Here is a 61,622-nt window from a genome sequence, read left to right on the forward strand (position 1 = left end):
AACTTGGCTAATCCAACTACTTAAATCGAGCTAAACGGTCTTTCCGTGGCCATAATAGTTTCAGCCTAAAAGATCAAAGAACCAAAAAATCAAATCAACCAAACATGCTGTAAAACGCTACCCAACGTATTCCCCGATGCAACTTTTTTTCATCCAATAATTGGTTTTTAAAGAGGTTTTTCCGTAGAATCATCGGAAGAAACCTTGGCAGAATGGGTTTTGGTAGACACCCAGAAGGAGAAACAGCCAGTAGCTGCAAGAATTTTCTTTTCGTCAAAAACCTTATCGTCAATCTTTGCCTCCTGCTGTTCCTTGATCTCCATTTTCTTCAATTTCTGCTTATGGAGAGATCGCATCACATAAACTTCTGCGAGACTAGCTCCAAGACCAGTCGTTGCCATGGTAGACTGATTTAAAATTTAAAAAAAAAAAAACAGTAGTTTAGGCTGATGAGATATTTTGCTACGCTTCGTGTTTGAAAGCAGGCGATTTTATAGGCAGCTGTGGGGGAGATTGGCGAAACTTCCATTGTGGGGCCGATAAGTCTTTAATTTGACTTGCTGGCCAAGGAAATCCATTGCCTGACATTGTTGAAATTTTTTTCTTTTATTGCTGTAATTTCTGGGAAAGTGTCGATTTTTCTCTTCCCTTTTTTTAATATTTTGGAAATGTGAATATTTAATGTGAGAATTGAATTGAACATATTCTTTTAAATATTAACTAGTTTGTATACCCAGATTATATACATCAGTCAAAATAATATTTATGATGATATTTTAAATAGATATTAGTTTATTTTTTAAAATAATAAAAATGTTTATATAAATAATATATAAAGTGGTTCAATTTTATTCTAAATATAATTATTTGTATAATATTTTATATACATTTTTAAATTTAAATTAATTCTTTTCGAAAAAAAACTATTTTATTGAAAGAAGATTAATATAAATAGTTTTAAATATTTTGAAAATAAAATTTTAATAGTTTTAAATTTCTATAATTTTTAATTGAAAATTTGTAGTATGTTTTAAACATATTTTAATCATTTTTTTAAACATTTAAGTAAAATTTCTAATAATTTCAAAAAGTTTTAAAGTTGTTTTAAATATGTTTGTTAAAAATTTTATTCTTTCTTAAATTCTATTAAAAATTTTAATGAAAACATTTTTAAATATAATATAGTCAACAAATTGGAATTTATTTAGCAACCGATTTTTTTCTTCCATTTGAATTCATTTCAATAATTCTTTTAGTTGCTTTGATAGGTGCAATTGCTGTGGCTCATCAGTAATAAATCTTTCTAACTAGGAATAGCAAGCAATCAAAATGAAACATTTTTCTGTTTTTTCTGTCTTATCGCATCCATTTTCTTTAAATTCTATTTGAATATTGCTCATGTATAAAATAGAAATTCGTTTATTCGATATATTTCTAATAAATTCTTTTTTTTGTTATACTCTTTAAAATTTTAAACATGTTAATTTAAAATGTTTTCAAAATATTAACAACATTAAAATAATTTTTTAAACGGTTTTAACTTTCAAATTTATTAAAGTGTTATAGGAATATAAAAAAGTAATATACATTTTTTTTAAATAACATTTTCTATCTGTTAAAAAGTAAAAACATGTAACTTTTTTGGACAATTTTTTAAACATAAAAAGGAAAAAAAAAATACTTTGGAGTGTTTATGACAAGTTTCCATTTATGTTCATATATTTCTATTTTTATTTTACAAAATTGTTCTGCATTAATTATAAATTAAACTTATAAAGTTTGTTTTTGACAAAAAAATCATAAATAATTTGGTAAAGATAATAAATAATTTTGTTATAAAATAAAGAGAGATGAGGAGAATAAAGAATAAAGAAAATATGAAAGTAATAGAGAATGTACTTTATTAATCAAAGGGATGATTTACAATGTTTCATCAGAGTCTCTATTTATAGGCATAAGAAGTATAAAAGAAGTAGAGATTTAATTCTAATAACTATTAGAATTTAAAGTACACCAAAATTTTATCTTGATCATGATGGACATCCACTTAATAAGATATTCATAACACTCCCCATTGGATGTCAATTGGTAGATAATGTGCCTCGTTAAAACCTTATAAGGAAAAACCCTGTGAGATAAAAACTTAATGAAGGAAAAAGAGTACACAATCTATAATACGCATAAATGTTAACTCATTAAAAATCTTATCAGGAAAACCCAATGGCACAAAACCTCAATTAAGGGAAAAAGAGTGTAACGCATATTTACTCCCCCTTATGAAAACATCACATATTTTCTCATATTCTACGTATTCAATCTTGAATACTAGTTTTTCAAATGACTATTTGAATGTATTTGCTAAACATTTATATTACCATTCTTTTAAAAGTCATGAGTGAGGGAAATTTGGGGAAATATATTTTAATCTCTTCAGGAGATTTAACAATAATCATAACAAATTTTAATCACGATTCTTTTATAAAAACAAAAATGGGTATTTTGGATCACTTTATAATCCTCCTCCAACTACTATTCACTAAGTTAAATTTACCTCATATTTTCAAATTATTTCAATTCATATAAATAAACAATTTCTCGAGAATTTAATATGTTTCTAGCATCCTAAATCCTTCAAGGATTTTAATATAAACTTTACTATATAGTGATCCATAAAAGTTTGTAACAATAACCATTAGACGCAAGTTAAATCTTTTATGAATTGTCAGTTTAATAATATATCTAAAGGTTATTGAATCCACCACAAAAGAATATTATATCTTTTCATAATCAATGCCAGGACTTATCGAAAAACTTCATATTCCGCTTTTGCAAAACTACTTCAATTGCAGCTTCATTGGTTTTATACCTTTAGATATTTGGACTACTGGTCCAAAAACTCCACGAATTTACTTGTACTTGAGTTGCGTCTTTCTATTTTGATCAATTTATTCCATATTTGTATTTCTCAATAGATTTATTCAAGATCCTCCTTTTATTTCATTATTTCAATAATAATATTGCATGCAAAATCATTGTCGACCACTTTTATTATTCGGTTTCACATTTTCTTGAACTGACATAACTTATCAAGATTTTTTATTTTAATTATTTTAAAATTCTGTTTCAGATACTTGAACCTCTTCTAAAGTTTTACTTATTAGTTATGTCTTGGGTCTCTTTTGGAGCACCCGCCTTCACTATATGACTATCTAAAAGAATTTTCATCTTTGGAACTGATCAATCTATTATTTATTCTAACTGATTGTCCTACTGAGACTTTGATTCAAATTAAAATATTAGATGATATAACAATTGGTTATTCTCATTAAGTTTGTAAATACATCTACAGTTAACTTGTAATGAGTTATCCTTATTGAACTTCTGGTTCAAATTACTCTCCCCCTAACTCATTACAAGTTATTATTTCTCTCCCTCTAATGTTGGGAAAACTATCGAATCAAATTTGTAATCACAAATTATGTCATGATTGAATCTCGAATACATTCAAAACATCTAAAAATATAAAGAAACTTGTAATTAATATATATTTCCAACTTTGTTTGAGGATTCACTCATCTTTGTGTGTCGTGGTGGAGCAATTGGAACATATACGCACTTACAATATTCAAAGATGAGAAATATTTATCTCTTGATAAAAAAACCAATTGTAATGAGAGTATTTATAACTTATTGGCTTGATGCATACAACATATAAATCAACATAATCTCATGATGAAATAGAAAGTTTAGTTCTCATAAGTAATAATTTAGCTATTAGTTGGAGGCATTTGATAAACAATTTAGATAATCATTTTGTTTGTGAACATGAGCTATAGGATGTTCAACTTTTATCCCAATTGACATGCAATAATCATTGAAAACTTGAGATGTAAACTCACTAACATTAGCAAGATGAATTGTTTTAATTGCATAATATGAAATTAATCATTTAAACAAGCAATCTTGCAAACGACAGGTTACAAATTGATAACACATATGTGATTATTTTGTAGATGCATCTATCAAAATCATATAATATCAAAACTATCCACATGGTGGATGAATGGGCCAATATTTGTTTCAGACATGCAAGACATTAAATCTCAACTTTAGCTAGTGAGTTTCTAATAATTAATTTTCATTGAGAACAAACAACATATGAGAATTCTTTTAAATTAAAGAATCTTCTGGTTCTTCAATGGATGTCCATATGAATTATCAATTAATTTTCGCATCATATACGATCCAGGATGGTCTAACTAGTCACGCCAAGTAGTAAATGCATTTGTATTAGTAAACTTCTGGTTTACTTTAACATGTGTTTCAATTGTACTAAATTGTAACAAATTGATAATTTTATTATCATTCTTTTTAATTTGTATCCACATATAATTACTATTGTGACATTTACTAATGGAAATGTCTAAATCAATGTGAAGTCTATAATACCACCAAGTCAATAAATATAATTTTCAAATAATTATATTCAATATTCGTGTCAGGAAATATTCCAAAATCTTTAAATGCCCAAAAATCTATTAATAGCAAACTTTGAGAGTGGATCTTATTTTTCAGGTGTACAACAAGTACATAACCAATAACTTTTCATACATAAATTTTCTCTCTTGCAAGTTCTCATTAGTAATATTTTATCGTGTAATTTTAATTGAGAACTTATTCTGAATACTGTAGAGTTATACTCACAGTTTTTTAAAAAACTTGCAACTTTAGATGTATCCAACCATAATAAGCTTTAGATAGAATTATCATATTCTATCTCTCATAAGTAGATCTTTCATAGTCAAATATTTTGCTTTCAACCCTTTAATAGGGATGATAACAAAAGAATATTACAAAGATTATAAAATAAATATAAATTAATAACCCAATCCCCTTTTTTTATTCATATGAAATATAATATTTTTCTCATTCACAATCTCAATATAAGATCCATTACAAATAACTTTTAAAAGTAATGCATTAACCATCACAAATTTTGTGCTTTTTAGATAGTGATATATTAGCTCTTTTGGAGCTTTCAACTAATTTTGTACTATCAAATATTGGAACAATATTTAGTTGTTTCAGTACCAAATAAGTTAAATATTTTCTATCTGTAATAATAGAATTTATTACTACATTTTCATATCTTCCTCAAAAAATATTAATAGAAACAAAATAGCCACATATGTGGCAAATAATCTTTTCATATCACATTGATAACAAAAGTTTTCTTTACCTTTTGAAAAGTTATCTTGAGAACTCTCATTGTTCTCTTATTTATTACTATGTTCCCATTTTAAGAGGTCCATGAGTATATATTTTATTTTCTTTATGTTTACATTCACTTCGAGGAATGCGATAGATTTACTAGGACGAACTTAAAACGTCCCAATAGATTCTTTGTTTCATAATCACCATCGCAAACATACGTGGATTTTAAATTAAAATCTATCTATTCATGTTGTCATGATTAGTCTCCAATTATAATAAACATGATATAATAAATAAAATATAGTAAAATATACCTGAAGATCTTTAACATCATCGTCATCACCATGATCCATTATGAGATTAAATCTTTCAACATCCTGAAAATGAAGTTGTAAGGGTGAAAGTTTAAGATGAAATAAGAATTGGATTTGGGGGACGATTTCGAAATATTTTAAAAGAAAAAGATAGAGAATCATCGTGCTGATAACGTGTTATAAAATAAAGAGAGATGAGGAGAATAAAGAAAAAATAAAATATGAAAGCAATAGAGAATGTACTTTATTAATCAAATAGATAGTTTACAATGCTTCATCAGAGTCTCTATTTATAGGCATAAAAAGTATAAAAGAAGTAGAGATCTAATTCTAATAACTATTATAATTTAAAGTACATCAAAACTTTATCTTGATTGTTATGGACATTCACTTAATAAGATATTCAAAAAAAATTTAACATATTATAGTTTTCAAATATTTGCAATTATTATTAATGGTAAGTATTTTTAATCAATTATTTAATAATAAATTAATTTTTTAGAGTGTCAAATAATTAAAATTTTAATTTTTATCAATATTAATTAAATAAATGGAATTATAATACATTATCAATACATATTTAAACTAATACTTTATTTTTAATGAAAACTAATAATTTATCAAAATAATATTTATTCTACTGAGACAAATTTTTAATGATCCACGAATTTGATTGTATATATCAGTGAAAACTTTATAGCATTTCAACAATACTAATATTTAAAAAATAATAACAAACTGATACAAATTTTTAATTTTTAAAATTATGATTTTATATTATGATAAATATATATTAAAAATTATTATTTAAAATAAAGGTCAATTAAGATAAAAAAAAAACCATATTTAATTCAATGGCATTAAATGTGTATTGAACGTTTAATATTCAAGAATCTATTTAGAAAAAAAATCTATTCGTTTAGGTAACTTTATATTTACATTTGCATTTTTAATTTGTTATATCAAAAACAACCAAAGTTGATTGACACAGGTTTAGTATTAATATTACGCAATTAGCATTAATAGTAATTTGCATTTTAAAATATTGGAGAAAAAGTGAAAAATCGAGCAGGAAAGTTTATAGCACAATTTCTCGAGCTATAGTGTAACAAATCCTATCCTCCTACATCACAGTTAGTAGCTGCTTCAACGGATTATTGTCACATCCTAAAATATAGGGCGTTAGTTGTAATAAATAAGTAAAAAGAAGTAGTAGGCTTGATAATTAAGTAGTTTGTATATTTCTTAGATGTCTTTAAGTTTAAATCACAACTCTCTCATTTCTTTTTTATTTTTATTTTTTCAACAACGTATGATTAAAACCATACTTGAATATATATTAAATGGAATAGAAATAACCAAGTGTGGGCATAGCTTAATAATCACTTTTTCCCTGCCCTCCCCTTTCATATTCTTTTAATTTTGACAGAAAAGGAAAAATTACCATGCAACCCCTTAGGATTTTCAAACTCTAAATATTTACTCAAATATTTTCTGATTAAACATAGATTTAATTTCTTTCCAACCCTAAATAGGAATTTTCCTCTCCTTTTTATATTTTTCTTTTTCTCTTATTTTCCCTTTTCTTTTATTAAACTTTACATCTTTTTTTGCTGAGAATTATTTTGTTATCCCGACTCAAAATCAATTTTCATTAACACATTTTCTTCATCAGTTTCGTAAGTTCTGACAATCGCATCCTATATTGTCATCAAAAGTTAGGTAAGTACTCTCATTTCAATCTGCAATAACTCGTAAATTATAAAATAGAATTGGATCTCACTAATCTTTCAATTCGATTACTATCCATTGTGAATTTTGTCGAAACTCTTGATAATCTTGTTTAAATCTTGGAATCCGTTATCAATTCTTGCATAAATATCGTTTGAATGACTCAATTTAAGTACCCTAGACTAGATCTGAATGAGAGTGATGTTGTTCGAGATCCCAAAGACAAGTGTGTGTTCTTTTACAAGTGAATTGGGGCAAATCGTGCCTAGGATTAGGGTCACAAGGGAGTGTAGGCCACACTTGTGGACCATATGACCCCTCATACGACCGTGTTGCCCTGAAACCCTAAGTTTTTCGATTCTCACACGGCCTTAGTCTGTTGCACGACCTAGCCACACGGTCGTGTACCTCCTCCACACGGTCAAGGACTTTCCACAATGTCCAGTCACACGGCCGCGTGTCTCCTATTTTTTAGATTTTATAGTTTTACCCTTATTTTTTAGATTCTACAGTTTTACCTTGTTTTTTAGATTTTACAGTTTTGTCTCTTGCTTTACAAATTTCACAATTTTACCCAAAAATTTATGATATGTTCAATTTAATCCTTAATTAATCTCTAACTGCTTTTAGTGTTTTTATAGAGTGCTTTTGAACCAATTAGATTGAGAATTGAAATAACATGATTGAACCGACTAAAAAACTAATTGAACTAACAGTCAAACCAAATAAAATTTGATTGAACCAATGATTAAACTAATTAAACTAGATTTTTTAATATTTTAATAATTTTATGATCAAACCAATAAATTGCTAGACTAACCGAATCTGGTTTAAAAAACATTGGAAACTTACTTTAAGTGTGGGATTGGATTGGCGATTGGTTGCGGTACAGTGCGTTTAACTTACTTTTTGTCTCACGCTACAGTATCTAATCTCACCGCCACCGCTATTTTTAAACTAACCACAAGTAAACGCACCGCCCATCCAAACTCACCTTAAGACAACACTCCAACTCAAAAAGGAATTTGAAGTGATATGGAGAAGTTAATCGGAAAAAAACTGAAGTTGGCGTGCGTCAGCAAATATGTTGCATGTTCTGTTTTCCTTTTCCGCGTGTCAGTCCACTAACCGTGGTATTGGCCCCAAAATTTTAAATTGACAAAGTAGACAAGTGGTCCTACTAGCAAGATTCCGTTTAAAATCAGTTAACCTAGGAATGTACTCTTGTTGGGCTAATGATTAAATTATTAATAAATTTATGTTTTGATTATTTAAATTTAAAATTATAAATAATTATTAAATTATTTAAATTTTTTTATTTAAATTACTAAACTATTTAAATTATTGTTGTACGGCCTACTCTATTTACACCACCTACACTAATTAAAAACTTTCATTCATCTTTTCTTCTATAGTTTAAGTTTTTTTTTCTTAAAACAACTTTGAACGTCAAGAATCTGTGAACAAAAATTCAAATAACTTTCTTCTCTGATATCTGACATTGACCATTAGATTGACTTAGATCTAAAGTACGTTCTTTTACTTGTCGATGGGTAAGGATTGTTAAATCATTGTTTTGAGCTCGGTAGCCAAAATTTTTTAAAAAGAAAAACTTAATAGCCCAATAACTTAATGAAAACTTTCGAAAAATTTAATGATCTTTTTGTAAATTTTTTAAATTGAATAACCAAAATATAAACTGACTAATAATTTAATAAACTAAAGTCTAATTTACCTATAATTTATACTATTATTTAACGGTTGATTAGACTGAGTTTCAGCTCATAAAGAAAATTATTCTAAACAACATATTTTTATAAAATAATAAAAATTTTTATGATGGTAATTTTATCTTTTTATATATTTAAAGAACTATCATTTTATATTTTATGTAGAATCTTTGAGATTTCAACAAATAATTTTATATTTAATATTTTAACACAATTTCAACTAAAATCTCATTTATTTTTAAAATTATTTTTTACAAATATATTTATTATATAAACTTTTTTCACTCGTGTGTCATGTTTTAATGTTTTAATGAGGGGGCAGGGGGAGAGCATTGGAAAAAGATAATAGAGGAATAAATGGGAGATCATAAGTAAAAGAAATTATCTATTATAATTTTTAGTATTGAATTATTAATATCTTAATATATTAAATCTTTAAATATAATATTTTAAATATTTTAATATAAAAATTAAAAAATTTTAATTATTTTAATATAAAAATAATTATATTTAAAATATTATTAAATTATATTTAGTAATAATTCTATTAAAATTTAATAAAAATAAAAATAATTATATACTTAAAATATTTTTTTTAGATTACTATTCCATTCCATTCAACCAAGCAATTGATTATTGATTACAACTTTATTCTATTATAACTATATTCTATTATATTAATATTACATAACAACTCTATTTTATTTCAGTGAATCAAACTGGCTTTTTCTTGAATTTCCTTTTTTTTTTTTATAATCCCATACCAATTCCATTGCAAAAACAGAGCTACAAACCGAAACAGACCGACAAAAATCACTTCAAGGGACGCCATGATGAAACATCTCTGAGGGGATAAACCAGCTGTAGCTATGGCCAGTGCTCGCCCATCAAGCTTGCAGGGGATGATAAAACTTCCTGATTTAATGCCTTGTATTGTTATCTTCCCAACTTCTTCGGCTTTCATTTCCGTAGATGTGCTCGATATAATTTTGGTGATTTCCGGCATTGTTTTCCTTGCTTCAAAATCACACGTGGATGGTTAATTAATGCAATGAAAATTTTAATTAATTGATTTATTTTGTAGAAAATAATTATATTAGAAAAAACTCTAACCTTGTTCAAATCCCGGAGTTTCAGTCACGGGAGGGAAAATTAAAGAAAGATGGATGTTATTCTCCAAAACTTCTTGTTGCAATGCTTCTGCTAATCCTCTAAGCCCAAATTTAGTGGCTGAATAAGCCGCAAAACCATATGTACCCACCTATATTTATTATATAAACCCACTTAAAATGGCTAAAAATAGCTTCAAATATATATTTTTTATTTTTCCAAATGATTATAAGAACCAATCAAGGCTAATATCTCTTTTTTTTAATGTTTTAATGTTTTTTTTAAATTTCGAAAAAGAAAATGGAACGGGGATAGAATTTATGCAAAAATTATAATAACAGAGAAGATTATTAGTATTAAAACCTAAAACGTAACAACTAAGCTACAACTAAACCTGGCCGGCCATTGAAGACATAAGAGCAATGGAGGCAGGTCCCTTGTCTTTTCTATCCTTCATCAACGGCAAAGCTGCTTTGATGACATTGAAGCTTCCCATCAGATTCACGTCTATCATCGTCTTCATCACATCTAGTCCTTGGGTCTCAAACTCCTCAAGGTAATACACCCCATCGTTAACTACTAGAACATTGATACTGCCAGCCTCGTTTATCGCACGCTCAACGGCATCGTAGTCACGAACATCGGCACTAAAGATCGAGACCTCGACTTCATAGGCTTGACAGATTGATTCCTTTGCTTTTTGGAGCTGGTCAACGGAACGAGCCAAGAGGGAAATACGCGCTCCCTCCGATGCAGCTTGTTTGGCTATGGCTAGCCCGATGCCCATTGAACCGCCTGTTATGAAAACGTGTCGGTTTTTAATAGGTATGTTAATGGGCCGGGGCCGAACGATGAAGTAGAGGAGGAGGAGAAGGATTGGTAGGAGGAGAAGACCGAAGAGCACCATTGAAGTTTAATTTGTTTAGGGAGAGAAATAATTAAGGTTAAACAAGTATCTCTCTCTAGTCTAACATTATTTACCCCTTCTATTCGGGAATAATACGCAAGTTTTAAGCATAAATATGAACGTACAGACCCATTTTGCCCTAGCCCAAACTCCCAATACCCAAAACTATAATATTTCGGCTAGAGAGTTTTTTCTTTGAACACCTATATAAATCAAGGGCAAAAATAGATTAAAAAAAAACAAATAGATCCAGTCCAAGGTGAATTTCAGTTTATATTTCTTTTTCTTTTATTTACTTTTATCTTTATTTTATTTTTTTCCTCTCCAAAAACAGTCCATATAGTGACTATTTTGTAACTTAAGGGAAAAGATTGTATAGAGTTTAAATCCCTTAGTATTCTCATTTTGTGGGTAGATTTAATCTCAGCCGTTAACATAATTGAAACTATGTTGTTGAATCAAATACTTTTTTTAGAGTATTTACTCAAACACCTTGTGTGTTTTTCTTGTGACTTTTCTATAGGCGAATTTTAAAACACTTTGTGTGTATTTCTTGTGACTTTTCTATAGGCGAATTTGAAATTAAGCTTTCACTTAAGGAAGCGCGGCTTATAAAAACTAAAGTTCTAACATCGTGAAACTAGCTTGATAAAATTGTCATCGGAAAGAACTAGCAGATCAACGCGTTTGAATTTCTCATTATTCTTTCTCCCTTATTTATCACTACCGCCCTTGTTCTCTCTTTTCCCCTTTAAAAAAAATGCAGTACTTTTATTTTTTCTCTATTTTTCTTTTTGAGTGTTACTTTTACTTTTCTGAACGTCTAAAATGTAAAAATATATGTCAATGTGTCGCCATTTTATTAAAAAGAAAGAAAAAAAATTGAATTTTCTCGCGTATAATAGAATTTATGGCCGAACAAATAATTACTCTCAAAATTACTTATTAGAATAATATTTTTTACCATGAAAATCCAACTCTAATTACTTTTTTAACATGGATCTCTAATCTAGTTTTGCAAGTGAAACCATCTGAAAGTAATTATAACATATACATACACATAGACATATATAAACCAAAAATGCACACTTTTTAATTTTATTTTTATGTCTTTGTTTTAATCAGAGTAAGGTTGCTTCTACTATTAACAATAGCGAGACGTTCATCTAAAATTTATTCCACTTGCTGTTTTTTATGCGAGTAGTTGTATTTTTCTATAATCTCATAGCCTCTCCATTGCAAAAGCAGAGCTACAAAGCGAAATAGACCTGCAAAAACCACTTCAATAGATGCCATGAGGAAAGATGTCTGAGGGGATAAACCAGCTGTAGCTATTGCCACTGCTCGTCCATCAAGCCTGCAGGGTATGCTAAAACTTCCTGATTTAATGCTTTGTATTGTTATCTTCCCAACTTCTTCAGCTTTCATTCCAGGAGATGACTCCAATATGATCTTGGTGATTTCCGGCATTCTCTCCCTTGCTTCAAATGTTAGTACAGAAATGAACTCCACTTTATAACTTCATAACAGTAAAATCTTGTCGATATACACAATTATGGTGGGGCAAATGCAAACAAATTAAAAGTTAATCTATGATTTGAAAGAAAATAAAAATATATTCCAAATTAACCTTGTTCAATACCCGAAGTTTCAGTAACGGGAGGGAAAATGATAGAGAGATGAATGTTGTTCACCAAAAGTTCCTGTTGCAATGCCTCTGCTAGTCCTCTGAGCCCAAATTTGGTTGCTGAGTAAGCCGCAAAACCATATATACCCGCCTATATTTATTAAATATTGTACGTCATGAGTATAAGAATCATACAAGGCTAATATCTCATTTGGTTTATATTAAACCTGGCCGGCCATTGAAGACATAAGAGCAATGGAGGCAGGTCCCTTGTCCTTTTTATCCTTCATTAACGGCAAAGCTGCTTTGATGACATTGAAGCTTCCCATCAGATTCACGTCTACCATCGTCTTCATCACATCTAGTCCTTGGGTCTCAAACTCCTCCATGTAATACACCCCATGGTTAACTACTAGAACATCGATAGGGCCAGCCTCTTTTATCGCACGCTCAACGGCATCGTAGTCACGAACATCAGCACTAAAGATCGAGACCTCGACTTCATAGGCTTGACAGATTGATTCCTTTGCTTTTTGGAGCCGGTCAACGGAGCGAGCCAAGAGGGAAATACGCGCTCCCTCCGATGCAGCTTGTTTGGCTATGGCTAGCCCGATGCCCATTGAACCGCCTGTTATGAAAACGTGTCGGTTTTTAATAGGTATGTTAATGGGCCGGGGCCGAACGATGAAGTAGAGGAGGAGGAGAAGGATTGGTAGGAGGAGAAGACCGAAGAGCACCATTGAAGTTTAATTTGTTTTAGGGAGAGAAATAATTAAGGTTAAGCAAGCATCTCTCTCCATATGGGGTCTAACATTATTTACCGCTTTTTCCTTGAATTCGGGAATAATCCTCAAGTTTTGAGCATAAATCTGAAAGCTGGTGTTGTTGTACTGTAGTCTATCAATTAAGCTTTAATAAACTGGATGATCTTTGGGTGCTAACAGGATGCCTAATAATCAAATACTAACTATCATTTCAAAAATTAAAAAAAGAATTCATCTTCTTTTTCTATTTATAAATTTATAATGCAACTACATGATATCATACAATAGAAATAAGAGCAAAGAAGGTGAAGCCGATTCATTTTCAAGAATAAAGAAAAGAGGAAAGGCAAGTGGTGGCTGCTAGTGGAGTTGATTATATCTTTTGGTAGCTACCACACACATATATTAGGACAAGTAAAAGGAAATTTAATATATGTTCCCCTTGCTTATAATTTATATTTGAGGTAACATTTATAGAAAAGAATTGAGCCGCCTTAAAGCTTCTAAAGTAATTTGTCTTTGACCAAATGCACTGACTCTAATATACTCTTCGCCCGCAGGTCCAAATCCCCTCCCTGGAATTGTCACTATGTTTGTTTTCTTCAGAATTTCAGCGAATACATTCCAGGAACTCATTCCTGGAAAGTGTACCCATATATAGGGTGCATTCTTCCCACCATAAACCTTCCATCCAAGTGATGTAAATCCATCTACCAGTATTTTAGCATTCTCCATGTAGTAGTCAATCACCTTGCATAGGTCCTGCAACCATGGTAACAGCAATATATATAGACTACTATATAAAAATTTAAATATAACTTTATTTGATATCTAAGTAACATAGGGTCCAATTATGTACCTGATAACCATCTGTTGAAAGGCATGCAAGGCCTCCAGCCTGGGCAATATTTGATGCGCCATTAAAGCAAGTGCAAACAATGCGGTTGAAATCCTTTATAACAGGGAAGCCGTTGGAGTACAAGAGCTCCTCAGGGACCACCGTCCAGCCAAGTCGGACGCCTGTAAAACCAGCAAATTTGGAGAAGGATGAAATTTCAATGGCAACCTGCAATGACAACCCTTCTTCACGTTAAAAATTGCAGTAAATCTAGGTGATAAACGAAGATGATCGAATAAAACTGACCAACCTACCTCTTTGGCTCCAGGAATTGCAAAGATGGACCTCGGGCTTCCATCTCTGATATAAGCAGCATAGGCAGAGTCATGCACTATGATCGACCCATTGGCCTTTGCGAACGCTACGAGTTGCTTTAGTTGCTGCCATGATGCAGCATGGCCCGTGGGATTGTTTGGTGAACAAAGGAAAATGATATCTGTCCTTGGGATTGTTGATAGATCAGGGAAGAAATCATTCTCAGGCCCGCAGTTCATATAGATAATGTTCCCATACTTGCCTGTTTCCTCTTCTAACTCACCAGCTTGACCAACCAGGACACTTGAATCAATATAGGCCTGTCCCCAAAAATTTTGGCCCATCAAAGTGGTGGCAAATAGCGTGCAAGTAAAATAAGGTTAAATGAAAGACTTGATAAGCTTACAGGGAAAGATGGGTCCTGCACAGCCACTGTAACATTGGATCCTAGAAGCATCTGCAAATGGAGTGGTTAATCGTTTGTATTCAGATGATAGACTGATACAATGAGTATGAAATGGTTGGTACCTGAAGGCGAGAAATGTCGCATTGTGCACCGTCCGATACGAAAATCTCATTAGCTTTAATACCCATATCCTGGTAAAATTTTCCTGCAATTGCCTTCCTTAATGGCTGCAAAAAAGAAAGGAAGATCTTTCCACATTAAGCTTAGCTACATGGGAAAAGAAAAAGAAAAAAAAAGACATAATTACCATGTTGCCTTGTTCAGCTCCATATCCTCTATAACCTTGAATCGTTGATAGGCCACGAACTTGCTGCAATTTCATAAACCAGGAAAAAAAAGTTTGAAAACATGAAGAAATGGAGAAGTACTTTTAAGTTCAACAAGGCTAATTGGTTAGTACCTCAGCCATTGCTAGTGTTATGGTGTCTGGTATAGGCTGTGTTGTATCGCCAATTCCAAGTCTTATTAAGCTTGCATCTGGGTTCCTCCGCAAGTGTTCAGATTCATGCCTGGATATCTAAATAAGGGAAATACCAAAGGTAAGGCCATGGAAAAGTCTAAAGAAGAATTTTAGAGATTTCATTAAGTCATATTTGATACTACTGCAACTTCTGCATTTCATGCAGACGTTAGCATATGGGAAAATAAACATGCTAACATAAATTGAGATGCACCCATGGCCATGATCCCACCTCAGGAAAAAGATATCCACTACGTAGGTTCTCCAAGTTCGAATTTCGTGGGACCTTCGTGCAATGACCTACAATAATGACATGGAATTCATACTTGCTAATTAGTACATAACTTCGAGTACGAGAATAAGACTCTCAAACAATACAATTTAATAACATTTTGACATCTGACAAATATTCATATCCGATAATCATATTCATCAAAATTTTGAGGGAAAAAAATAAATAAATACTTACCAACTATGATTTCATCATTTGATTTTGAACTGTAAATTACACGGAAAATAAAAGTGTCATTCAGAAGCAAAAGTACTGAAAAAGATGATAGTATATAAGAAACATTTGATTAATATAGTCAATAACCTGTTCCAACTTTCTTTAGGTTGTAATAACACTGCATGAGGCATGCAAACCCGGGATAAGAACTGAGAATAATACATTGTGTGTGTTTCAGATTTGGGGTGAAGGGCTTTTGATTATGGGATATTGTTTAATGGGATTTACAATGGATATATATACTTAACATCGTGACCGACTGAGAACAATGAACAATGGGGGACCATCACTATTTGTGGATGTGAAACAGAATTTGCTGTGGAGGTTCCTGGAAACAAACAAAACATAATGTGATCAATCTGCTCACGCCACCACCCATTTGACTGCATGAAGATACTATTTTCCACTTATGTTGTCTAAAACACGAGAGATAATATTGTATACCAATAATTTTCTAGGGTATAACTTATATTAGTATCATCTTAAAAATCTATATTTAATTTTTTTAACTTAAATTAATTTTAATGGCATTATTTAAAATAATTAATTTTTTTAAATAATAAACAAACATCTTTTCTTTTTTTACAATTTTTTAAATTATTTTTAGTTTTTTTTCCAAAAGTTAATATTTTTTTTATTTTTGTGTAACCTATTTTTTTAAAAAAAATTAACTTTTAAACAAATAACAAAGTTTGATAATACAGGCTATAATTTTTCAATGTTCTATTAATGTTTTTTTAAGGTTCTTATTTAATTTTTAATTGTTGGTTTTATTTTTATTTATTTTCAATTTTTTCTTTTATCTCTTCTTCTAATTTTTAATTATTTATGTCAAGTTTTTTAAATTTAGAGAAAATACTATATATAAATGAATGTATAGTATCATTGGTATATTTTAAAATTTGGCGATATAAGGTTATTTTATGGGTATCTAAATATAAATATTTTAAAATTATCATAACTTAAATTATTTTTTTTATATCTTATTTAAAGGATTATATTCAATATTCATAACCCAACATTAAATTTCCACACTACAGCATGCTTTTCCAATGCAAAAACTTCTACCCTGGATGATTCCTTGAACTTACCACGATTTGTAATGTCCCATTATTTAACGAGGCATCAAAATTTTTTTCCAGAAAAAGTCTATTGCAACATTAATAAGACTACATGCATGGTTAATTGAGTCTACTAATTTAAGAAGAAAGTTGATTCAGCCACATGGCACAAGCTAATTCACTTTTTTTTTAGGCACCATGACTCCGTCAGCTGCTGAGTGGTGAGCCAGCCAGTGGCTGCTTAAAAAGGAGTCGTGGGACAGCTGAATTGTGACTGTGGGACGTTTTCCATTACGATGCTGACTTTGCATTGATGCGTTCAAAGACACATTGGGAATTGGTTTTAGTGAATGGATTGAAGGTTTTGCATGGAAATTGAAAAACACCATACATGGAAAAAAAGCATCTCACCTTTCATAAATTTTTGGTGATAATATATGTGTATATATAATAACCTCATTTCAACCATTAATGGAGATTAACAGCTTGGGGTGAGAAACAAGACATGAATGTAGAGTTTATAAGCTTATCATCCAGGATTGTCCTTTAACTCAGACTATACCTTCCATCAGTGTCAGTGTGGAATTTTGTATATATCTCTCTCACTCACGAGACTGGAAAAACTTTGCTTTGCCTTGCTCGATTCTCCAACTTAGATACTATACAATTAAATGCCTAAGCCTCTATGAAATAGACTTCTTTTATGGGAACTGAAATTCCATCTAAATTTTGGGAGAATTTCCGTAAATATATTATATCTAAAAAAATAAATTTAGGTCTATTTAAAATATGAGTCGCACTCGGATTTAATCATTCAAAATTTCAATCCAATTAATTTTTTAAAGTTTATAATATAATATAATATAATATATTAACTTTATATATTATGTAAATAACACATAAAATTTAAATTTATAATAATACATAGTACTATATAATGTAAACATTTTAAAATATATTAAGATGACTATATATAATTTTTTAATAAATAAAAATAAAATTATTAAATAATATAAACAATTTCAAAAAAAATAAAAATAATATAAGTGAGCCTAAAATGAGCTTTAGTGAATTTGAACAAATATAAACAGGGGCAGATCTAAAGAGGGCTAGCAGGGGCTAGTCATAAAATAGAAAATTTCTCATTCAAGTCTTTTATAATTTATAAAATTTTAAATTAGTAATAGTAAAATTATACTTTATCCCCTCCCAAAATGATTAAACTTTGATTTAATAATCTAAAAATTATTAATATATAGACTATTAAAATGACGAAATTACATTTTTCCTATCATAAAAATATATAATTTAATTCCGACCCTCAAAAAAATTTCTAACTTCGTCCCTACCTCTTAAATCGTATTTCTAAATCTCTAATAAATATAAAATATATTAATATTAACCTAATAACACCTTTACCCAAAAAAATGTAATGAGAAGCACTAATCCCATTAATCTTTTATTAATTTACGTATTTCTTTCAAATATAATGTAATGAGAGAGACTAATCCCAACATTCATTTATTAATTTACGTATTTAAAATATATAAAAAACAAAACAAAATAAAATTATTTACCCGTATTGTAGATTGGAATTAGAATAGCAGAGTTTAAGATGGGGTGGCGAGAAAAGGTCCAAGTAAAGAAGCGGCAGTTGACTTTCTCTCCGCCACGTGCAGGAGCTTCGTCTGCAGGCCTGAATTTCCACATGTTTAAATGAATGCTTTACTATCAATCAAACACCGCAATTTTATACGCCCACATAACTCCCACACACAGCCTACTCTTAATTTTCTCCTCTTCCTTCCCTACCTTTCTACACTCACATTCATTGAATTTAAATTTAAAACAATAAATCAAATACAAACGTCCCACATCTTTTATTCCATTTTTTTATTCATAACTTTAAAACCAACCTTTTAAAAATCAAACACTTTACTTTTAGTCTAAAGTTAAAGTTTAACCGGTGTTGTTTGAACCGGATCAGATTAATTGAATTAAGAATCGGTCGATAGATTGATTCGAAAAGTGATTTGAATCATTTAGATCATGAATCAATACAAACTGATTGAATCAACTAAAAAATCGATTGAACTAGATCTTTGAACAGTTTTTAACTTTTTAATCAGATCCGCTAAATTGATAGGACCAAAAAATCGATGATCTAACCAATTTGATCTTCAATCTAATTTAAAAAAACATTAAAAATTTAACCATGATGCATACGTAAGTGCGTGGCTTTGATATTCAAATCACATGGCCATCAATATGTTAAAAAAACCACCCACATTAATAAATTAAATTGTATTTTAAGTATTATTTAGTTGAGAGAGAATAAAAAATATTTTAAGAATGAGATAGAAAGTTATATGAATTGGTAAGTGATGATGTAACATAATTATAATAATATTTTTAAGGTTTGAGTAAGTGATGAAATTTATAAGTCTGGCAGTAGCTCTATTTTCTCTCTTACTTTTATTGTATCCAGATTTTATCAATATGCAGTGTGGGCTGAGATTAAAAAGTTACCTGCACCTCTTAAAGATATTGTAGCACCTCTCAAACCAATTCTTTGAAGGCATCATAGAATACACCATAAAGGCAGCACAGAATATGCCATAAAGACATCACAAGAAACGCAACAAATACATCACAAAATACGACACAAAGGCATCACAAAATACACCACAAAGGTTTTCTAAAGGATTTCGTGTTTACTGTCCTGGCGAACCATCTCTATGTGTGTCATGGGGCTTCTCTCACATGATCTTACACATATCTTCATGTTGTGTTTTGTCAATCCGGTTTACATCTCACCAGAGGCTACACCAAGAATATCCTCATTGTCATATAATGACATGAGTCTCTACCACTTGGTCTTCATATATCTTTATGTTCGGTACCGTTGTAACATAACATATGAAAAACATCATGAATTCTGTCAAATTCTGGCAGTAATGCTAATCGATAAGCAACAGGTCTGATCCTTTTAATAATTTAATACTGTCCAATATATTGAGGACTCAATTTGCCTTTACGATCAAATCAGAAAATTTTCTTCCAAGGTGAAACTTTCAAGAATACCTTGTCGTTAATTTGAAACTCTATTTCTTTTCGTTTTAAATCCACATAAAATTTCTGACGATCAGATACTGCTTTTAAACTGTCTCGGATCATTTTCACCTTTCTTCAGTTTTATGAATCAGATCAACTCCATGTATCTTTTCTCACTGAGTTCAGTCTAATACAATAGAGTTCTACATTTACGACCATATAGAGCCTCGTACGGTGCCATTTTATACTTAACTGATAACTATTATTGTATGTGAATTCGACTAACGGCAATTATTTCTTTTCCAATTGCCTTCGAATTCTAAAACATAGCACCGAAATAAATTTTCAAAAATCTGAATCACTCGTTTAGATTGACCATCCGTTTGAGGATGAAATAAGGTACTAAAATGTAACCACGTACCCAAAGCTTTTTGTAATTTGTTCCAAAATCAGGATATGAACCGTGGATCTCTATCAGAAATAACAGAAACTGGCACACCATGTAATCTAACAATATCAGAAACATATAATTCAGACAATTTATTAAGTGAGAAATCCATTCATACTAGGAACAAATATGTAGACTTCGTCAAACAATCGACGATTACCCAATAGCATCTTTCTTTTTCAGAGACAGGTGTAATCCCGATACAAAATCCATAATAACTTTATCCCGTTTCCATTTCGGTATCGTCACTGACTGTAACAGTCCCAAAAGTATTAGTACCTGATGTTCAACTTTAACTTACTGACATATCAAACATTTAAATACAATTTCAGAAATACCATATTTCATTCCGGACTACCAGTACATCTGTTTTAAATCGTTATGCATTTTATTATTCCCTGCATGAACATACATAGTACCACTGTGAGTATTTGTGTAAAATTTTCTGTACAAGCTCTGAATCCTTCGGTACACAGGACCTTGAAATAATAGACAATCATCGGGTCCTATTTGAAATTCTAAGTTAGAAGTTAATTCATACTATACTCGTTTAACTTGCAACTCATTGTCACTTTTTTGAGCTTCACAGATCTGTTGTAAAAACATCAGTTTAGCTTTAAGCTCAGCTAAAATTGAGCCATTATCAGACAATTGCAATAAGGTATCCATGGCTCGCAAGGCAAACAGAGACTTTCTACTTAAAGTATTTACAACCACATTCGTTTTTCCCAAGTGATATTCAATTGTCAAATCATAATCTTCCATCAGTTCAAGTCATCTACACTGTCTCAAATTCAAATATTTTTGCGACATCAAATAATTTAAACTTTTATGATCAATAAATATATGGTATTTTTCGCCAAACAGATAATGTCGGCAAATTTTCAGTATAAATGCAATAGTTGTCAAATCTAAATCATGTATCGGACAATTCTTTTCATACGATTTTTAACTGTCTGGAAGTATAGGCTATTACTTTGCCTTACTGCATCAAAACACAGTCTAACCCATTCAATAATGCATCACTATAAATAACAAATTCCTTACCCGATTCAGGCCGAACCAGAACTGGTGTTTCAGTCAATAGAGCTTTCATTTTGTAAAAACTTTACCATTCAAATCTTATATCTTTCTGTAATAATTGTATCATTGGCGTGGTTACCATAGAAAACTATTTCACGAAAATTGAAAAGAAATTATATAATAAAGCTATTTCAATTATTAACACCGAAGCTTTGAATTATTCTGAAGCTACAATCATCAGATAGATTAAAAACCATAGTGTCATAATAGGACCAGCGTTTCAACGGTATAGATGGAACAATACCTCAACATCAATAGTACTCTCCAAATAGAAGAGGAAAATCGAAAGTAGTCCCAATAACAACCAGTGCAGTAATACAACTTCTATAATCTGAGATCCATATTACTAAACTCCCATGATCGAGTCAGGATTTATAACAGTAATAAATGTAATTACCTGTAATACCCCTACCCATATTCGTCGCCAAAATAGGGTATGAGGCATTACCAGATTTTACTGAATAATTTTTTGTTATTACGAGTTAAATACTATTCATTTATCGAAACATGTCATGACGTCCCTTGGGTGGGCCTTCGAAGCCCAAAACATACATCGGGACCAAACCGGGATTAAATCGAAACCATAAGAAATTTTTCGTAAAATCCCAAAGTTTTTTTTAACTCAATATAACCCCTTTATAAATATCTAATCTTCCCTACAATTTTAAACCGAGACCAATCCAACACAACCAATTCATTTCAACATATTTTCAAGATAGATTTAACATATTCATAACATAACCTCATCACATACCAAAACCAAAATTTGTTATCCATACCAATGGCTAACCATACATTCATTTCACATTAACATTTACTTTACTAGTTTATACATGCCATTGATTTCCAAAATAAAGTTTCTTTATATACCGAGATCTTGAGGTTGATAGTGTGATGCATCTCCAACCAAATCCAACCTCCGAGCTCTTAACACTACAACACAGGGGAAAACGAAACAGGGTAAACACTTTATGCTTAGTAAGCTCATGTAACAAGAATTATACTTACCTAATATTTTCAATACAATGCAATAAAAATTCATACATCCATTCAATGCATTATTCCCTTAACATGCACAAACTCAACATTCAAGTTAGTTCAATAATTTCCATGTATCAATAATATATATACCATTATTGATGAGCTCATCAATACCATGATTTCCATTTCCTTGTTATTTTTCCATATTTATCCCATTGAATTTTTTGAAATTTCGATGGATTTTCAGGGGTACACTTTAGTGTACAAATCTGGGTCCGTCAATTCATATTCATGTGTGCACATTTCTATTTCAGAGAGCACACTCCCGCGAACCTAATCCTTACAGCGGGATTACCAGTCTAGGCTAAATCCCCTGTAATATAAACTCATAGAGTATTGTCGGGATTACCAGTCCAGGCTAAATCCCCTGCAATGACAATTACTCTAATGAGCTTGGATCTGAATTACCAGTCCAGGCTAAATTCAGACCCTAATTTGGATTACCCGTCCGGGCTAAATCCATTTTCCACATATTCTTTGGGAGGGCTATATCAAGATAGGATCACCCGTCTAAGCTAGATCTTTTTTACCGTCAATTCCTTTTCAGAGATCCATCGAATTTTCCTTCCATTCAACCGAGATTTCTTTCCCTTTTTATCAAATATATCAATGTTTCATTAATTTTCATACAATGAACATTCAAATCATATTCACATCAATAACAAACATTTCTAGCATTTAAGAATATAATTCAAGTTACACGAACTTACCTCGATACTTGTTCGTATGTAAAAATCTACTAATCCCAAACTTTTTCTTTTCCTCGATCTAGCTTCGTATTTGAATTTTCTAGATTTAAATAAATAAATTTAATCATTAATTTAATACATTTCATGTTCATATGTAACATTCTCTATAATCCCATTATTATTTATAGTTCATTCAGAGCTGTCTCCTTGAGTTATAGTCACTAAATTATTTATATCTTGAGCTACGGAACTCAAAATTAAGATCCGCTAATTTCCTCGAAACTAGACTCACATATCTTCTTACCATAAAATTTTCAGAATTTTTGGTTTAGCCAATAAGTACAGTTTATTCTTTACAGTCATCCCTATTTTGCTGTCTGACAGCTTTGACCCTTCTTTACTAAAAATTAATTATCTCCTTGTACAAGATTCAGATGATGTTCTTGTTTGTTTTTTTTTTTTGAAAAATAGACTCATTAAGGATTTTAAACATATAAATTTAAGCCACTAATTATTTTTCTACAATTTTTTATGATTTTCCAAAGTCAGAATAGGGGAACCCGAAATCATTTTGACCTTGTCTCACAAAACCTATTATATCTCATGATTTACAATTACATTGCTTACACTGTTTCTTCTATAAGAAACTAGACTCAATAATATTTAATTTCATATTTTATTCATCCTCTAACTCGATCTCTACAATTTTTGGTGATTTTTCAAATTTAGACTACTGCTGCTGTCCAAAACTGTTTTAGTGTCAAGTGTTGATTTCCATTTTACCCCAAATTTCACAGTTCATACAACTCAGTCCTTGCTCAATTAACCCCTCAATTAAGCTAATTTTTCTCAATTAATACTTTACCTAGACATTATAAGTTATTTCACAATTATTGAAATTCAGAATTTCCACATAAAACCCTAACTTCAAACTCTTTTACAATTAGGTCTCAAACATTCACTTTCTATTCAATTCTTTCAATAAAATCGGCATATAAACAATTTAAAGCTCTAATTCCATGCTAAATCATTATATACTTCCAGCACATATTCATAGCAACTTTCAATTTCATTCATAAAATCAAAAAATAATAAATTTAGTAATAGGACCTAGTTGTAAAAGTCTTAGAAACATAAAAATTACAAGAAAAAGGCAAGGATTAACTCACTTGGTGCAAAAATCATGAAATACCAGCTTGAATAAAACCTTAGGACTTTTTTGGATAATGATAATGAAGAAAATATGAAGAGAATTCTAGATATTACAAGTTGGTCCCATTTTTATTTTAGTAAATTTTGTTATTTTCTCATTTTGCCCTTATTTCACCAATTCTACTGATTTTTCTCAGCTTATGCCGACCAAAATATCTCCTTTTGGGCTTATTTGCAATTTATGTCTCTCCTCATTTAACAATTGAGCTATTTCATCCTTCTAGTAACTTTTACACCTTTTTCAATTTAGTCATTTTCACTTAATTAACTACCCAAACGTAGAAATTTTCTAACGAAATTTTAATACCATATTACTAACACTTCATAAATGTTTATAAAAATATTTCTGACTCGGTTTTAGGAGATCGAGATCTCGATACCTTATTTTTACTCAATTTCTTCAATAATTTCTTTTTCTAACTAACTACTAAATCGGCAAAATTTTTCTATCGATATTTTCATACGATTTTCCTATCTTATCAATATTCATGCAAAAATATTAAAGTAAATTTCTCTTTAAATCAGATTTATGATTACGAAACCACTATTCCGATAACCTTGAATTTAGGCCATTACATGACCTTCGACCAATGAATATCTTTCACAGATAAACCATGTTTGCTAGATAAGATTAGACAATAAGAATGACAAGAAAATCAAGATAATGAAATCCAAAATGTGAAGCTATACTAAATTTCCGAGAATAAAAACCATATTGAATAATAAAAAGATCGATGATATCCCAGAGAAAATCCAGAAGAGTAATATTGCACATACACACTAGAAACAGCTGTGATAGAGACAATATAAATTGCATATTTGCAATTTAGAGATTCAACCAGTAGAAGTAGAAAATAGCATCATATGAATCTTATCATCAAGTCTTCTCTCAAACATAATTGATTAGAAAACCAAAGAAAAATAGAGCAATACCGCTCATGAATCAACCAGACTTACAATAATTTCGTCTATTGTTATAATTAGCCAGCCTTTTTATATGATAAGTATCGCATCTGAACATGAACAATTACATATGTCTCTGAGAATAACAGAACATATAGAATACCCAGAGGAGATCGCTGTAAAATACTCAACTATAACAAATGCTTTCAGATATCTTTGCAATTTCAACATTATCCCATTGACTACTACAGTCATCAATGATCCCACATTATTCCAATCACTAAAGAAATCAATTTAGAAGAAATTTCGATTAACCCGTTCTTTAAATACCATACCATACCTGAATAAATCGATTACTCGTGAATAACTTATTCCTTAATAACAACATTGTATATCCCGAGTAATCTTTAGAATAATTTGATATCTCTTTTAAAAACGTCTTTACTTGCTAACCTATTCTCAGTTCTGACCACATTATTAATCATTTAACCATTGAACTCTTCAGTTTCACACTTGTGAACTTAATCAATATAAATCTTGTGAATTTCATTGTATAAAACTGTACTGGTGAGGGGGTGGAGGTTGTAAAGCCTCAAAATTTGACTTTCATATACACACACGTATAACATGACATTTATCGTCAACATGTTCATTACAAACATTTATTCATATCTTTATGAGCCTCTACTCATCATAAGCAACCTTTTTAATCAGATACTTGAGTATCGCTTTCAACATTATCGGAATTAGCTCGATTGGAAAACATCTCTGTCTATTAGTAAAATAATTCTCACTCAGAGTCGAGAGATATCACACTATCACAAGTTATATAATGTCATGTATTTTTAGACTTCAAATATGCTACGTTCTACCTGAGAACCGACTAACCCGTAGCTCCGATACCAATAAATATAACACCCCTAACTCATATCTGTCACCAAAATAGGGTTACGAAGCATTATCAGAATATACAGGTCAAGTAAACGGATACTCCATTTTATACAGTATTCATGTCAGAAATCAAATATAAAGTCTCTTATATGAACCCTCGAGGTCCAAAACATGCATTAGAAACGAGTCGGGACTAAACCAAGTACTCATAAAGTTTTTCACAAAATCTCAATTTTTTCTAGGTGTAGGGGTCACATGCCCGTGTGGTCAGGCTGTGTGGTTCACATGGCCAAGGGACATACCCATGTCTCAGGCCGTGTAACTCTTTGACTTGGGTCATACGGTCAAGACACACGCTCGTCTGCTAGGTCATGTGTAAATACCCGAGCATTCTATTTTGAAATTTTAAAGATGTAGTGGACACACGACCAAGTCACACGCCCATGTGCTAGGCTGTGTGTCACACACGACTGAGACACACGCCTGTGTCTCTACCCGTGTGGACAAAAATAGGCTATTTTCCAAGCCATATTTCTCACCCCATTTTGTCATCCTCCTACACTAACACTTTAACACATTCACAAGCTATTATAAGTCATTTCACCCAACTCAAAATCAAGTCCTATACATGATATAATACCTCATATAATCAAATATACACACTTACTTAAATTACCAAGTTAACATATATGCATATCTTATCAAATATGCTAACTTAATTCATTCATCAATATGCCAATATAACTTCTATCAATTAACCATTTCAAACACATACCATCAATCAATCATTTCAAACACATACCAAACATAACCATCACAAGCTATTTCAATGGCTAGTTACAATTAAAGCATCTATATGCTGATATTGGCCAATTAACCTATACATGCCATTATAACCATAATTGATTTACCATATATATATATATACCAAAATGACCTGATGGATAGTGTGAGTGATCTCCGCCAAGCTTCCGATCTAACGAGCCTCCGAATTACATAGAACAGGGGAAAATAAAATAGAGTAAGCATGAAATGCTTAGTAAGTTCGTAAAACATGGTAATTAACATACCACTAATTTAAATTCAATATAAACATTCAAGGCACATTCAATCAACTTGATCAGCCCTAACACATATCCTCATCGCTCTTGTTAGTCATATATTTCATATAAATATCAAGAAACATGTATGGGCTCAACAATAATTAGATTTCCATGTACATATATTTTCCACATCATGTATTCATATAACATATATAAATCATATCCTTGTATTTCAAGTACATTTTCATAATAATTTGTCTCAAGTTCAGATTATTTCATGTCAGAACTTTGCCCATTAAACCATTTAAAATATCAATGTCGCACGGGTATTACACTCAAGGTGTCAAATTTATAATCATGGATGAACATATTTATCAAACAAATACCATGTTCATATATTATCATCTCGTATATTCATATATCATGTATCGTCATTTTCATGTATTCCAGGCAGATACTTGTATTAATTAATTTCACGTTCAAATTTTCTCATATCAGGATTTTGCCCATTGAATCATTGAAAACATCAATGGATACACAGGTAGTACACTCGAAGTGTACAAATCAAAAATCCGTCAATTCATATTTAGGAGTGCTCTTTAAAGCACATAATCGTGAAATCCGCTCTCAAGCCATATAATAGGAAGCTCACAAAGAGCCATTAATTGAGAAGCTCACAAAGAGCTTATCAGGAAGCTTATCTGGCTATATAATAGGAAGCTCATAAGAGCCATAATTAGGAAGTTCATAAAGAACTTTTAATCAGGAAGCTCACGAAGAGCCTTTAATCAAGAGCTCCGGATAGCCATATATCGAGAAGTTCAAGCGAGCCATATCAGGACACTCACAAAGAGCTGTGTTTGTGTCCGCAATATATGCAGGATCACAACCGATCATATAACAAGACGCTCACAAAGAGCTGTGGTTGTCTGCAACACATGCAAGATCACTACCAATCAGGATGCTCGTAGGAACCATATAATAGGAAGCTCAAGAGGGCTTATAACGAGATGCTGGTAAGAGCTGTGGTGTGTCCGTAACACATGCAGGACCACAACCAATCATGAAATCTTGTATCCATCGAATTCCATTATTCAAACGGGATTTAACATTTTTCGGGTTTTGTCAGATATGTAACCAATTTCATATATTTGACATTTATACAATTCACATACACAACATTTAATTCAAGCATATAAATATACACAATTTAGTTACGCAAACTTACCTCGACAAATGTTCATGTACGTATAATCTACTAATCCGACATTTTCTCTTTTCCTCGTTCTGACTCCGAATTTGATCTATCTGAATCTATATGAATGAATTTAAAATTAATTCATGTTCATTTCAATTCAATTCAATTCACATATTAGGTAAAATTACTATTTTACCCCTAAACTTTTAATTAATGATAATTTCGTCCCTAGGCTTGAAAAATGAAATTCATGCAATTTAATCCTTATTCCAAGCCTAGCTGATTTTTACATGTAAAATTTACAGCCCATATATTTCATAAAATTCAGAATTTTTTCATGAATTTTACATCTTTCAATTTAGTCCCTAAATCATAATTTCGTCAAAATTCCCTTTACAAAAGTTGTTTATCTATTAACAACCTTTCATTTTCTACCACAAAACTTCATAATTCATCTATGTTCATCCATGGAAAACCCTAGTACCTTGATAACTTTGCAAATTAATCTCCGAGATAGCTAGATTAAGCTATTACGATCTCGAAAATATAAAAATCATTAAAAACGGGCAAGAATACTTACCTAATCAAGCAAAATAAGTTGGCTTGAGCTTAGGTTTCCATTGTAATCACTGAATTTTGTTCGGGATTAATTTCGTGTTTAAAAAAGAAAAGAATTTTTTTTATTTTTTTGCATTTTAACCCCTATACTTTTCAAAATTTACATTTTAACCCCAAACTTTTCTAAAATTTACATTTTGACCCTAAAACATTTTGAAATTACATTTTGACCCCTAGACTTTCTCAAAATTGCACTTTGACCCCTAAACTCTCAAGAAATTACATTTTGGCCTATATTTTGCTAAAATTACACTTTTGCCCTAAAAGCTTTGCATCCCATACAATTTAGTCCTTCTGGACTTGTCAAATCGCTGCAATCAGCAGCCAAACGTACCCCTCCCCAGCCGAGCTACTCCAGCAGCCTCCCTAGGCCATTATGCCCTTCTCTGCCACCTGAAAACAAGAAGAAAATGACAAAATTGGAGGATTAAAAAGGAGGAAATTGAAGAGAAAAGGGGAATTTTTTTTCGGCAGCCAAAAACCAAAAAAAAATAGCAGAGAAAAATTGAAAAAAAGTAGCAAAACACAAGGAAAACAGCAGCTCCACCGTGCGCCACCGTCCCCACCACCACGACAGCACCGTCACTACCGTCCCAACACCTACAACACAAGCAAAGAGAAAATAAAAAGCAAAAAGAAAAAACAGCAACCCAAAGGAAAAAGGAAGAAGAGAGAAGAGAAAAAAAAAGGAGGAAGAGAGGAGAAGGGAGTCGCGTCGGCCACTGCAACACCGGACGGAGGGGGCGTCAGCGGCGGCGTTGGGCTAGAGTTCAGCCCCGAAGAGGAAGGAAAAAAAAGAAAGAAAAATAGAGAAGAAAGGAAGGAAAAAAAAAAGAAAAAATATATTTTTTTAAAACAAGTCGGGTTGACCTGACCCGACCCGCCTTGACAGCAGACCATCCAGTAGCTCAAAACAACAGCCCAAAAAAAAAAGAAATAGCAGCAAAAAAAAAGCAGCAGACCACCCATCAACAGGCCAGGCCCAATCCAGCAGACCTAGCAGGCCAGGTCGGGGTGAATATCATCGATTCGTGTTAAATACGGTATTTTTAAAATCGTGTTTCAAAAATTTTCATGTCTTCAAAATTTCTCGTGTTTCAAAATAATAATAATAAAATTTCACGTGTTTCAAAATATATTCGTGTTCCTTTTTTTAAAAAAATTCTTGTTTTCAAAAATTCCCGTCTTTGAAAAGATTTCGTGTTTTCCTGTTTCAAAAAAAAAAACTCTCGTGAATATTTTTTTGAGGTTATCATGTTTTCAAAAAATTCCCGTGTTTGACAAATTTTCATGTTTTCGTGTTTTCAAAAAAAATTCTAGTGTTTTTAAAAAAAATTCGTGTCTTAAAATAAATAAAAAAATTCATGTTTTCAAAAATTTCGTGTTTTTCAAAATTTTTCGTGTCAAAAAAAATTTCTCATGTATCGAAAAAAATCATGTTTCAAAAATTTTCATGTTTTTAAAAGTTTTCGCGTTTTCAAAAAAATCTCGTGTTTCAAATTTTCGTGTTTTCAAAAATTTCTCGTATTTCAAAATTTTCACTTTTTGCGTTTGTAAAGTTTTTTTTCGTGTTTCAAAAATATTCTCGCATTTCAAAACTTTCATGTTTTTTTTAAAAAAATAGTGTTTCAAAAAATGTGTCGTGTTTTAAAAATTTTCGTGTTTCTAAAATTTCCCTGTTTTAAAAATTCTCGTATTCCAAAAAATGTCGTGTTTTAAAAATTTTCGTGTTTCTAAAATTTCCCTGTTTTAAAAATTCCCGTATTCCAAAAATTGTCGTGTTTTAAAAATTTTCGTATTTCTAAAATTTCCCTGTTTTAAAAATTCCCGTATTCCAAAAAAATGTAGTGTTTTAAAAATTTTCGTGTTTCTAAAATTTCCCTGTTTTAAAAATTCTCGTATTCCAAAAATTGTCGTGTTTTAAAAACTTTCTTGTTTTTAAAATTCTCGTATTTCAAAAGTTTCCGTGTTTCAAAAAAAAATTCTCGTGTTTCAAAAATTTTCGTGTTTTTTAATTGTATTTCTAAAATTCTCGTTGTTTCAAAAAATTCCATGTTTTTTAAAAAAATATTGTGTTTCAAAATTCTTGCGTTTTCAAAACAAGAAATTCCCGTGTTTCAATCGGATTACGATTAAATATTGAATTGAACTTGTATTTTTGAAAATTAAGACAACATGCGCTTAACGAGATACCAAATTTGGGCGTCGCGAGGGTGCTAATACCTTCCTCGCGCGTAACCGACTCCTGAACTCTAATTTTCTCTGGAGTTTAGCGTAGACCTAAAATTACCTCTTTTTTAGAAAAGTTTAAAAATAAATTTTTCTTCTAAAAAGAGAATTTTGAAGGTGTCCGATCACACCTAGAAAAAAGAACGGTGGCGACTCCTTTTTAAAAAAAATTGAAACTCTGTTTTCAAATTTTCAATAATTACTTCGACTAGCGCCTATCGCCAAATTTTAGGTCGCTACAGCTGGCGACTCCACTGGGGACAAAATGTTTTTGAGAGTCGAGTCTGATGTTAAACGCGAGTTGTCAAATTTTTAAAATCCTTTGTTCAAATTAATTTTTAATCGTGATCCTTGAATTTTATTTTTTGAAAAGTCATGCATTTGCGTTCGGTTTTTTTTAATTAATATTTTTCTAACTTGTTTTGTCTTTCTGTTTTTTTTCAGCTTTAAGTTCTTCGTTTTTTTAGTTGTTTTAGTAAAAATAAAATTTAAAAGGTTTGTGAGTTTCTTCCCACACACCGTGCACTTGCATTTTTTGCATAACATGAGCTCTCTACCCGAGCTCCGTCCGTTTAAGTGGAAGTAAACGCTACGCCTTCGTGAGTTAACTCGTCCCTCTGCACAGGCTAGTAATTACTTCCGGGTTACATATGACTTATGCTTTTGTGAGTTAACTTGTCCCTCCGCATAGGCATAAGTAAATGTAATCCCTCAAATTGAACTCGCAAGCCCATGATTTGGCGATAACCGAGGCTCCGTACTTACCTTAGTAGGTGACAGTATGGACAATTCGAGTACCTTTCTAGAACCGAAGCCACATATAGTGAACCGTACAAGCCACCCAATTAGAGCCATGCCGAACCTCTGTCCATTGAATAGTCACCAAAATAAGTACACGGGAGAAACGCCTCTTACCTTTTATTTCTTTTACATTTACACTTATTTGCAAATGAATTGAGTCTGTTAATAAATTGGGCCGGATAGATTGTCTGATGGTATGTGGGGTAGGTTTCTTGTAAAGCATGTTGGGGCCAAAAAAAAATGTGGGTCTATTCCGCCAAATTGCATGATTGAATAGCTTAATTTGTTAAATTTTCCATAGTCTTTATTTTTCTTTTTTTCCTCTGTTTATTTCTATTGTGATCTCTAACCAAGGTTATTTGTTCTTCATTTTATTTTTTCATCATGCATCATAGACATCTCATTATGAAGGTGTTGGTTAAAGATTGGTTGCCAAAAACGGGTTTCTGATGGAGGACTCAATTACACGAGTAACTGAGAAAAATGCTGTAGTCTGAGATTGGCCTTTGAGGACTCAAAAAGTAAAAGGGGACAGTTTAAAGGAAGGATACACCTCTGATCTTCCCGAGTGTGTGACTTTGAATGCTCGTCAGAACGATCTCGAAGACTTGACTGGGATTTGGAAACAGTGGGACTCAGGCACTAAGGGCATCTTCATTGGCGAAATATTTTGTAATGGACTCTTTTGGATTAATGAAACGCCAAAATATCGGGCTAACTTGAAATCAACACCATTTTTTGCATATTTATGCATGACTGACAATCATCATCCATTCATTCATTCATTGCATGTACATATCACCCTAATCATTCACTAAGGCCAAAACCGTATAATCCACAATTGTAACACTACAAGTCTGGAATCACCTCATTCTAGAGCTATGGATGCTGAACTCAACGAGAGTGATACAATTGAGGATGTTTCAATGATACGCTCTTATCCCCCAAGACATATTTTGAACAACTGGACTACTGTGGACCTCCTTGTAGTTTTTAAATCCCCTTCAAAGTAATGCCCAATGTTAACCTTTTATTTTGTGTGTCCTTAAACAGTAGGGTTCCTTTTGTAAGAGCTTATGTTTGCTCTTTATCATTTCAATGAACATTAATGAAGATGCATTTTGTTTTATATTGTCATGATCTTTTCATTTCCATTAACTTTGCGACTACTCCTTCTATTCACATCCTTTTCCGACATATATCTCATATCATCTCATATCATTGTGTGTTTATTCTAATACCTCAATGCTCTTCTATAGCCTTTTCCATTCCCCTTTCAAGTGCTCAGATATCTATAGCATGAATAATCCCGTTATGAATCCTGAAATCAATTTTGAGAAGGCTATTTGTTTAGGAGAATTCGAAGCTGACGAAAATGTTGAAGATTGTGTCTCGTCTCCTAACTTACTGAGAATGGTAGAACAAGAAGAGAAACAGATCCTACCCCATCAAGAATCTGTTGAGGTAGTGAACTTGGGGAATGAAGAAAAGAAACAAGAAGTGAAGATTGAGACTTCCGTTTCAGAAAACACCAGGCGGGATTTGATCGCGTTGCTCCATGAGTACAAAGATGTGTTTGCCTGGTCTTATCAGGATATGCCAGGGTTGAACACAGATATTGTGGTCCATAAGCTCCCACTGAAAGCAGAATGTAAACCTGTTCAACAGAATCTAAGAAGGATGAGACCTTAAATGCTGTTGAAGATAAAAGAAGAAGTCAAGAAAGAATTTGGCGCCGCCTTCCTACAAGTCTCCAAATATCCAGAGTGGGTGGCTAACATAGTCCCGGCACCGAAGAAAGATGGCAAGGTTATAATTAGATAAAGATGGCTCCCGAAGATATAGAGAAAACCACATTCGTGACAATATGGGGGACCTTCTGCTACAAAGTAATGCCGTTCGGATTAAAGAATGCTGGGGCAACATATCAGAGAGTCATGGTGACGTTGTTCCATGATATGATGCACAAAGAAATAGAAGTTTACGTCGATGATATGATTGCCAAATCTCGGTAAGAAAAAGAGCATGTTGGAAATCTCAAAAAGCTGTTCAAAAGGCTAAGAAAGATCCAGTTGAAGCTAAACCCGACCAAATGTACGTTTGGGGCTACCTCGAGAAAACTGCTAGGTTTCATTGCCAGTGAGAGAGGTATTGAAGTTGATCCAGACAAGATAAAAGTAATACAAGAACTGCCTCCATCGCGCACACAAAAGGAAGTCAGAGGATCTTTGGGAAGGTTGAATTACATTGCTCGATTTATTGCTCAACTTACCAATCAGTGTGATCCAATTTTTCGACTCCTTCGAAAGTATAATCCGGGAGAATGGAACAAGGAGTGCCAAGTGGCCTTTGACAAGATAAAATAGTATTTGTCTAATCCTCCGGTGCTAGTACCGCCAACCCTTGAAAAACCCTTAATATTGTACTTGGCCGTATTTGAAAACTCAACGGGTTGTGTATTAGGGCAACATGATGAGCCGGGGAAAAGAGAAAAGGCAATTTACTACCTCAGCAAGAAGTTTACAGAATATGAGGCAAAGTACCCTTCAATTGAAAAGTTTTATTGCGTATTGATTTGGACGGTTCGAAGGCTTAGACAATACATGTTGTATCATACGACATGGTTAATTTCAAAACTGGATCCAATAAAGTACATGATGGAGTCACCTGCACTCTTAGGAAGAATGGCACGATGGCAGATCTTACTGACTGAGTATGACATCGTGTATGTGAGCCGGAAATCGATAAAGGGAAGCGCGATAGCTGACTTCTTGGCAAGTCGAACAGCAGAAGAATATGAGCCTTTGAGATTTGATTTCCCAGATGAAGACTTGATGTGCATTTCAGAAAAATAGTGTGAATCATCAAGAGAGAAATCATAGAAGATGAGCTTTGATGGTGCATCGAATGCATTGGGGCATGGGATCGGAGCAGTCTTAGTGTCGCCGGAAGGGGATTATTACCCGTTCACTGCCAGATTGAATTTCTTCTGTACCAATAATATAGCAGAGTATGAATCTTGCGTCATGGGACTTCATACAGCTATCGAGAGGAAAATCGAAATCTTAGAGGTACACGGTGACTCGGCATTAGTCATTTACCAAATCCGTAGAGATTGGGAAGTGGGGGATTCGAAATTAGTCAAATATCACGATCTTATTGCAGAATTGGTCAAAGAGTTCTATGAAGTGACTTTTAACTACTTTCCACGGGAAGAGAACCAATCGGCTGATGCTCTGGCCACCTTGGCTTCAATGTTCAAAGCAAATAGAGAAACAGAAATAATGACTCTCCAAATGAGCATATATGAGGCTCCCGCACCCTGTTTTAGCATTGAAGAGGAGTCAGATGGACGACCATGGTTCCATAATATCCTAGAGTACATCAAAAATCAAAGGTACCCCGAGCAAGCAAACGAGAATGACAAAAGAACAATCAGAAGAATGGCGATTAGATTTGTTCTTGACGGGGATATTCTATACAAAAGGGGAAAAGATCAAGTGCTCTTGAGGTGCATGGACGTTGTTGAAGCTGGAAAGATACTTGAAGAGGTTCATGAAGGAATTTGTGGAACGCATGCTAGTGGTTTCACCATGGCCAGGCAGATTATGAAACTTGGTTATTATTGGCTGACGATGGAAAGGGATTGCATTGGTTACACACGAAGGTGCCACAAATGTCAAATTTATGGCGATAAAATTCATGCAGCTCCGTCGCCCCTTCATGTCATGACTTCTCCGTGGCCCTTTTCTATGTGGGGCATGGATGTTATAGGGCTGATTTCCCCGAAAGCTTTCAATGGACATTGATTCATCTTTGTGGTTATAGACTACTTCACAAAATGGGTAGAAGCCACTTCGTTTGCTAATGTGACGAAGGCTGCGGTCTGTAGGTTCTTAAAAAAGGAGATCATATGTCGATATGGTCTGCCTGAAAGAATCATTTCAGATAATGCTTTAAATTTGAACAACGAGATGATGAAAGAAGTGTGTGAGCAATTTCAGATAAAACGTCATAATTCTTCGCCCTATCGTCCAAAGATGAACGGAGCAGTAGAAGCCGCTAATAAGAACATTAAGAGGATTATCGGGAAGATGACTGAGACATATAAAGACTGGCACGAAAAGCTACCATTCGCTTTGTACGCATATCGCACCTCTGTACGGACGTCTACAGGGGAAACTCATTTTTCTAGTCTACGGGATGGAGGTCGTTCTGCCTATCGAAGTAGAGATCCCATCCCTGCGCGTTTTGATAGAGACAAAGTTAGAAGAATCAGAGTGGATTCGAGCTCGGATGATCAGCTAAATCTTGTTGAGGGAAAACGCTTGAAGGCAATTTGTCATGCTAGAAAAGGATGATAACGGCCCATGATAAAAAGGTGCGGCCAAGAGAATTTCACGAAGGAGAGCTCATTTTAAGAAAGATCCTCCCGATACAAAAGGACTCTCGAGGAAAATGGTCACCAAATTGGGAAGGGCCATACGTTGTAAAAAAGGCATTCTCAAGAGGAGCTCTGATTCTCACTGAGATGAATGGGAAAGAATTACCTAATCTAGTGAACTTAGATGCTGTGAAGAAATGTTATGCCGAAAAAAATAGAAAAAGAAACAAAAAGAAAAAAATCAAGATGAAAACCCGAAAAGGGCGTCTTGATAAACAAAAAAATTTAGGATGAAAACCCAAAAGGGCGTCCTAACAAGGCGGGCTCGGACTTAAGGAGCAAGGTGACTCGAACAGGGAGTCGAATGACAAAGTCACAATATTTGAAGCATTCTCAGAAGCTCAAAATCTTCTACACAAGAAGCCGTGCTCGAAAAGATTCAGGATGAAGAAACGTGGAAAGTTCATGCATTGGATATCTAGAACATTTGTGGCCATTGAATTCGTTTTCCTTTCTTTATGATTTTTTTTATTTGAATTTTTTCCTTGTCAATTTTCTTTGTTTGTTGCTTTTGAAAAAATGAATGTGAGGTCTTTCTTTCATGCCTACTTTGCCATTTTCATGCATCTCGTGTTTGATTCATTTAAATGATAAATAGTAAGATGACATACTCTAAACAAAAGGAATGTTGAGCATTACCTGGATGAGAATTTGATAAATACAAGGACCCTAAAGCAAGAACAAAGTTCAACAAGGGGGTAGGAATGTGGTATACGAAAATGTGGATTACTCACAGAACTTGAGGATGAGTACAAAATTGGAGAGAAACGTCAAGAATTGAGGAAATGAATGCGGACCCTCACGAAAATCAAAAGTGGGGCACGTGACAAACAGCCCAGGGTGCATTGTATGATCATGTAGACATAAAAGCATTTAGGACAAACATGTGCATATCATAATAACATCATAAATGACATATACAAGTATACCAGTAGAGAAAGGAATACTGGGAGAAAGCTGCACAAAATCAATGAAGAAGAAGGCTTTTAGCTTTACCAGATGTTTTTTGAAACCCTGTTTCTTTCAAGAAATATTTTTCACTTTCTGTTTTTTTTTCAAATATCAACTCATAATACAGAGGTGAGTTGAGCCTCGGGTCACGCTGAGGTATTTTTAATTTATGTATTTTTAATTTATGTATTTTTTAAAAAAATCAACTCATAATACAGAGGTGAGTTGAGCCTCGGGTCACGCTGAGGTATTTTAATTTATGCCTTTTTTTAAAATCAACTCATAATACAGAGGTGAGTTGAGTCTTGGGTCACGCTGAGGTGTTTTTAATTTCAGTCTTTTTTTAAAATCAACTCATAATACAGAGGTGAGTTGAGCCTCGGGTCACGCTGAGATATTTTTAATTTCGATCTTTTTTTTAAAAATCAACTCATAATACAGAGGTGAGTTGAGCCTCGGGTCACGCTGAGGTATTTTTAAATTCAGTCTTTTTTTTTAAATCAACTCATAATACAGAGGTGAGTTGAGCCTCGGGTCACGCTGATGTATTTTTAATTCCTGTCTTTTTTTAAATCAACTCATAATATGAGAGGTGAGTTGAGCCTCAGGTCACGCTGAGGTATTTCTTTTAAATTTTTGTTTTTTTTTTCAAAAAAATCAACTCATATTGCGAGAGGTGAGTTGAGCCTCGGACCATGCCGAGGTATTTCTTTTAAATTTATGTTTTTCAAAAAATCAACTCATATTGCGAGAGGTGAGTTAAGCCTCGGACCATGCTGAGGTATTTCTTTTAAATTTATGTTTTTCAAAAAATCAACTCATATTGCGAGAGGTGAGTTGAGCCTCGGACCATGCCGATGTATTTCTTTTAAATTTCTGTTTTTCAAAAAAATCAACTCATATTGCGAGAGGTGAGTTGAGCCTTGGACCATGCCGAGGTATTTCTTTTAAATTTCTGTTTTTCAAAAATCAACTCATATTGCGAGAGGTGAGTTGAGCCTCGGGTCACGCCGAGGTATTTTTCAATTCATGTTTTTCAAAAATCAACTCATATTGCGAGAGGTGAGTTGAGCCTCAGGCACATGTCGAGGTATTTTCGATTTTTGTTTTTCGAAGATCAACTCATAATCCAAGAGGTGAGTTGAGTCTCGGGTCGCACGCCGAGCTATTCTCGATTTCTGCTTTTCAAATAAAGAGGAAAATTTTGGATGGTCGAACAAAATTCAGTGCTTTTTAGTCTTTGCTCTATCACTGTCTCACTGCGATGAGCAAAGAGGGGCAGCTGTAATCACTGAATTTTGTCCGGGATTAATTTCGTGTTTAAAGGAAAGAATTTTTTTTATTTTTTTGCATTTTAACCACTGTACTTTTCAAAATTTACATTTTAACCCAAAATTTTCTAAAATTTACATTTTGACCCCTAGACTTTCTCAAAATTGCACTTTGACCCCTAAAATCTCAAGAAATTACATTTTGGCCTATATTTTTGCTAAAATTGCACTTTGACCCCTAAACTCTTAAGAAATTACATTTTGGCCTATATTTTTACTAAAATTACACTTTTGCCCCAAAAGCTTTGCATCCCATGCAATTTAGTCCTTCTGGACTTGTCAAATCGCTGCAATCAGCAGCCGAACGTACCACTCCCCAGCCGAGCTACTCCAGTAGCCTCCCTAGGCCATGATGCCCTCCTCTGCCACCTGAAAACAAGAGGAAAATGACAAAATTGGAGGATTAAAAATGAGGAAATTGAAGAGAAAAAGGGGATTTTTTTCGGCAACCAAAAACAAAAAAAAAACAGCAGAGAAAAATTGAAAAAAAAGCAGCAAAACACAAGGATAACAGCAGCTCCACCATGTGCCACCGTCCCCACCACCACGACAGCACCGTCACTACCGTCCCAACACCTACAACACAAGCAAAGAGAAAATAAAAAGCAATAAGCAAAAAGAAAAAAACAGCAACCCAAAGGAAAAAGGAAGAAAAAAGAAGAGAAAAGAAAGGGAGAAAGAGAGGAGAAGGGAGTCGCGTCGGCCACCGCAACACCGGACGGAGGGGGCGTCAGCGGCGGCGTTGGGCTAGAGTTTAGCCCCGAAGAGGAAGGAAAAAAAAGAAAGAAAAAGAAGAAGAAAAAGAGAGAAGAAAGGAAGGGAAAAAAAAGAAAAAAAATATTTTTTAAAACTAGTCGGGTTGACCCGACCCGCACCCGACCCGACCCGACCCGCCTTGACAGCAGACCACCCAGCAGCCCAAAACAACAGCCCAAAAAAAAGAAACAGCAGCAGCAAAAAAAAACAGCAGCAGACCACCCATCAGCAGGCCCTGCCCAATCCAGCAGACCTAGCAGGCCAGGCAGCCAACAGGCCAACCAGCAGCAGGCCTGTTCCAGCGCCAACAGGCCTCCAGGCCCGTTCCAGCAGCAGGCCAGCACCCAGCCCAGCGCCCAGCGGCCCAATCTGCACAAAAAAAAAGAGAAGGAAAAAGAAAAAAGAAAAACAAAAAAACAAAAAAGCCCGAATTGCGTAGCCCGTTGAATCAAGCCCATAACTTTGGGCTTTTGGTAATCTTTTTACCCTCGTTTTAAATTAATTTGTATATTTAATTATTGTTTCATTTCAATTTAATTAGTATTTTTAAATAGCATATTTAGAAATATTATCACATTTATTTTACTTGCATTTTTAAAATAAAAAAAATATTTTAATGCACAAAGCAACGAACCGATTTAATGTTAAGTCATCGAATTCATCGCTATGTTGGGTGAATATCGATGGCTCGTATTAAATATGGGACGCCCTTTTAAAAAAATAAAAATATTCAAAATTCTTCATATTTTAATAAAAATTCTCGTGTTTTATTAGAATCCCGATTAAATATTAAATTGAATTTATTTAACACTAATTCGATGGTTTCATCGCCATGTCGGGGTGAATATCATCGATTCGTGTTAAATACGGTATTTTTAAAATCGTGTTTCAAAAATTTTCATGTCTTCAAAATTTCTCGTGTTTTAAAATAATAATAATAAAATTTCCCGTGTTTCAAAATATATTTAATTATTGTTTCATTTCAATTTAATTACTATTTTTAAATAGCATATTTAGAAATATTATCACATTTATTTTACTTGCATTTTTAAAATAAAAAATATTTTAATGCAGAAAGCAACGAACCGATTTAATGTTAAGTCATCGAATTCATCGCTATGTTGGGTGAATATCGATGGCTCGTGTTAAATACGGGACGCCTTTTTAAAAAAAATGAAAATATTCAAAATTCTTCGTATTTTAATAAAAATTCTCGTGTTTTATTAGAATCCCGATTAAATATTAAATTGAATTTATTTAACACTAATTCGATGGTTTCATCGCCATGTCGGGGTGAATATCATCGATTCGTGTTAAATACGGTATTTTTAAAATCGTGTTTCAAAAATTTTCATGTCTTCAAAATTTCTCGTGTTTCAAAATAATAATAATAAAATTTCCCGTGTTTCAAAATATATTCGTGTTCCTTTTTAAAAAAAATTCTTGTTTTCAAAAATTCTCGTGTTTGAAAAGATTTCATGTTTTCGTGTTTCAAAAAAAAACTCTCGTGAATATTTTTTTGAGGTTATCATGTTTTCAAAAAATTCTCGTGTTTGACAAATTTTCATATTTTCGTGTTTTCAAAAAAAATTCTCGTGTTTTAAAAAAAATTCATGTCTTAAAATAAATAAAAAAATTCATGTTTTCAAAAATTTCGTGTTTTTCAAAATTTTTCGTGTCAAAAAAAAATTCTCATGTATCGAAAAAAATCATGTTTCAAAAATTTTTTAATGTTTTTAAAAGTTTTCGCATTATCAAAAAAATCTCGTGTTTTAAATTTTCGTGTTTTCAAAAATTTCTCGTATTTCAAAAATTTCACTTTTTGCGTTTGTAAAGTTTTTTTTCATGTTTCAAAAATATTCTCGCATTTAAAAAACTTTCGTGTTTTCTTAAAAAAAATAGTGTTTCAAAAAATGTGTCGTGTTTTAAAAATTTCCCTGTTTTAAAAATTCCCGTATTCCAAAAATTGCGTGTTTTAAAAATTTTCGTATTTTTAAAATTTCCCTGTTTTAAAAATTCCCGTATTCCAAAAAAATGTCGTGTTTTAAAATTTTTCGTGTTTCTAAAATTTCCCTGTTTTAAAAATTCCCGTATTCCAAAAATTGTCGTGTTTTAAAAATTTTCCTGTTTTTAAAATTCTTGTATTTCAAAAGTTTCCGTGTTTCAAAAAAAATTCTCGTGTTTCAAAAATTTTCGTGTTTTTTTAATTGTATTTCTAAAATTCTCGTTTTTTTCAAAAAATTCCGTGTTTTTAAAAAAATATTGTGTTTCAAAATTCTTGCGTTTTCAAAACAAGAAATTCTCGTGTTTCAAAATATTGAATTGAACTTGTATTTTTGAAAATTAAGACAACATGCGCTTAACGAGATACCAAATTTGGGCGTCGCGAGGGTGCTAATACCTTCCTCGCGCATAACCGACTCCCGAACTCTAATTTTCTTTGGATTTTAACGTAGACCTAAAATTACCTCTTTTTTAGAAAAGTTTAAAAATAAGTTTTTCTTCTAAAAAGAGAATTTTGAAGGTATCTGATCACACCTAGAAAAAAGATCGGTGGCGACTCCTTTTTTAAAAAAATTGAAACTCTGTTTTCAAATTTTCAATAATCACTTCGACTAGCGCCTATCGCCAAATTTTAGGTCGCTACATCCATGGCTAGGGTTTCCATGCTTTAATTTGGGAAAGATGATATAAATGATGATATTTTTATTTTTTTATCATTTATCATCTTTTATTATTTCACTTTCCAATTTCATCCTTTTCTTTATTTTATTTTCCATGGATGAATCATCATCCTTAAACACTAAGCATTTTTAATGGTCTATTTCCATATAAGGATCTCAAATTTTGAATTCCATAGCTATTTAATCCTTTTAGCTATTAGAACTCAACTTTTGCACTTTGTGGAATTTGGTCATTTATCAAATTAAACATGTAATTGGTAAAATTTCTTTACGAAATTATTTATACGACATTACTATCATACTATAGACCATAAAATAATATAAAAATATTTTTTTTCTAAAATCAAATTTGTGGTCCTGAAACCACTGTTCCGATTTTACCGAAAATGGGCTTTTACATCAGTCATACCCATAAAAGAAACATATTTCTATGCATGCTTACCACGCATCAACATGTTCATTCAACACTATATATGCTTCATGTACAAACATATAATTGTTTCCCAGAAAACACTTACAATCACGCAAATGCTTCACGAGGCTCACACACATTCGTTCAGTTACTTTAGGAGACATGCACGATTACATGAACATCAATCATGTGAAGATTCTATTTAAAATGACATGCAAGAGTTGAGGCTAGGGACTCACCTGAAACTTCAACTCAGAGTTTATGTTCCGATGATCCTACCTAAACCAGCAGTAACAATTGCTTAAAAGATTATGGAACTTCCATTCGCATTTATAGACAGTTTACTAACATCATAATTACAGACGACCCCTATGCAGGGCCTCCTATTCACACCCAATTGTTTATATCTCTTAACATCCTTACTCTTCCAAAATCATAACATGCAGAGCTATCAAACTTATGAGGAGGTTGAAACATCCACCGATTAACCCAAAAATCTTAGCTTCTAGTTTAACAAAGAAGAAGAGAATATTTAAGTTTAACAAAGAAGAAACAGAGCATAGAACGAAAGGTAGAAAAAATCATCTCCATGTTCCCTTCTTACCATATATATAAACTTAGTTCCTCTTATTAAATTTTGACAAGTGTCGAATGCATACAAAAATTGTCCCTTAAATGCCCTACAAAAATTGAGAAAAATATAAAAGAGAATCTGGTACAGATTTAGTTTGACTAGTCAATCCATTCAGTTGACTCCCAATCAATCACGTTACCAAACATACTTTTGGCGGTAACTCTTATAAGGCGTGCTTTTGAAAATAATCTAATCTTCCATAATTTTTTTATACACTTGATATGCATGTCATGCTTAGTCAAAATTCTGAGGCGTACTCCTTTTCAATTGAGAAACATCCCAAGATGAAATCCTCAGATTCTCCACGAGTGGATACATTATGCGCCAGGATTTAACTTGTCAAAATTTTGAAAAGTGGCAGACTATACTACAATAGTGCACCAAAACAGGTAACCTTCACATCTATTCGTCTTTTTCTCGGATCCGCCAATTTTAGGGTGTGACAACCTCATTTTTGTAAATCGAGCCTGTAAATACTATTAATAAATATTTACAGAGCTGTTAGATAGATGAATTGAGGTTTAGTTCAAAAATTTTGGTGTTTAAATAGTTAATTAAAAAAAAGAATTAAATCGTAAAAGTTTTTTATCTATGAATTTTTAATTGGTTAAGGAATCAGTTAAGCAATTGATCTATAAAGCATGTTAGAAAGTGGATTATGATGTGAGAATCCACTAAGAAGTGATTAATTAAGTTTAACTTAAACTAATAAAGGATAGTTTAATTTATTAATAGTATAAAAGCCAAAATGTTGTCATTAATTTTAAAGATATTGCAGCGCCTCTTAAACCAACTCTTGAACTGCAACTCACTAATTAAGCAGTACTATGACTGAGATGTTGTTCATTATTTGTAAGTTTAGAATTTATATTTTTATATATATTAAGCATTGATTGGTAAAGGACATCAATTTGTAATTGATTTTAAGAAAAGACAAGAAAAAAAATATTCATCAGTGGGATATTAACGGATTTAATTGACAGGGCTTTAAAAGAATCGAGCTTGAATAAATAAATTTTTATTCATGTTTGTTTTTTTATTTTTAAAATTATTCGTATTCGATTCTTATTTGTTAAGAATTTCAAGTTTGCCTTCGTTTATTTAAAATTATGCATGCTCATGTTTGTTGGTTGAAGTTAAACGGACATATTCATGAACATATAATTGAACATATTCACGAACAATATTAATGAATAATAAACAATAAATAAATGTATATCTTATTTTTATCTATACAATAATCAAATATAATATTAATAATTATATTACAAATAAATCAAATTAGCATACAAATAATAATTTTATTAATATATAATAAATAAATAATAAACAAGTTTTTAAAAAAAACTTTAGATAAATGAACATAAATGAACTGAACAAATTTTGTTCATGTTCAATTAATTTAATAAATGAATTTTAAAATATTTTTCATATCCATTTATTTAGCTTGATAAATAAATAGAAACCAAAATATTAATTAACTATTTGTCGGACACACTGTTTATTTATAACCTTAGTTAGTCGAGCCCTTCTTCAAACAATTAACTAAAGATTTAAGGGTATTGATAAAACAAAAGATTAAACAATTACCTTTTGGAGTACTTTATTATAAATCTCACAACCACTATATCCATGCCAAAATATATATGTGGGGTACGCCTCGTATTTATCGAACACGTTAGAGGCACTTTAGACGAGAATCAACAAGCAACTGAAGAAGGGCCAAAATAGGCTCGACATCGAGACAATGCGACGAACTCCCAACTTAAGGCAGCGCCGACGTTGTAACGAGCATGCATGAAACATCAAGACGACACGACGTATTCTCCATGTAAGCAATTGCGTTTCTGACTTCAAGCAAAACTTTTTCTCCCAGTTGGACTCTAGTTATTTCAGGAATATTTTGGTATAATTAGAACTCTAATCTAAGTCTATTTAAAAGAGCTATTGTTTCCCTATTTTGATATACCAATCAGCATGAACTTTTCTTGTAGATGACAAAATATAGTCGCATATGAGTTTTGAAAAGAGTTTTATAATAATTATGGAGATAATTTTGTTCTCGAGTTATGACTTTATTTTGGAGGTTTAAATTTATACATTTAGTACATTTAGGTTTCTTTTTCACATAAAATATTTATATTTGTTTTTCATCATTTTTATTATCTCATTGTTCATTCGGCACCATTCTGAACCATATGTATGAGGTGAATAAAGGACCCAAAAAGAATGGGTAAAAGTAATCACAGTGAAATTCTTAATATTCAACGAGACAAGAAAAAAAAAACCCTTTTAAGGCACTTTGGTATTTTATTTTATTAAAACTGTAACCTGACTGACATAAAGCTGCACGTATTTTCAAGTTCAAAGGACATAGTAATAGATAACTCAAGTAAATCGGGGGAATCTGTCAAGTGAGAGTAGGAAAAAGTAATCAAACGCTAGCAGTTCAATCTCCAATCATATGGCTGGTATATCACCTTCAACTGAGCATCAGCAATAATCTCCAGCAAAGCTTCTGAGTCAGTTGGCTCCAAGTAATTTGAGGCATGCTTCAATACCTCTACTTCATTCTTCCCAAAATCAACACTATACCTGTTTGTGGATTATTAGCAAGCAACATTAAGTTATTTTTTCCAGAAAAAAAGTATATGAGAATCAAGCTTACTAAATTAGTAAATCTCTGGTTAACCAAGGAAGGCATATGCATATGCATTTGCATTCCATCATCCATCTTTTTCTACTTCGAAGGTATATCAATTTACTACAGCTTGGTGTTTGGTGCAAAGGTTACGGTAATCTTGCATATCTTTTGCTGATCTTTGAAGTGAACTATATTTACATATAATGGGAGGTTCTAACTGCTACCCACTATTACCAACTCAATTTTGAATTTACCAAAAAGTTAAATAAGACAAAAACATTGATGTCATTTAGGTCATATTTCAATTAAATCTTTATCAACCAGTATTTCTCTATATTGTCATCCCTATATTTCTAATTGCCATCCCTATATTTCTCTTGTAACTCCCTTTTTCATTTTCTTTTTAAACAAAGCATTATTATTATTACAGAAGTGTGCAACAGGCGACTAGAAAATTAAGCATTGTTAGTGCTGTAATTTACACTAATCATGGCTTGAAGTGCCATATATGGTTTTCCTGCATTTCTATAGCTTCTGAATCCAACTTAGGCAACCCAAGCTTTCATAATTCTACCACTAAGAATTTCTGTATGATTAGATTATATAAGCTAAAATGAAAACAGTAATTTTTTTAAATTCCCTTGTGCCTATGCCAATGAGCCAATGAGTTTTGGAGTGCATGCATGTGCGTGTTAGTGTGGCTGTGCATATGCCTGTTAGCGTGCAACGCATGTGTCTAGTGAAAATTTTAAAAACTTATTTTGTCTCCTGAACATAAAATAAAGGTCTCTAGGAAGAAATACGAATTTGTGCACCAAGAACGTGCTTGAAATTAACTTACCATTTGAGGATCTTACTAGCATATGCGACCTTGCCACTCAAATCAACAATAAGGCCACCAGCTCTTAAGAAATCCCGTGCTGCATCCATCAGCTCTTTATCAATGTTCCCAGGAGAGTAGCATTGAAGAGCAGGCCCAGACCGGGTACCGCAAACCAGGGCAAAGTGAATTAGAGGCTCGGGATAGGGTAGAGCCACCTGAAAAAACACAAAACACAGAATGAGCTAGGTTGGATTTCCACACGAGGCATTCAACTATTGAGGATGAAATTCTTTTTCCGGTACCATAATGAAATGTTTTAACAGAACTTATTCAGGCTACACCCTTACAAGCCTGAAGTCAACATAATTAACTACCCAGCAGAAAACTGCATGGTGAAGTCAATCTAATCGACAACCCAGTAGGGCATTGGAAGGTCACTTCATATGCACAACCTTTGGGTCATCCTTATGAAACAATGGCAAAAAGTAAAAGGACACCCAATTCTAGGAATGAGCAAAGAATTCTGAAGGTTAAATTAATTTCCATAGTTTCACCAACAAATAAAAGGTACAAAACAGTAAACCACGTAATAAGGTGAGCACAGAAATGCTAACCTCCAAAACAGTGGCTAGAATCATCATGAAACATTAAGCATCAATTTTATCCATGGTCTTACCTGTGATCGTTTATCTTTTACGCCAAATGGTTTCATAAGATTGTATGGTGGCCTTTGATTGCCCCTTAAAATGCCATTCTGAATGGATGAAAGCGAATATGTGCACCCACCAACAACATACTTAAAGTCTCCAAACAGCTTCCTTCGTTCCAATGGACCAGCAGGATGACCCCACGCTAGTATTGCATGGATAGCCATCATATTGTACAAATTTATGAAAAAAGCGAGCTTCTCCTCCCTTGGCATGTCCTGAACTTTTACTCTTTGGAGCTCTTGAACTATTCTTAAGTACCTAAATTTTTTTCCATTCACAATGGAGACTTGAGCATTTGAAAGAAATGCATAAAATTTTGAAGTTACTAGAGTGAGCAATGTCATACACTAAGAGGCATCAAACCTTGCAAATTCCTCACTTCCATGAATACTTCTGTAATCAACATGTCTTCCATCTTCTGATGCATACGCTTCAAAAATAGCATAGGACAAAAACCTCAGCCTTGATGCAATTTCAGCAATGGGCTTTGGCTTCAGTTCAATTATACCCCTTGGAATGTTGTGACATTGAGATGACACAGTAGGATCATGGTCCAAGAACCGATACAAGTGGTCACCATCCTCAAAAAGATTCTCACTATTATAAAGCATCACAGAAAAAAAATAAGGATTTTCTACGACAGATTACAGGGTCACAAAAACAAAATAAACTGGGAAGGTTGGACTCACTCAAGAACATGTCGGAAAAAGTGCTCACTGGCAAGCTTTTGCCCAAATTCAACAGCCTGTACCACAATGCAAGAACAAAGAAAAATACATAACCGCATCTAAACATGTATAAACAGAGCACACAAAACCACAAATTCTAACTCAAAAGCAGTGGTACTATGATTTTACCAGTGAAAAGCCAAAAATCACACAACAGATCAAATCTATCAAATCCTCCCATTTAAAACAGAACAACAAGAGAATAAAGAAAAAAGAGACAAGTTAAAAATAGCAATATGTATTATTACTTTCAGAAAACTGTTATGATGCGGTATCATAAGAATAAATGCTAAAGATAAAATTGGCATCCGCAATATGCCTACTTATCATGGAAAATATCAAGTCCACTGTTGCTTCTTTTAATCAGACTGGAATAATATTAGTGAAAGGTAGGCTCTAGAGTATTTTTTAATATGCAAGGATTAAACTGAAAGCCATCTACTATCATGAGAATATATCATTTTTAACTTTGCATTTGCCGTAGGAAGCAAGTGAAAGAGTGATCTCATTCAGGAAAGTTTGGTCATAACCCCATATGGAGGAAAACAATAATACTAAAAGTTGACAAAGACCATGAATTATATAAGTATCACATAAAATTCACTATACCAGTCTTGGAAAACATAATAAAAATCCAAACTAACCTCTTCCCTTTCCAGGTACTGATCTTCAGATAGAAAATCTACTGCTTCCGAACCTAGAAAACAATTAGTGAACCTGCGCATCTTGTATAACCGATCCTTCACAACAATAGTTGCTTTCATTTTTTGAACAATTACAGCTAGTTCATCAACAGGTCCATTATCGGACACATCATCTTCACCAGGAAGAGGTGGTAAAGGTGCTTCAGGTGACGGTGCTTCAGAAATAAAAAAATCAATCTTCTCATCAAGCTTGCCAGACTCATCTAAGCCTTTTAGTTCACTCAAGCCCCCAATCAATACTTCATTCAAGAAGACCTTAGGAACGGCACAAGATCCAGAGACCTTCTCTATCTCCAACTTTCTACTGGGGTATACATCAATATTGATCTCAACATATCTAAGCCTTTTTCTTTGCAGAAATAACCTAGCTTCTCTACAATCTCGGCATCCTAACCTTGTATACAATATAATTCTTCCTTTTGTGGCAATAGGTAGAAGTGATTCTTCAATGATATTCTTCCCCTGCTCGGCTTTGCTTTCTGAATCAGTATCACGTGACACCTTAATGTAGTTTAAGGGATTCCAAGCAGATCTTTCTGCAGTCCTTGGAGACATTGCAGCTTGCTCCCCAAGTTTAGCAGAATCTGAAGTGTCCTTATCTACATCAACATTAGCCTGTTCAACTCCATCTCTTTTTAAAGAAAGCCGACGCAGGACACTGGTCACTGCAGCACCCTTTTCCTTAACAAAATTCTTAAGTGCCACTGCTTTCTCAGGCCACACAGACCCCTCTTCCTCTGGATCAGGATCCAAGGAACGAGTTGATGAACTCCGATTAGCCTGCATCCCAGGAACCTCTGTTCCATCAAAGACCGGTTCTTGCTCCTCCTCAGCAAGATCTTCTCTTGTAGTTTCGTTCACTTCTTCTTGAGCTTTGGAATCCAAATCCCCATCCTTATTCATCCTGTCACCTTGTTCAACATGTTTGTCATCTTTGTCTTCTTTATTACCCTCCTCTAACTTATTTACATCGTCCTTGCTGATGTTCAGACTATGCATCTCCTCCACCTCCAAAGGTTTTCCTTGATCTTCTTTGTGAATACCATCAATATGTCCCACTGGTTTTTCATCCATGGGAGGATCTGTTATATTTTTGTAACTGGAGTTACCCTCTTCCCTAATGTCAGAAAAACATAAATATTGTCATTCAACTTGTGAAAACATGGCCCTTAAACTTTTTCATCAAGGATCTCTTCCCAGGTTCCTGCAAGGACATTATATACAGACAAATTCAACAGAAGACCAATTCCACTACGGATGAAAAATGAATATAAGACTCTTATACTTTCATAAACAGAGTCATATTTGAAAGTAGACATCCATTTCAAAACTGCCTAACAAACAATAGGATCTCGATTTTTCACTCTTTAGCTATTTAAACAGGAAATATGTAACAAAAAAGGGAACAAAATAATCTGTAACTAAATTTGGGTCTATAGGCTCTTATTCATTGATTTTCAGAAATATGAACATAATCTAGTATATTAAACCAAAACACTAGATGAAATCCATAATAAGAAACTGTTTCAAAGCACTAGATGTGACCCGGCAAGTCAAGCCCTGAAGCTTTAGTTTTCGACCATTCCTAGTCAAACGAAACGGTCAACCTAAATCCTCCATGATGTAAGAAGTAGTAATATTATGAACAATGAAAGTCAAAGAAAAAAAAATGGCAGAGAAATGAATCTGTGACCAAAATTAAATAACAAAAAAGATTAAATCTTTAAGTCCTGAACACTTGATCAAGTTTTCATTTAATTACCACACAACTTAATCTCCAAAATAATAATAATAATAAAAAACCCTGAAAAAATTATCGATAGGATTTTTGCAAGTTAATCATAACGGGAAGTATGAAAACTGAAAATAAGAGAGAGAGAGAGAGAGAGAGAGAGAGAGAGAGAGAGAGAGAGAGAGAGAGAGAGAGCTTACAGATCCAGAGAGAGTGAAGAAAAAACAGTGAATATAAAAGAAAAGAAAAAAAAGATCTGGAGAGAGTTACAGAACCAAAAAAGAAAGATTTAAGTTGAATATATATATCAACTTTGGAGTTACAAATTTTGTGTATTAATGTTTTGAAAGGAAACTTATAATTGAAAATTGAAAAGGAAAGAATCGTCAACTAATGGAGGGGTGGATGATTTTCAGAAGCAGAGGCGGGCGGTCGGGACAAGCGGGAAATCCGTGGGCCTATCTTTCTTTTGTCTTTTTAGACTTAAGGACCCCCTTATCCTATTTCTTTATTTTGGACACCCAATACTTTTGATTTCTTTCCAAACCATCCCTTATTGGTTCCACTTTTTAAAATTGAGGAAGAATTAAGATGACTAAATTGCTAAATCAAATATAATATTATTTTAGTAAAACAATTGTTAATAATATAATGTAATTCGAAGGAATCAAGGGAAGCCAAGGTCCTTGCTTGACTCTCTCAAGTCTAAGCTATATATAAGATTAGAAAACTAATTTTACTTTTCGATTCCTTAACTTTAAAATTTTATAAAATTAAACTATTCAAAAATTTTCATTCAAATCACTAGCCTGTTAAAATGGTCACTATATAGCCTTCTTTATTCACATTGCTTGCATAATCGAAAACTCTAATTAATATTCTCTTTTACAGTTCAATTTTTTACAGACCAAATTCCAAGTAGCTTTCTTCTTCGATATCTGAAATTAATTGTTAAATTAACTTGAATCTAAAGCATGTCCTTCTACTTGTCGAAGGGTATTGATCCACTATACTAATCATCGAATTGTCACTTGAAGTTCACTAGCCGAACTTTAAAAAAAAAAACCTTAATAGTTCAGTAACTTAAATAAGAATTTTTGAATAGTTTAGTGACGTAAATGAAAAGTTCTAAATAGTTTAATAACCATTTTGAAAATTTTAAAAGTTAAGTAACCAAAATATAAATTTTCTAATAGCTTAGTGACAGTGGGTGTAATATACCCTTCATTCAATTGCGTAAACATAATAAAATTTATTTAATGTAATAGGATTAATATGAAATTGTACATATATTAAATGTTTTAATAAAAATTCAAATGTAAAACACTATCAATGGATTTAATAAACTATAAAGACTAATACTAATCGTTATTCAACTCGTTGAAAACTATAGCACAACTTTTGATTTTGAGTTGTTGCGTATTTTACTGCTTTCATGTTGTGGAAGCTTTCAAGGACAACGACACATATCATGCAAACGTTTTAAGTTATTAACACGTCTTCTTTGGATTATACGAACGGATTGGATTTACCAAGCAATATGAAGCTGTAGATTGTAAATATCTTGTCAAACACGTTGACTGCAATGGCTGCATGACATGTTCGTATCCGTTTTCCAGGCATTGCATGTGACGATTACATGAAAAAGCAGACTGCTTAACATTGGCCCTTGAAGAGGTATTCCAATGCAGTAATGTTATAACTTATAAACGAAGGAGAACAGATACTTGATTTCTACTCGTATTTAATAATTCAAAATTCGTACGAAAACGAAGGAAGATGCACGGGTTCGCCCAGGGGAAAAGTTATTTAACATGACAAATAAGAGCAGCACAGACAATAAGGACAAGCAAGACATCATCTTTCTTTCTTTTCTTTTTTTTTAAAGTTTGTGAGTATGAACTAGATTTACATGGTGTTTACAAAGAACATAACTACCTATATGTACCTGTTGCCGGAGTGATATTCAGTGCTCAGCACAGCATGATAGAAAAGCTTGTGACATTTTTTGAAGCTTGGAAGGAACAGCACCGGCATGCCTTTCTTAATACAATAGGGAAAGGCAATGGCGTAACTGGATAACAGCATAGCGATCTTTTTTTTAACTGTTATTTTTCCTTGTCCATCGCATATATGACACATATACGCTGCAGTGAAAAGAAATAATTTTGACAATTGCAACTCCATGCCTAAGACAATTAGGTCACCAGTAATATTTCCGATGAAGGACCTTCATCCAATTCAATATCTCCGCATGCACTAAGAACCGTAGCGAGGATGTAATCATCCACCTCAAAACCTTCTGCTTCCATCCGATACATGAGTTGCAAAGCTTCTCGACATAGCCCGTTTCTTGCATAACCCATGATCATGGCCTTCCACGAAACCAAATTCCTTTCTGGCATGCTGTCAAAAACACGAGAAGCCTCCGCTACAAAACCGCATTTCGCATACATATGGATCAATGCACTGCCCACAAAGACATTAGAAAAGGCAGGAGTTTTATTTGCGAAGGAGTGAATTAACTTCCCTTTTGTAACAGTTCCAAGCTTAGCACATGCTTTCAAAGCTGAAGAATAGGTAAAAGAGTTAGGTTCTACACCCTCCTCCATCATTTCTTTCAAAATATCAAGAGCCTCAGCCTCATGCCCTACGCTTGCACAGCCAGAAATCATGGCAGTCCACGAGACAACATCCCTCAGCGGCATCTGTTGAAGGACTTTGGAGGCAATATCGTACTCCCCACATTTACAATAGAACCATACTAGAGTGCTTCCTATGTACATATTCGTTTGGATAGATTTTTTTACTATTTGTGCGTGGACTTCCTTGCCCATAAGTAAATCCACAACTGAACCACAAGCCCTGAGTATGCTAACGATGGTCAAGTTATTAGCAATTATATTTCGTCTCTTCATTACTCGAAAAAGACTAATGGCATCCTCACCGAGACCCTTCCTAGCATACCCTGCTATAATAGAAGTCCAGGTAACCGTATTTCTACTACTCATCCCATTAAACACAATCCTAGCATCTAATATCTCCCCGCATTTTGCATACATGTCCACAAGAGAAGACCCTAAGAAAACATCATTTTTGAACATCTTTTTTATTATGGCACCATGTAATTGTCTACCTGGTCTCAATGCCTTTTGCTCTCCACAAGCCTTCAAAACACTGCAAACGGTGAACTCATTAGGCCAAAAACCATCACTTAGCATTCTCGAAAACAATGAGAAAGCCTCCTCCGCATATCCTTGTTGGGAGCAAGCAGTTATCATAGCTGTCCAACAAACCACATCCTTCTCTGCCATCCCATGAAACACTTGAAAAGCCCTTGACAACTCCCCACATTGTGCATAAAAATAAGTAACAGCACTATCCACAATCAAGTTCCTACAGTTCGCTTTCAGGATACACCCATGAATTTGTCTGCCTAATTCAAAATCCGCCCGCCTACTACACAAATTCATCAAACAAACAAGCATCTTCCTGTTCCCTTGAACCCCACATGATATCGAATCCCAAAACAACCTCAAAGCTTCATCATCAAAACCCAATTTGGAGTACCCATTAATCATTGCTGTCCAACTGACGACATTTCTTTCAGCCATATTATCAAACACCTTTCGAGCTTCCACTAGCGTCCCAAATTTTAAATACGAACTTACCAAATTATTCTCAACATAGGTCACTGGGTTCCCTAAACGCTTCAAAACAACCGCATGGACTCTCCTAACTTGTCTACCATTGCTACAAGATTGAAGCAAAGCTGCCAGCTCATCAGAACCGACATTTCGACTAACCGACGGTGGCGTTCTATCCCTAAAACCAGCATCTGGGTCTTCATGGTAAGTTGAAATACTGGTTAAATCATCGAATTCGGGTAGAAAACATGAATCTTTGGAAGAAAAACAAGAAAATTGGGGTGGGTTTTTGGTGATTCTTGGTCTGGACTCGTTTTTGGAATTCGAATAATGAAATGATGGACTTTGAATAGTGAAAAAGGAAGGCCATTGAAAGTGCGTCACTTGGGGTGAAATCACCGTTAACGAAAGCATTGGCTATATCTTTGGATTTCTTCAAAACTCCCCGCGGAAAACAGAACCCAGTTTCCCGAAGTTTAAGCTCTTGTTTTTGTTAAATCCTGAGGCTTTCAAAAACTCGATCAGGTAAAAGACCATTTTGCCACTAAGCCAGCAAAACGACATCGTCTTGTAGATTGCAACCTCTTCACAATATCACTTCTTTGCCGGTCTCTAAAACCTTATTCTAGAACCCCCTGCCAAAAACCTTCGTAAATTTCTTCCTGCTATAAACTTACAAAAAAAAAATTTAGTCTTTTTCTTTCCATGGAATTGGCTTGTGCAAGTTTTCAAGCTTGTTCTATATTTCCAGTGAGATTAAAATCTTCTAAAGCCACAAAATTTGAATCTTCTTTAGCTTTACTTCCTTCCTGTAAAAGTTCAAACTCATCTCGGATTCGTTGTTTGTCTTCAAAGTTCTTAAGTAAGTTACTCTTTTTTACCTAATAATTTGCAGCTAAAGGTTATTAATTTAGCGTTTTATTCACTATATTTATCTCTCTTTCCCGCGCTGCCTTCCTGCGTAAATAATGGTTCAACCTGGAATTGAATACATTAATAATAATTAAGTGCTATAGCTGAAGTATTCTATGATGATTAGCTTTATCTTTTTGTTTGTTTTTAAAGTCCTTTTCGTTTAAAGTAAGAAAATTGGGAACTTCTTCTAGCATGATTATTTGGGAAAGCATTGTTTGTTAGGAGCTTCTTTGGTGCTTGCAGAGATGCATATATTATTTTTAGGCCATTTGTCTTTAACAGATAGTTCTCATGGGCAGGTTATCCTGCATTGTGTATTAATCGGGTAAGCGGGCAGCAGCGGTTTTCTCTTGCGGCTGTTGTTGGTGATAAAACTGCGGTGCCAAATGATTGTGATGAAGAGAAGATTTCAGATTCAGATTCTGCTGGTTCCTCGCTAATTAATGATGAGGTGACCAGAGATGGGGAAAATGATGGTGATAAAGGTAGTGTTGAGGGGATGGATAGCGTTAAAATGATCAGAGTATGTGACAAGTTAATTGAGGTTTTCTTGGTTGACAAGCCTACGCCGACTGATTGGAGAAGATTACTTGCTTTCAGTAAGGAATGGAACAACATCCGACCTCATTTCTTTCAGCGTTGTCAGGAACGAGCTGATGTTGAAGGTGATCCTGGAATGAAGCATAAGCTTCTTCGACTTGGAAGGAAATTGAAAGAGGTGGGTTATTTGATTATAATTATAATCTTTTGCAAGCAATATCAGTTTGTTGTATGAGATATTGAATCTGGAGAATTGTCTAGCTGCTCATGATTAATTCTAGATTGATTATAGAGAGAGTACGAACAAGGGAGAGAAATCTACCTGCTTTTATGATGCTGACATGCTGAACAGATCCATGTGCAGTGAAGATTCCTAGGAATCGAATTTCTGATACTCTTTGGATGGCATGTTAGTAATATGGCTTTAATAGTTGAGGCATGTCTGATGCATAGTGTTCTTATTTTCAAGTTCATGCTGATGTCATGGTGATTCTCGTTATACAGATTGATGAAGATACTCAAAGACACAACGAACTTCTTGAAGTGATCAAGGGTTCACCATCTGAGATTAGTGAAATGGTTGCTAGACGTCGCAAAGATTTTACAAAAGAATTCTTTGTGCATATCCATACTGTAGCAGAATCATATTATGACAATCCAACTGAACAAAATGGTAAGGCAGTATGATCGAATAATTTAATTATCAAAACCATATTGATAATTATTAGTATGAATGTTTAGTATCGTGTGCCAGTTTAAACTATATGCCTAACAAAATAAGCTGTGTGGTGAGTTGCATGGCTTGAGATCAGAACATTTAGTTCATATACTTGTTAACCATGTGCCTTCCTGAGCTTATTCCTTCATTTATTTGTTTATACTTGACAGCTCTAGCAAAGCTTGGGAATACTTGCTTGGCTGCTGTACAAGCTTACGATACTGCTGCTGAAAACGTTGAGGCACTTAATGCAGCAGAGTTGAAATTCCAAGATATCATCAATTCACCTTCTCTAGATGTTGCTTGCCGGAAGATTGATAGTTTGGCTGAGAAAAACCAACTTGACTCAGCATTGGTGCTAATGATCACTAAAGCTTGGTCAGCTGCCAAGGAATCTAACATGACGAAAGATGAGGTACTGTTGCTGACTTCAGGGAGGAAAAAGCCTTCCACCTGCTCTATAAATCGCATGATGCGGTGGTCAACCAGATGTAGTTCTTGTTTTGTGACTCAGGGTGACTGCACCTAGAAGAACCCTATGATGATATTCTTATAAATTAATGGAATGATTACTAGGTTGGGGATGAAGGGAAAAGGGATTATTCATTTTGGCATTCTAGTAAAGAGCGGAACTAATTTTAGGAAGTACAACCATAGAGTCATTTGTGGGGAAGCCAACTGATGTGTTCCTTTTGATAAGCATTAAAATTTTCAGTAGGATTGCTAATTTAAGCACCATCAGCCGATGGTTTTAGAAAAAAAATTAACTTTATGATAAATTCCTATGTTTTGGAGTGCTGCTGTAAGATGTCTTACCAAGTTATCATCTCAATTGCAGGTAAAAGACATATTATACCACTTGTATATGACTGCTAGAGGTAATCTACAGAGGCTCCTTCCAAAAGAGATTAGGATTGTGAAGTACCTTCTTACAATTGAGGATCCTGAGGAGCGACTGTGTGCCCTAAATGATGCCTTTACACCTGGAGAAGAACTTGAAGGGAGCGATATGGACAACCTTTACACGTATGTCTTTTGCTCTGACTTGATTTTTGTCAGAATTTAGTACCATCTAGGAATTAGGCTTGCAATGCATTGGCTTAATCTTCCAAGTCAATCGTCCAGCCTTCCAGGTCCTGCTTTTTATAGTTTCAGGTGCAAATGATGAGTTGGGTTGGTAGTTATCCCAGGAAAGGATTTGATAGTTACTCTGGTGTCCTGCTATTTGCCTAAACCGAACATCGTTTAAATTTTGTGTCATCCTCTTTTGCGCGTAAGTTTTTTCCTTCATTTAACTCATTGTAATGAAATTTTAGGACTCCGGAGAAGCTTCATACCATGATGAGAGCTGTGGTGGATGCTTATAATTTCAGCCATGAAGGCACTCTCTTAAGGGAAGCTAGAGATTTGATGAATCCGAAGATAATCGAAAAGCTGGGGGAGTTAATAAAGATTGTGGAGAAAAACTTCATGTGACATGGAGCTAAGTCGTACTTTGAATAGCTTTACGTATATTTCTTGGTCCAGAAATCATAATCTTTAATCTCTGCCTTGCTTGAGAATCTGAATATATATAGGTGTGATAACTCTAAATTTCGGGTTGGTTCATAGCTCGAGCAGTAATACTGCCCGTACCCGAGAGTATCAAAGTAGAGTTACTTCACAACAAAAATTGGCAATAGAAGAAGAATAGTTTTTAGGTGTGAATGTTCAAACATACAAGGTGCCAATGATCTCCTGCAGAGATTGATCTTGTTGTGGTCCCATAATTTTCTTTTCTTTTTCTTAATATTAGAGCTTGTTAATTAGATGTTATATGAATTACTGGCAAATATTCCTTGATTTCATATTAAATATTAATTTAACAATATTTCAATAAAATTAATTGCCATAATGCGATTTCATTTTTTCTAATAAAGTAACACAAAATTATAAAGGTTCAAAGTTCTCTGTAAAGAGCATTTATGAACTAAATTAGAAGCCATTAACTCTCGTGACTTGTCCCACATGTTATAAGTTTAGGTAAAAACTGTGGTCAGTTCTTAATTCTTAGGAAACTTAGGCTTGAATTATTGAAGTTGAACACCGAAAAAAAGTCTTAGAATCTGTAAATGATTACTTCTTCCTCTTCTTTGGTGGCTGAATCGATTCTTCTTCATCTTCGTCTTCGTCTTCATTTTCAGGCTCTTCATCTTCTACAGTTTCTTTTTCTTCCTCATCATCATTGCCTTCATTGTCGTCACCGTCACCGTCCTCCTCATCCTCGTCTTCTGGCTCATCATCCCCATTTTCACCTTCTTCCTCCTCTCCGTTCTCTTCTTCCCCTGCTCCATCAGCCTCTCCACCACCAATTTCCTTGTTGGAGTTGCCATTTTGGTCATTGGAATTGTTCCCATGATCTTCACCATCAGAAGGGTCTCCTTCTTCATCGTCTTCTCCGGGTCCATCATTATCAATGTCTTCGTCTTCGTCTTCATCTCCATCTTCCTCAGCATCAACTACCGCTTCACATCTATGTCCACCCAAATCACTTTCTTGCTTTTCACCTTCTGGGTTTACCATCAACAGCTCAACCAGATTCTGACACTATTACAACAATCTAATCTAATTATCACGTATGCTTGACAATTACACCATGAAAATATATTGAAACCAACAAATTATAAACCCCACAAAACGAAATACTCCCATTGTAAAATGACTAAAACGGGAATTAGCTTTTCATCCATGGTCATGCATAACCCAACCCAAGTTTCTTCTTACATGCATATTAATTTATGACAAATTATTGAATCTACTACATTGAAATATGAAACTCCACGAACAGAAAGATGAATACTTTTCAATATACAATAACAAATAGTAGATTAGAGAATTAAAACCACTGAATACTAATTTTTTAATTAATTCTATAAAGCAATTGAATTCAATGTGAAGTTAACATTTTCTATATACACGAATAAAATATTAGTAAAAAATATATCGTTTTTGGTGTCAAAATTATTTTAGTTGCTTTAAAAAGGAATCGGGAGTTTTTTTCTTATATCGGTACTCGACTAACCAATTTTTCTTACATTTAATCTTCAACTTAGCAATTTTTCTTACATTTGATCTTCAACTTAGCAATTTTTCTTGAAATCTTTTTCATATTAGTTTAAAATTTTGGTAGCTTTTTTCAATTTGATCTCTAAACTTAAACTTAGATTACGAAAAGTTTCTAGTTTCAATAAAAGAGTAGGGGTCAATTTTTTTTTTTAAAATCTTATAAATGTTAGATTTTAATAGGTTGATATTGTTATTTATTAATAAAAAGTTATAATTTAAACTTTTTTATTATTTTTTTATAATTTTTATATTTTTTAAATAATTTTTTAATTTTAAAAGGGTTTAATTGATTTTTTAAAAATTTATTACTAAGACCTTTTTTTTATCCTCTAGCATTATTAGTTTCGAAACTTTCTAATATACTTCAAATAAAAGAGTATGGATCAAATTGAATAAATGTGTAAAGGTTGAGGGCTAAATTTATTATTATACCTAAACACTAAAACAAACATTTAACAGTAGAAAAATTTTAACGAATGGGTTGTTTTGCTCATTCATCTAACATACAATAGCTAATTTGCTCATTTTTTTAATAAAGACGCTAAAATGTAATCATTATATAGTACAAGGGGTTTTGTGGTACTTTTACAAATTAGAAAATTACTATGATAGCAATTATACCCTCGCGTAATTATAAGGAATTCTAATTCCCTATACCTGTTTGGCTCAAAGAGTATAATTATGTCGTAATTCTCTATATCTTGTTTGATAATATAAATTATAATTATAAATTTACATATTTTTAAATTCTAAATGAAAAAGGAATATTAATTATTATCAAAATTATGAATAATACTTAAGAAAAAAAACCACTATACAAATAACAAAACTTAAAATTAAATTATCATATATACTATGTTATTCCAAAAAAAAAATTTGATAATACGATCATTAATAAAATTAACAAAAAAAAAATTCTATACATGGGCTATTCTTTGACATTAAGCATATACTTTTTATAATCAAATGGTTTTTGCCCAAATATTAATAATTAATAATAAATATTATGCAATTAGTTAAAATTAGTATAAATATTTTATAATAAATACTATGTAATTTAGTTAATTATTTAGTATATCAAAATGTATGATAAATTATCTTTTGTCAATAAATTTTTTAAATTATTAACAAGATTAGTAAAATAACATATAATTATAAATATTTTTTAAAATTAAAATACTATTATTATATAAAAATAACTTTTTAAACTTAAATAATATAGGACATAATTGAAAAGTTATAAGATAACTTGATTTTAGTATGATTGTTTGTAATTACCCGCATAAGTACTCTAATACTCCCCTTTTCCTAAGAATTGGAGTGCGTGGTTGAGGTGTTCTAGTTACATTTAATTTAGTAATGGTTATCTAAACATGCCACATATGCATAATTACAAATAATTAAACTCAAACTGAATTATTAGGCAATTTTTCAAAGGCAAATCTATAAATAAACCCTTAATAAATAATGATTAATATGTTTTTAATGAAAGCCTTTATGACTTACAAGCCATTTCTAGCCATTGGATTAGTTTTGGTTTAGAATGTAAGGTTAGGGTTTAGCTTTTTAAAGTTTAAAGTTTAAAGTTGGTATAGACTTTTAGGATTCAAGATTTATAGTTTATAATTTTATAAAAATATAAATTTAATTTTTAGATTTAAGATTTAGTATTTAAAATTTAAGGTTATACTAATCAAGATTTAAATTTTGTATTTTAAATATATTAATAATTACTAATTATACAAATTTAAAATAAGAAATAATATAATAAACTCACTGTACGTGAGTCCAAATAGGAATTGAGGAACTGTGAGCATGGTCCTACCCATTTTTTATTGGGGGAGGTTTGAACGCTTTATTTAATATTTATATATATTGGTGGGCCGACA

General features: G+C 32.8%; 6 protein-coding genes across 8 annotated transcripts; 1 reads left to right on the plus strand and 5 right to left on the minus strand.

Moving 5' to 3' along the window:
• Positions 1-9,654: 9,654 nt before the first annotated feature.
• Positions 9,655-11,182, minus strand: LOC121217842 (3-dehydrosphinganine reductase TSC10A). Its single transcript, XM_041094303.1, has 3 exons — positions 10,494-11,182; positions 10,103-10,250; positions 9,655-10,006 (listed from the first exon to the last, which is right to left on the minus strand). The coding sequence occupies exons 1-3, from the start codon at positions 11,004-11,006 to the stop codon at positions 9,696-9,698; spliced, it is 972 nt and encodes a 323-aa protein (XP_040950237.1). The 5' UTR covers positions 11,007-11,182; the 3' UTR covers positions 9,655-9,695.
• Positions 11,183-12,095: 913 nt separating this feature from the next.
• Positions 12,096-13,594, minus strand: LOC107957921 (3-dehydrosphinganine reductase TSC10B). Of its 2 annotated transcripts, none has more exons than XM_041094302.1 (3): positions 12,861-13,594; positions 12,649-12,784; positions 12,096-12,487 (listed from the first exon to the last, which is right to left on the minus strand). In XM_041094302.1, exons 1-3 carry the CDS (start codon positions 13,371-13,373, stop codon positions 12,180-12,182), a joined length of 957 nt encoding a protein of 318 aa, XP_040950236.1. In that variant the 5' UTR covers positions 13,374-13,594; the 3' UTR covers positions 12,096-12,179. The 2 variants fall into 2 exon arrangements, with proteins under 2 accessions (XP_040950236.1, XP_040950235.1); XM_041094301.1 differs by having other exon boundaries at positions 12,637-12,784.
• A 21-nt stretch (positions 13,595-13,615) lies between these two features.
• On the minus strand, positions 13,616-16,204 carry LOC121217841 (probable LL-diaminopimelate aminotransferase, chloroplastic). Its single transcript, XM_041094300.1, has 10 exons — positions 16,072-16,204; positions 15,946-15,974; positions 15,709-15,776; positions 15,417-15,533; positions 15,264-15,326; positions 15,079-15,183; positions 14,957-15,007; positions 14,550-14,870; positions 14,257-14,463; positions 13,616-14,159 (listed from the first exon to the last, which is right to left on the minus strand). The coding sequence occupies exons 1-10, from the start codon at positions 16,146-16,148 to the stop codon at positions 13,869-13,871; spliced, it is 1,329 nt and encodes a 442-aa protein (XP_040950234.1). The 5' UTR covers positions 16,149-16,204; the 3' UTR covers positions 13,616-13,868.
• Positions 16,205-45,744: 29,540 nt separating this feature from the next.
• LOC107905035 (uncharacterized) lies at positions 45,745-51,237 on the minus strand. 2 transcript variants are annotated; one of them, XM_016831584.2, is made up of 7 exons: positions 51,009-51,237; positions 49,017-50,280; positions 48,334-48,389; positions 48,008-48,241; positions 47,611-47,902; positions 46,953-47,149; positions 45,745-46,062 (listed from the first exon to the last, which is right to left on the minus strand). In XM_016831584.2, the coding sequence occupies exons 2-7, from the start codon at positions 50,148-50,150 to the stop codon at positions 45,909-45,911; spliced, it is 2,067 nt and encodes a 688-aa protein (XP_016687073.2). In that variant the 5' UTR covers positions 50,151-50,280; positions 51,009-51,237; the 3' UTR covers positions 45,745-45,908. The 2 variants fall into 2 exon arrangements, with proteins under 2 accessions (XP_016687073.2, XP_016687074.2); XM_016831585.2 differs by having other exon boundaries at positions 49,017-50,193; positions 51,009-51,215.
• A 1,359-nt stretch (positions 51,238-52,596) lies between these two features.
• LOC107905033 (pentatricopeptide repeat-containing protein At4g18520, chloroplastic) lies at positions 52,597-54,952 on the minus strand. The gene has a single exon (XM_016831582.2). The coding sequence runs from the start codon at positions 54,867-54,869 to the stop codon at positions 53,007-53,009; it is 1,863 nt and encodes a 620-aa protein (XP_016687071.1). The 5' UTR covers positions 54,870-54,952; the 3' UTR covers positions 52,597-53,006.
• A 100-nt stretch (positions 54,953-55,052) lies between these two features.
• On the plus strand, positions 55,053-58,443 carry LOC107905034 (uncharacterized protein At4g37920). Its single transcript, XM_016831583.2, has 6 exons — positions 55,053-55,317; positions 55,670-56,088; positions 56,415-56,583; positions 56,799-57,043; positions 57,467-57,654; positions 57,945-58,443. Exons 1-6 carry the CDS (start codon positions 55,161-55,163, stop codon positions 58,102-58,104), a joined length of 1,338 nt encoding a protein of 445 aa, XP_016687072.1. The 5' UTR covers positions 55,053-55,160; the 3' UTR covers positions 58,105-58,443.
• Positions 58,444-61,622: the final 3,179 nt, after the last annotated feature.

The sequence above is a fragment of the Gossypium hirsutum genome, chromosome D05 (assembly GCF_007990345.1).
Source record: "Gossypium hirsutum isolate 1008001.06 chromosome D05, Gossypium_hirsutum_v2.1, whole genome shotgun sequence".
Lineage (NCBI taxonomy): Eukaryota > Viridiplantae > Streptophyta > Magnoliopsida > Malvales > Malvaceae > Gossypium > Gossypium hirsutum.

Excerpts from the sequence above, each read along its gene's own strand:
- LOC107957921 (XM_041094301.1), bottom strand. The coding sequence starts at position 13,373 with ATGGTGCTCTTCGGTCTTCTCCTCCTACCAATCCTTCTCCTCCTCCTC. Across the intron at positions 12,785-12,860 it reads TGTCTTCAATGGCCGGCCAG|GCGGGTATATATGGTTTTGC; the intron begins GTTTAATATAAA and ends TAATAAATATAG. Across the intron at positions 12,488-12,636 it reads AACTTCGGGTATTGAACAAG|CAAGGGAGAGAATGCCGGAA; the intron begins GTTAATTTGGAA and ends TAACATTTGAAG.
- LOC107905034 (XM_016831583.2), top strand. The coding sequence starts at position 55,161 with ATGGAATTGGCTTGTGCAAGTTTTCAAGCTTGTTCTATATTTCCAGTG. Across the intron at positions 56,584-56,798 it reads CAATCCAACTGAACAAAATG|CTCTAGCAAAGCTTGGGAAT; the intron begins GTAAGGCAGTAT and ends TATACTTGACAG. Across the intron at positions 57,655-57,944 it reads GATATGGACAACCTTTACAC|GACTCCGGAGAAGCTTCATA; the intron begins GTATGTCTTTTG and ends ATGAAATTTTAG.
- LOC107905035 (XM_016831584.2), bottom strand. The coding sequence starts at position 50,150 with ATGGATGAAAAACCAGTGGGACATATTGATGGTATTCACAAAGAAGAT. Across the intron at positions 47,150-47,610 it reads TAAAAGATAAACGATCACAG|GTGGCTCTACCCTATCCCGA; the intron begins GTAAGACCATGG and ends GTGTTTTTTCAG. Across the intron at positions 46,063-46,952 it reads GCTAGTAAGATCCTCAAATG|GTATAGTGTTGATTTTGGGA; the intron begins GTAAGTTAATTT and ends ATCCACAAACAG.
- LOC121217842 (XM_041094303.1), bottom strand. The coding sequence starts at position 11,006 with ATGGTGCTCTTCGGTCTTCTCCTCCTACCAATCCTTCTCCTCCTCCTC. Across the intron at positions 10,251-10,493 it reads TGTCTTCAATGGCCGGCCAG|GTGGGTACATATGGTTTTGC; the intron begins GTTTAGTTGTAG and ends TAATAAATATAG. Across the intron at positions 10,007-10,102 it reads AACTCCGGGATTTGAACAAG|CAAGGAAAACAATGCCGGAA; the intron begins GTTAGAGTTTTT and ends GTGATTTTGAAG.
- LOC107905033 (XM_016831582.2), bottom strand. The coding sequence starts at position 54,869 with ATGCTTTCGTTAACGGTGATTTCACCCCAAGTGACGCACTTTCAATGG.
- LOC121217841 (XM_041094300.1), bottom strand. The coding sequence starts at position 16,148 with ATGTATTATTCTCAGTTCTTATCCCGGGTTTGCATGCCTCATGCAGTG. Across the intron at positions 15,975-16,071 it reads CCTAAAGAAAGTTGGAACAG|TTCAAAATCAAATGATGAAA; the intron begins GTTATTGACTAT and ends TGTAATTTACAG. Across the intron at positions 15,534-15,708 it reads GTGGATATCTTTTTCCTGAG|ATATCCAGGCATGAATCTGA; the intron begins GTGGGATCATGG and ends TCCCTTATTTAG.